This window comes from Bufo gargarizans, chromosome 2 (assembly GCF_014858855.1).
Source record: "Bufo gargarizans isolate SCDJY-AF-19 chromosome 2, ASM1485885v1, whole genome shotgun sequence".
NCBI classification, from domain to species: domain Eukaryota; kingdom Metazoa; phylum Chordata; class Amphibia; order Anura; family Bufonidae; genus Bufo; species Bufo gargarizans.
This window is the reverse complement of record NC_058081.1, coordinates 535269481-535341569: the sequence shown is the minus strand read 5'-3', so window position 1 is coordinate 535341569 and position 72089 is coordinate 535269481. Positions and strand designations below refer to the sequence as shown.

The 72089-nt window shown below is 46.3% G+C and overlaps 1 protein-coding gene across 1 annotated transcript; it reads right to left on the bottom strand.

The window, feature by feature from the left end:
• Positions 1-13077: 13077 nt before the first annotated feature.
• On the bottom strand, positions 13078-70594 carry LOC122928562 (aldo-keto reductase family 1 member B1-like). Its single transcript, XM_044281531.1, has 10 exons — positions 70205-70594; positions 47005-47172; positions 46566-46682; positions 37904-37981; positions 33826-33948; positions 31414-31520; positions 30768-30849; positions 30530-30613; positions 14649-14731; positions 13078-13286 (listed from the first exon to the last, which is right to left on the bottom strand). Exons 1-10 carry the CDS (start codon positions 70217-70219, stop codon positions 13244-13246), a joined length of 900 nt encoding a protein of 299 aa, XP_044137466.1. The 5' UTR covers positions 70220-70594; the 3' UTR covers positions 13078-13243.
• Positions 70595-72089: the final 1495 nt, after the last annotated feature.

Sequence of the window (72089 nt, the reverse complement as noted above, 5' to 3'; positions counted from 1 at the left end):
ATCCATCTTTTAAGTCACAATGTCAGATTCCTAGGCAAATCGGATGGTTAGTTTCGCGCCTGCGTTCGAAACTTAGATGTTTTCGGCTTCAGGAGATAGGCGCGCATGTGCTAGGACTTAGAAAAAATTGGCACCTGCATCCGATAAATTAAAGTGTCTTCAACTTCAGAGGTTAGACGCGCATGCGTTAAGACTTAGGGAAATTTTGTGCCTGCGTCCGGAGCTTAAGTGTTTTTTTCGCAGATTCAGTGCGCATGTGCGAGAACTTTTCACGTCTACATCCGAAACTTAAGTGTTTTCAGCTAAAATGATTGAGCGCGCATGCGCTAGGACTTCAAAAACTTTCGCGCCTGCGTCCGAAACGTAAGTCTTTTTTTCACAGATTCAGTGATTAGGTGCGCATGCGTGGGAACTTAGAGAAATGTTTACGCCTGCGTCCGAACCTTAAAACATAATAAGACACGCATGTGCTCGGACTTAAAGGATCAGCATCCCAGTCCTAATGGTTAGGGCGCATGCGTGCGGACTTGGTTCAGGAAAAGAAGCAATCTCAATATGCGTAAGCAGACATCTATCACTTTTTATCAAATGCCTCCAATTATCCTGATGGCAGTACGCCTTCCCTAACCCACTTTTTTCTGTACTGCAGGTAAACTTTATATCTTGCCTATGCTTTGGCTGTTTTTTCTTTTTAACTTTAAATGTATATTTCCCATTCCTAGATTCCATGTCTTCAATTATATGTCTATTCTTCATCGTACATCTGGATATCAATGCCCTATGTTTTCCTGAGCTTTTTAGCTTTTCCTATTTATTAGTAGTATTTTATTTTATTTACTTTAAGTAGAAAGAGAACAACTATTCAGTTGCACTGTAAAAGCTATAGATGAATCCATGAGGAATCTTCTCCCTCTTGATTATCATATAAACGCTGTCAAGGAAAAACCTTCATTTAGGCCAGTTGGACTCATGGTGTTGAGTCTTTGGATCCATCGTGCTTCACTCTGTAGGAGCCTCCTATCGAGATTACCTCCTCTGGGACCCATGTTTAGTTTCTCAATACCCCAGAAACGCAGGACTGATGTTTTCTTTTCATGTACATATTTTATATGTCTCGCGATCGGTGTATCTTTGCCCGTCTCTATTGAGCCTAGATGGCCCTGATATACGGCGTCTCAGTTCTTGTGTGGTTTTGCCCACATATAATCTGGGGCATGGGCAAGATGCTAGATATATCACTCCTTGTGTTTTGCATGTGATCAGTTGTCTGATCTCATATTCTTTCTTATCATCAGGATTTACACATTTTTTTAATCCGCGGATAGGGATGAGCGAACTCGAACTGTATAGTTCGGGTTCGTACCGAATTTTGGGGTGTCCGTGACACGGACCCGAACCCGGACATTTTCGTAAAAGTCCGGGTTCGGGTTCGGTGTTCGTCGCTTTCTTCGCGCTTTTGTGACGCTTTCTTGGCGCTTTTTGAAAGGCTGCAAAGCAGCCAATCAACAAGCGTCATACTACTTGCCCCAAGAGGCCATCACAGCCATGCCTACTATTGGCATGGCTGTGATTGGCCAGAGCACCATGTGACCCAGCCTCTATTTAAGCTGGAGTCACATAGCGCCGCCCGTCACTCTGCTCTGATTAGCGTAGGGAGAGGTTGCGGCTGCGACAGTAGGGCGAGATTAGGCAGATTAACTCCTCCAAAGGACTTGATTAACTGATCGATCTGCAGCTGTGGATCATTGAGCTGCTGATCCTCAATTGCTCACTGTTTTTAGGCTGCACAGACCGTTTGTCAGTCTCATTTTTCTGGGGTGATCGGCGGCCATTTTGTGTCTTGTGGTGCGCCAGCACAAGCTGCGACCAAGTGCATTTAACCCTCAATGGTGTGGTTGTTTTTTGGCTAAAGCCTACATCAGGGTGAAGCTGTCACACCAAGTGCATTTAACCAGCAATAGTCTGTTCATTTTTTGGCCATATACAAAATCAGGGGCAAGCTGCGCCTGTCACCAAGTGCATTTAACCCTCAATGGTGTGGTTGTTTTTTGGCTAAAGCCTACATCAGGGTGAAGCTGTCACACCAAGTGCATTTAACCAGCAATAGTCTGTTCATTTTTTGGCCATATACAAAATCAGGGGCAAGCTGCGCCTGTCACCAAGTGCATTTAACCCTCAATGGTGTGGTTGTTTTTTGGCTAAAGCCTACATCAGGGTGAAGCTGTCACACCAAGTGCATTTAACCAGCAATAGTCTGTTCATTTTTTGGCCATATACAAAATCAGGGGCAAGCTGCGCCTGTCACCAAGTGCATTTAACCCTCAATGGTGTGGTTGTTTTTTGGCTAAAGCCTACATCAGGGTGAAGCTGTCACACCAAGTGCATTTAACCAGCAATAGTCTGTTCATTTTTTGGCCATATCCCAGTCTAATTCTGTCACTAAATCCATACCGGTCACCCAGCGCCTAAATACTAGGCCTCAAATTTATATCCAGCTAAATCTGTCCCTAGTGCTGTAGCTGGGCGAGTTATTTAGTGTCCGTTCAAGCACATTTCTTGTTCTGGGTTGAAATACAATTCCCAATTTAGCAATTTCATAATTTAGTGGTTCCTGCTATATCAGAGCTCTTTGAAATCTATCCCAAAAAGGGTATATAATATTGAAGGTGCACATAGGGTCATTCAGAGTAACTTCACACACACCCGCTACTGTGTATTTCCAAGTCTAATTCTGTCACTAAATCCATACCGGTGACCCAGCGCCTAAATACTAGGCCTCAAATTTAATTCCCTCTAAATCTCTCGTTACCCACCGCTGTACTGTTGTTGCTGGGCAAGATATTTAGTGTCCGTCAAAGCACATTTTTTGTTCTGGGTTGAAGTACAATTCCCAATTTAGCAATTTCATAATTTAGTGGTTTCTGCTATATCAGAGCTATTTGAAATCTATCCCTAAAAGGGTATATAATATTGAAGGTGCACATAGGGTCATTCAGAATAACTTCACACACACCCGCTACTGTGTATTTCCAAGTCTAATTCTGTCACTAAATCCATACCGGTGACCCAGCGCCTAAATACTAGGCCTCAAATTTAATTCCCTCTAAATCTCTCGTTACCCACCGCTGTACTGTTGTTGCTGGGCAAGATATTTAGTGTCCGTCAAAGCACATTTTTTGTTCTGGGTTGAAGTACAATTCCCAATTTAGCAATTTCATAATTTAGTGGTTTCTGCTATATCAGAGCTATTTGAAATCTATCCCTAAAAGGGTATATAATATTCAAGGTGCACATTGGGTCATTCAGAATAACTTCACACACACACGCTTCTGTGCATTTCCAAGTCTAATTCTGTCACTAAATCCATACCGGTCACCCAGCGCCTAAATACTAGGCCTCAAATTTATATCCCGCTGAATTTGAATACAATACATTGGGCCAAATAATATATTTGTTGTTGTGGTGAACCATAACAATGAGAAAAACATCTAGTAAGGGACGCGGACGTGGACATGGTCGTGGTGGTGTTAGTGGACCCTCTGGTGCTGGGAGAGGACGTGGCCGTTCTGCCACATCCACACGTCCTAGTGTACCAACTACCTCAGGTCCCAGTAGCCGCCAGAATTTACAGCGATATATGGTGGGGCCCAATGCCGTTCTAAGGATGGTAAGGCCTGAGCAGGTACAGGCATTAGTCAATTGGGTGGCCGACAGTGGATCCAGCACGTTCACATTATCTCCCACCCAGTCTTCTGCAGAAAGCGCACAGATGGCGCCTGAAAACCAACCCCATCAGTCTGTCACATCACCCCCATGCATACCAGGGAAACTGTCTCAGCCTCAAGTTATGCAGCAGTCTCTTATGCTGTTTGAAGACTCCGCTGGCAGGGTTTCCCAAGGGCATCCACCTAGCCCTTCCCCAGCGGTGAAAGACATAGAATGCACTGACGCACAACCACTTATGTTTCCTGATGATGAGGACATGGGAATACCACCTCAGCATGTCTCTGATGATGACGAAACACAGGTGCCAACTGCTGCGTCTTTCTGCAGTGTGCAGACTGAACAGGAGGTCAGGGATCAAGACTGGGTGGAAGACGATGCAGGGGACGATGAGGTCCTAGACCCCACATGGAATGAAGGTCGTGCCACTGACTTTCACAGTTCGGAGGAAGAGGCAGTGGTGAGACCGAGCCAACAGCGTAGCAAAAGAGGGAGCAGTGGGCAAAAGCAGAACACCCGCCGCCAAGAGACTCCGCCTGCTACTGACCGCCGCCATCTGGGACCGAGCACCCCAAAGGCAGCTTCAAGGAGTTCCCTGGCATGGCACTTCTTCAAACAATGTGCTGACGACAAGACCCGAGTGGTTTGCACGCTGTGCCATCAGAGCCTGAAGCGAGGCATTAACGTTCTGAACCTGAGCACAACCTGCATGACCAGGCACCTGCATGCAAAGCATGAACTGCAGTGGAGTAAACACCTTAAAACCAAGGAAGTCACTCAGGCTCCCCCTGCTACCTCTTCTGCTGCTGCCGCCTCGGCCTATTCTGCTGCTGCCGCCTCGGCCTCTTCCTCCGCCTCTGGAGGAACGTTGGCACCTGCCGCCCAGCAAACAGGGGATGTACCACCAACACCACCACCACCACCACCTCCGTCACCAAGCGTCTCAACCATGTCACACGCCAGCGTTCAGCTCTCCATCTCACAAACATTTGATAGAAAGCGTAAATTCCCACCTAGCCACCCTCGATCCCTGGCCCTGAATGCCAGCATTTCTAAACTACTGGCCTATGAAATGCTGTCATTTAGGCTGGTGGACACAGACAGCTTCAAACAGCTCATGTCGCTTGCTGTCCCACAGTATGTTGTTCCCAGCCGGCACTACTTCTCCAAGAGAGCCGTGCCTTCCCTGCACAACCAAGTATCCCATAAAATCAAGTGTGCACTGCGCAACGCCATCTGTAGCAAGGTCCACCTAACCACAGATACGTGGACCAGTAAGCACGGCCAGGGACGCTATATCTCCCTAACTGCACACTGGGTAAATGTAGTGGCAGCTGGGCCCCAGGCGGAGAGCTGTTTGGCGCACGTCCTTCCGCCGCCAAGGATCGCAGGGCAACATTCTTTGCCTCCTGTTGCCACCTCCTCCTTCTCGGCTTCCTCCTCCTCTTCTTCCACCTGCTCATCCAGTCAGCCACACACCTTCACCACCAACTTCAGCACAGCCCGGGGTAAACGTCAGCAGGCCATTCTGAAACTCATATGTTTGGGGGACAGGCCCCACACCGCACAGGAGTTGTGGCGGGGTATAGAACAACAGACCGACGAGTGGTTGCTGCCGGTGAGCCTCAAGCCCGGCCTGGTGGTGTGTGATAATGGGCGAAATCTCGTTGCAGCTCTGGGACTAGCCAATTTGACGCACATCCCTTGCTTGGCGCATGTGCTGAATTTGGTGGTGCAGAAGTTCATTCACAACTACCCCGACATGTCAGAGCTGCTGCATAAAGTGCGGGCCGTCTGTTCGCGCTTCCGGCGTTCACATCCTGCTGCTGCTCGCCTGTCTGCGCTACAGCGTAACTTCGGCCTTCCCGCTCACCGCCTCATATGCGACGTGCCCACCAGGTGGAACTCCACCTTGCACATGCTGGACAGACTGTGCGAGCAGCAGCAGGCCATAGTGGAGTTTCAGCTGCAGCACGCACGGGTCAGTCGCACTACAGAACAGCACCACTTCACCACCAATGACTGGGCCTCCATGCGAGACCTGTGTGCCCTGTTGCGCTGTTTCGAGTACTCCACCAACATGGCCAGTGGCGATGACACCGTTATCAGCGTTACAATACCACTTCTATGTCTCCTTGAGAAAACACTTAGGGCGATGATGGAAGAGGAGGTGGCCCAGGAGGAGGAGGAGGAGGAGGAGGAAGAGGGGTCATTTTTAGCACTTTCAGGCCAGTCTCTTCGAAGTGACTCAGAGGGAGGTTTTTGGCAACAGCAGAGGCCAGGTACAAATGTGGCCAGCCAGGGCCCACTACTGGAGGACGAGGAGGACGAGGATGAGGAGGAGGTGGAGGAGGATGAGGATGAAGCATGGTCACAGCGGGGTGGCACCCAACGCAGCTCGGGTCCATCACTGGTGCGTGGCTGGGGGGAAAGGCAGGACGATGACGATACGCCTCCCACAGAGGACAGCTTGTCCTTATCCCTGGGCAGCCTGGCACACATGAGCGACTACATGCTGCAGTGCCTGCGCAACGACAGCAGAGTTGCCCACATTTTAACCTGTGCGGACTACTGGGTTGCCACCCTGCTGGATCCACGCTACAAAGACAATGTGCCCACCTTACTTCCTGCACTGGAGCGTGATAGGAAGATGCGCGAGTACAAGCGCACGTTGGTAGACACGCTACTGAGAGCATTCCCAAATGTCACAGGGGAACAAGTGGAAGCCCAAGGCCAAGGCAGAGGAGGAGCAAGAGGTCGCCAAGGCAGCTGTGTCACGGCCAGCTCCTCTGAGGGCAGGGTTAGCATGGCAGAGATGTGGAAAACTTTTGTCAACACGCCACAGCTAACTGCACCACCACCTGATACGCAACGTGTTAGCAGGAGGCAACATTTCACTAACATGGTGGAACAGTACGTGTGCACACCCCTCCACGTACTGACTGATGGTTCGGCCCCATTCAACTTCTGGGTCTCTAAATTGTCCACGTGGCCAGAGCTAGCCTTTTATGCCTTGGAGGTGCTGGCCTGCCCGGCAGCCAGCGTTTTGTCTGAACGTGTATTCAGCACGGCAGGGGGCGTCATTACAGACAAACGCAGCCGCCTGTCTACAGCCAATGTGGACAAGCTGACGTTCATAAAAATGAACCAGGCATGGATCCCACAGGACCTGTCCGTCCCTTGTCCAGATTAGACATTAACTACCTCCCCATAACCATATATTATTGGACTCCAGGGCACTTCCTCATTCAATCCTATTTTTATTTTCATTTTACCATTATATTGCGAGGCTACCCAAAGTTGAATGAACCTCTCCTCTGCCTGTGTGCTAGGCCTAAATATATGCCAATGGACTGTTGCAGTGGTGGGTGACGTGAAGCCTCATTCTCTGCTATGACATGCAGACTGATTCTCTGCTGACATGAAGCCAGATCCTCTGTTACGGGAGCTCTCTCCTCTGCCTGGGTGCTGGGCCTAAATTTATGACAATTGACTGTTGCAGTGGTGGGTGACGTGAAGCCTGATTCTCTGCTATGATATGAAGACTGATTCTCTGCTGACATGAAGCCAGATTGTCTGTTACGGGACCTTTCTCCTCTGCCTGGGTTCTGGGCCTAAATTTATGAAAATTGACTGTTGCAGTGGTGGGTGACGTGAAGCCTGATTCTCTGCTATGATATGAAGACTGATTCTCTGCTGACATGAAGCCAGATTGTCTGTTACGGGACCTTTCTCCTCTGCCTGGGTTCTGGGCCTAAATTTATGACAATGGACTGTTGCAGTGGTGGCTGACGTGAAGCCTGATTCTCTGCTATGACATGCAGACTGATTCTCTGCTGTCATGAAGCCAGATTGTCTGTTACGGGACCTCTCTGCTCTGCCTGTGTGCTAGGCCTAAATATATGCCAATGGACTGTTGCAGTGGTGGCTGACGTGAAGCCTCATTCTCTGCTATGACATGCAGACTAATTCTCTGCTGACATGAAGCCAGATTGTCTGTTACGGGACCTCTCTCCTCTGCCTGGGTGCTGGGCCTAAATTTATGACAATGGACTGTTGCAGTGGTGGCTGACGTGAAGCCTGATTCTCTGCTATGACATGCAGACTAATTCTCTGCTGACATGAAGCCAGATTGTCTGTTACGGGACCTCTCTCCTCTGCCTGGGTGCTGGGCCTAAATATATGCCAATGGACTGTTGCAGTGGTGGCTGACGTGAAGCCTCATTCTCTGCTATGACATGCAGACTAATTCTCTGCTGTCATGAAGCCAGATTGTCTGTTACGGGACCTCTCTGCTCTGCCTGTGTGCTAGGCCTAAATATATGCCAATGGACTGTTGCAGTGGTGGGTGACGTGAAGCCTCATTCTCTGCTATGACATGCAGACTGATTCTCTGCTGACATGAAGCCAGATTGTCTGTTACGGGACCTCTCTGCTCTGCCTGTGTGCTAGGCCTAAATATATGCCAATGGACTGTTGCAGTGGTGGGTGACGTGAAGCCTCATTCTCTGCTATGACATGCAGACTGATTCTCTGCTGACATGAAGCCAGATTGTCTGTTACGGGACCTCTCTGCTCTGCCTGTGTGCTAGGCCTAAATATATGCCAATGGACTGTTGCAGTGGTGGGTGACGTGAAGCCTCATTCTCTGCTATGACATGCAGACTGATTCTCTGCTGACATGAAGCCAGATTGTCTGTTACGGGACCTCTCTGCTCTGCCTGTGTGCTAGGCCTAAATATATGCCAATGGACTGTTGCAGTGGTGGGTGACGTGAAGCCTCATTCTCTGCTATGACATGCAGACTGATTCTCTGCTGACATGAAGCCAGATCCTCTGTTACGGGAGCTCTCTCCTCTGCCTGGGTGCTGGGCCTAAATTTATGACAATTGACTGTTGCAGTGGTGGGTGACGTGAAGCCTGATTCTCTGCTATGATATGAAGACTGATTCTCTGCTGACATGAAGCCAGATTGTCTGTTACGGGACCTTTCTCCTCTGCCTGGGTTCTGGGCCTAAATTTATGAAAATTGACTCTTACAGTGGTGGGTGACGTGAAGCCTGATTCTCTGCTATGATATGAAGACTGATTCTCTGCTGACATGAAGCCAGATTCTCTGTTACGGGACCTCTCTCCTCTGCCTGGGTGCTGGGTAGTGTTGAGCGCGAATATTCGAAAAGCAAATTTTTTTCGCGAATATCGCAACTTCGCGATTTCGCGAATATTTCGAATATAGTGCTATATATTCGTAAAAACGAATATTCGTTTTTTGTTTCCCCCCCCCCCCCCACAAAATTACAGTACACATATAATTGATTGTTTCCCAAAGGTCCAACAGCTCAGATCTTACTCACATTGCCTAGAAAGTGATTGAGGCGCGAATCTTCGTAAGGCGATTTTATTAGCGCACATGCGAATATCGGCACGTCCCAGAACAGAGGCAAAGGGCTTTGCATTCATACATTAGTGAATTGAGTTGCGAATCTTCGTAAGGCGATTTTATTAGCGCACATGCGAATATCTACACTTGTCCCAGAACAGAGGCAAAGGGCTTTGCATTCATACATTAGTGATTGAATTGAGCTGCGAATCTTCGTAAGGCGATTTTATTAGCGCACATGCGAATATCGGCACGTCCCAGAACAGAGGCAAAGGGCTTTGCATTCATACATTAGTGAATTGAGTTGCGAATCTTCGTAAGGCGATTTTATTAGCGCACATGCGAATATCTACACTTGTCCCAGAACAGAGGCAAAGGGCTTTGCATTCATACATTAGTGATTGAATTGAGCTGCGAATCTTCGTAAGGCGATTTTATTAACGCAAATGCAAATATCTACACTTGTCCCCAGAACAGAGAGGCAAAGGCCTGTGCATTCATATAGTATAGCACCATATTCGCGAATACGTAGAACTTCGTAAAATTCGATTTACGAATATTCGTATTTTTTATTTTACTTTCCACCTTACAGATTACATTGATCTGTACTCTGTCAACTACTGTCATCACCCCCCACTGTATCTCGATTGATTCCCAAAAGTCTCACATTCCCTAGAAAGTGATTGAGGTGCGAATCTTCGTAAGGCGATTTTATTAGCGCACATGCGAATATCTACACTTGTCCCAGAACAGAGGCAAAGGGCATTGCATTCATACATTAGTGATTGAATTGAGTTGCGAATCTTCGTAAGGCGATTTCATTAGCGCACATGTGAATTTTGCATAGCATATGTATTATGCGATAATTCGAATTATCGCATATGCGAAATAATAACGAATTTGAATAATCGCGAATATTTTACGAATATTCTTTCGAATATTCACAAAATTTCGCGAATTCGAATATGGGACATGCCGCTCAACACTAGTGCTGGGCCTAAATTTATGACAATGGACTGTTGCAGTGGTGGGTGACGTGAAGCCTGATTCTCTGCTATGACATGCAGACTGATTCTCTGCTGACATGAAGCCAGATTGTCTGTTACGGGACCTCTCTCCTCTGCCTGGGTGCTGGGCCTAAATATATGCCAATGGACTGTTGCAGTGGTGGCTGACGTGAAGCCTCATTCTCTGCTATGACATGCAGACTAATTCTCTGCTGACATGAAGACAGATTCTCTGTTACGGGACCTCTCTCCTCTGCCTGGGTGCCGGGGCCTAAATATCTGAGAATGGACTGTTCCAGTGGTGGCTGACGTGAAGCCTCATTCTCTGCTATGACATGCAGACTAATTCTCTGCTGACATGAAGACAGATTCTCTGTTACGGGACCTCCCTCCTCTGCCTGGGTGCTGGGCCTAAATATATGCCAATGGACTGTTGCAGTGGTGGCTGACGTGAAGCCTCATTCTCTGCTATGACATGCAGACTAATTCTCTGCTGACATGAAGACAGATTCTCTGTTACGGGACCTCCCTCCTCTGCCTGGGTGCTGGGCCTAAATATATGCCAATGGACTGTTGCAGTGGTGGCTGACGTGAAGCCTCATTCTCTGCTATGACATGCAGACTGATTCTCTGCTGACATGAAGCCAGATTCTCTGTTACGGGACCTCTCTCCTCTGCCTGTGTGTGTGCTGGGCCTAAATATATGCCAATGGACTGTTGCAGTGGTGGCTGACGTGAAGCCTCATTCTCTGCTATGACATGCAGACTGATTCTCTGCTGACATGAAGCCAGATTCTCTGTTACGGGACCTCTCTCCTCTGCCTGTGTGTGTGCTGGGCCTAAATATATGCCAATGGACTGTTGCAGTGGTGGCTGACGTGAAGCCTCATTCTCTGCTATGACATGCAGACTAATTCTCTGCTGACATGAAGACAGATTCTCTGTTACGGGACCTCCCTCCTCTGCCTGGGTGCTGGGCCTAAATATATGCCAATGGACTGTTGCAGTGGTGGCTGACGTGAAGCCTCATTCTCTGCTATGACATGCAGACTGATTCTCTGCTGACATGAAGCCAGATTCTCTGTTACGGGACCTCTCTCCTCTGCCTGTGTGTGTGCTGGGCCTAAATATATGCCAATGGACTGTTGCAGTGGTGGCTGACGTGAAGCCTCATTCTCTGCTATGACATGCAGACTGATTCTCTGCTGACATGAAGCCAGATTCTCTGTTACGGGACCTCTCTCCTCTGCCTGTGTGTGTGCTGGGCCTAAATATATGCCAATGGACTGTTGCAGTGGTGGCTGACGTGAAGCCTCATTCTCTGCTATGACATGCAGACTAATTCTCTGCTGACATGAAGACAGATTCTCTGTTACGGGACCTCCCTCCTCTGCCTGGGTGCTGGGCCTAAATATATGCCAATGGACTGTTGCAGTGGTGGCTGACGTGAAGCCTCATTCTCTGCTATGACATGCAGACTAATTCTCTGCTGACATGAAGACAGATTCTCTGTTACGGGACCTCTCTCCTCTGCCTGGGTGCCGGGGCCTAAATATCTGAGAATGGACTGTTCCAGTGGTGGGTGACGGGAAGCCAGATTCTCTGCTATGGAACCTCTCTCCAATTGATTTTGGTTAATTTTTATTTATTTAATTTTTATTTTAATTCATTTCCCTATCCACATTTGTTTGCAGGGGATTTACCTACATGTTGCTGCCTTTTGCAGCCCTCTAGCTCTTTCCTGGGCTGTTTTACAGCCTTTTTAGTGCCGAAAAGTTCGGGTCCCCATTGACTTCAATGGGGTTCGGGTTCGGGACGAAGTTCGGATCGGGTTCGGATCCCGAACCCGAACATTTCCGGGATGTTCGGCCGAACTTCTCGAACCCGAACATCCAGGTGTTCGCTCAACTCTATCCGCGGAATGTATTTTCAAAAAGAGCAATCTCCATAGGGTGTTGACCCACGATATTTTTTCTCTAATTGGGGTATTTTCTGTTTCTTTCTCTTTCAGATGGCTATGCACTAATTGATCTTTCAAGTTCCAAGTTCGGCCCTCTTCTATATGTTATACTAGGATTCACGGTGAGTACTGTTTTAAGGTCTCTATCTGTCTGCATGATGTGCCAATGTCTTTCCAGTATACGGTATATTACTCTATCAGAGCCATCGAAAGTCCCTATGCATCAAATGATCAAATTTTTTTGGGGAGAAGTTGTTTTGAGTAGATCATCTCTGTAATTTTTGCTAGCGCATGCGCGCCTATCTCCTGAAGCCGAAAACATCTAAGTTTCGAACGCAGGCGCGAAACTAACCATCCGATTTGCCTAGGAATCTGACCTCGTGACTTAAAAGATGGATAGGATTGGCCCGAAAAGATATCATTCAACACAAGGTGGAGTTGATGCAGGTTATCGAAAGGAGAGATCCACCCTAAGGTTAGAAAGGACCTCCCATAGAAAACGCTTGTGTTGATAGTAGCTCCTTTTCCCCTGAAGACGCTGCATATAGCAGTGAAACATGTCGGGTGAGCTGCATCTTTTAATACATTTAAAAAAATGATGGCAGGGCAAATAACCTAATAGGAGCATGGCGAGCTGCAGACGCCGAGCATACATAATTATATGACAGGGGCAGTATAGATAGGAATTGAAGTGCAAATAGTACAGCCACTGAGAGACTCCTAGTAAGCTGTTAGATACTATTGGGAAAGTGCACTTAAGGTAATCAGCTGATAGAGTGTAGTCCAGGTGAGAGAGCGACTGGTGTTGAACAGACATTGCAGACACAATGAATACAATGATATAGACCACACTCGATCTATAGAAGGATATGCATTAATATCCTTTGACCTACAAACGAAGTAGAGACACTTTACCCTCAGCCCCAAATACAATAGCCCTCCATATGTATTTCTACATTTTCACTTTATGTTTTCGTAGTTGTGCATCGTTTAATAAATAAAGAATAAAAGTTATATTTTAATTTAAAATACCAGAAACAGGAAATTATAGTCTTTTGATTATTGAAACATTACAGAAGAAAAGGGAACACCCTGCTACAGTCATTTCCAAATGGTTGCGGACGAACAGTATTATCTAGAAAAACTGGAGCTGTAACAGGAGCAGCGAGCCCTTCAAAACTCTGCGTTGAATGGATAATCCTTGTGTTTTCTGGCTCTGAAAAAATAACAAAAAAAAAGAAAAAACACACTTTCAAACACAAACATAGTGGGGGAAATATAAGTAGGGATGTCATGACTGCCCCCCAGCTGCCCCTCTATTGCCTGCACAATACAGCAGATATAAAGTAGAATGGAGTCCACATTTATCATAGTCGTTCATGCTGTATGCCACGTTTAGTGCAGGTCCATGCACTTCTGCCTTTCGCGGTGCCACCTATTAACAGACTTACTTTGTGGCAGAATTTGTCATCACATTGCATGGCAGCTTCTATAAGGCATTGTGAAGTAGGATGTCCTGAGTCAATCCGAGAGTTCATCCCTCATCTGCAGATCTGGTCCTAACAGGGCACCCCCCCTCCATTGTTCAACTGCCGCCAGCTGCAGCAGAAGGGGAATGCCTCCTGAGAGTACACGTCCTAGGAGCTGCCAGCTTGAAATAAATCTAACAGGACAATGAATTAACGGTAAAAGGAGTAGATGTCTTTCTCCCCAGAGGGTGCTTCCCATCTTCAGTGTACCCCAACCACCCCACCCACTTTGCTATTGGGACACATCATCTTGGGGTCAGGAGGCTTTGTGCCTCGGCTTCTTGTTGCAGAGGGGTAATGGGGCGACCCCCCCCCCCCCCCCCATTTCACCCTGGGATCGCTGCATGCCTCTGCCGTGGCATAGGGTTGCTGGGCAGACAGCCTGCAAACAGTGTCTCGCTCCCAGGCTCCAGTCAGATGTACCACACACCACTGTACGGCGGATCGGTCTCCCCCCTAAGTGGATCCATTCTCAGCTATGATGGAGTGTATGGAGCTCTTGCTTACCCACTTTGCAGCAGCATTGGCCCCCTCCATCAGGAAACACTAATTCTGAATCAGAGCACCAGGCTGTCTTCTGCCATGCAGAATCTCATCTGGGCAGTCTAACACACTTTCACAGAGGGACTCCACCTCTCCAAGTGGTTGGTCTCCCTTTAGTGCAGGCATGTCCAAAGTGCGGCCCTCCAGCTGTTGCAAAACGACAACTCCCAGCATGCCCTAATAGCTGTAAGCTATCCAGGCATGCTGGGAGTTGTAGTTTTGCAACAGCTGGAGGGCCGCACTTTGGACATGCCTGCTTTAGTGGATTCTCAGATGGCACTACTCTGGTTGTAAAGGTAATTACCAGCTGCCGACACTCCATTGTGCAGTGATCACACGGCTATTGCAGGCTCCAATCAGCTGAATTTCCCCCTGCTGTATCTAACATGGCTACACAATTAGGCAAATTGTGGATCCTCAAAACACAGATATTGACCTTGTGCGGTCCGCGGAACGGACCTACGGATGTACGCATCTTTTGCGGCCTATTTTGAAGTCATACTTACGAAGTTAAGCCACAGACTCTCCAGCCCCGATCAAAGCTGGAGATATCTTTCATATCTTCTGGGGTCAATTCAAAGTCAAACACCTGGAAAAAAAAACACAAAATAAATGACAAAACATCTTGGGGGAAGATTTAAACAAAAAAAAATAATAATAAAAAATGCCCATTGTTCACAAGCAGAATGGGGAGTGAAAGCTGTGCTGTAATTGGATCTATGGGCAGTCTCTTTTATGAACAGTCATAAATATGCTTAGGCTCTGAAGTGCAAGGACAACAACTAATTCCTTGCATTCATGAAAAATGTACAGAATGTGAGCATCATGTATAATCAAGCTACAGAAACAGTGGAGTTACTGTGTAACCTGTGCGGACCCCGAGTTAGGGCTGTTCACATCTGTGTTTGAGGCTCAGAGAAAGAGAAGTGTCATCCAATACATTCCAGAACTGTAAGGCCCCTTTCACACGGGCGAGTATTCCGCGCCGGTGCAATGCGTGAGGTGAACGCATTGCACCTGCACTGAATCCCGACCCATTCATTTCTATGGGGCTATTCACATGAGCGGTGATTTTCACGCATCACTTATGCGTTGCGTGAAAATCGCAGCATGCTCTATTTTGTGCGTTTTTCACATAACGCAGGCTCCATAAAAACAAATTGGGTTGCGTGAAAATCGCGGTGCGATTTTCACGCATGGTTGCTAGGAGACGATCGGGATGGAGACCCGATCATTTTTATTTTCCCTTATAACATGGAAAATAATAGCATTCTGAATACAGAATGCATAGTAAAATAGCGCTGGAGGGGTTAAAAATAAATAAATAATAATTTAACTCACCTTAGTCCACTTGATCGCGTAGCCCGGCATCTCCTTGTGTCTGTCTTCTGTACAGTGTGCAGCAACAGGACCTGTGGTAACGTCACTCCGGTCATCACATGATCCATCACATGATCTTTTTCCATGGTGATGGATCATGTGATGACTGGAGTGACGTCACCACAGGTCCTGTTGCTGCACACAGCACAGAAGACAGACAGAAGAGATGCCGGGCTATGCGATCAAGTGGACTAAGGTGAGTTAAATTATTATTATTTTTTAACCCCTCCAGCGCTATTTTAGGCTACTTTCACACTAGCGTTCGATCGGATCCGTTCTGAACGGAAAGTAGCCTGAGCGGATCCGTTCAGACTTTACATTGAAAGTCAATGGGGGACGGATCCGCTTGAAGATTGAGCCATATGGTGTCATCTTCAAGCGGATCCGTCCCCATTGACTTCCATTATATGTCGGAACGGATCCGCTCGCCTCCGCACGGCCAGATGGACACCCGAATGCTGCTTGCAGCGTTCAGGTGTCCGCTCACTGAGCGGAGCGGAGGCTGAGCGCTGGCAGGCGGATGCATTCTCAGTGGATCCGCCTCCACTCAGAATGCATTAAGCCCAGACGGCTGCGTTCAGGGCCGCTTGTGAGCCCCTTCAAACGGAGCTCACAAGCGGACACCTGAACGCAGGTGTGAAAGGAGCCTTACTATGCATTCTGTATTCAGAATGCTATTATTTTCCCTTATAACCATGTTCTAAGGGAAAATAATACAATCTACAGAACACTGATCCCAAGCCCGAACTTCTGTGAAAAAGTTCGGGTTTGGGTACCAAACATGCGCGATTTTTCTCACGAGCGTGCAAAACGCATTGCAATGTTTTGCACTCGCGTGGAAAAATGGCACGTGTTCCCGCAACGCACCCGCACATTTTTCCGCAACGCCCGTGTGAAAGGGGCCTAAGGGTTACATAGCATCATAAATCAATATAATGCTATGCGACCCCGGGCAGTGCTGGAAGTTCAGGACAGGTGCTGCGCTGCCTGCGAGTTCGGAGCATGACACTCGCTCGTCTGAAAGCGGCCTTAAAGAGGAATCCTGAACACTCCCCACTATGGTCAGTGGGTTCTGTTCGTCTCTGCAGGGGTCCAGTTCTGTGCTGAATTCAGCATTTATGTTATTTCAGTTATTCATCTTTAATAAAGCAGAGAAAAGAAAACAATGCTGGTGTGAACTCAGCCTTACAGCTTGCTGGTGGAGTCACTGGGCAGATTTACTAATCACGTCTAAAATGATTATGTGGGTATGTATATAAGTATAATATCCCAGTAGACTTTATATGTGTACATATAGATATTTGCAGTCTGCAATTGTATTACCAGTAGATTATATATGCTGTTTATGCAGGGCTCTCGATATGTACATATACTAATGGTCAGGTACTGGATGTGAGTTGGTTAGAAGAGTAGATCCAATAGACTGTATATTGGAGGACTCTGGATATACTGTATATACATACACATTATTAGCCACATTTGCTTAGCATCCAGGGTGGGCAGGAACAGAGGTGGCTGTGTGTGATGGTGTCCTCTATGTATTGTGTTATCTGTATCTTTATGTATAATGTCCATTGCTTTGTCATCTCTATGTTATCAGTAAACTATTTTTATATATAAGTATCTGCGAGGGTTGTGTGTTGCTCCTGGGGTGTATGAAGGACTGAAAGAGGTGTATTTATACCCAGAATAATCGGGTTGTATGGGAAATAAGGGCAACATGCTAGGAATAGAATAGAAGGGATGGAAAACGGAGATATACATAGATATACAATGCCCAAGAAGCAAAATTCCCCTCTTCACTTCTCTTACCCAAATTTTTTTTATAAAATGTGATCAAAAAGTCACGCACACTCCAAAATGGTATCAATAAAAACTACAGATTGTTCCGCAAAAAATGAGCCCATAAACAACTCAGTAGACATAAGTATAAAAAAGTTATGGGGGTCAGAATATGGTGATATAATTTTTTTTTTTATCAAAGTTTACATTTATTTTTATACTATTTAGACGTAAAGAACCTATACATATGGGGTATCGTTGTAATCGTACTGACCCGTTTTGCCGTAAACAAAATGCTGTGGGAACAAAACCCGTAAAACTGTGGAGGATTTTTTTTTTTTCAATTCCACCCCATTTGGAATTTTTTTACTGCTTCCCACTACATTTTTCGCCACAACCTGTCGTGCAAAAAAATAAGCCCTCATACAGCTATGTGACCAGAAATATAAAAAAAGTTATGGCTTAAGGAAAATAGGGAATAAAAATTAAAACGAAAAAACAAACCAAAAAAACCCTCCGGTATCCTAAGGGTTAAGTCACGTCCACCAGCGCCGTACATGTACGGTGAGGGTCCTTAAGGGGTTAAACCAGAATTCATATGCAGCCACAGTTGTAAATGTGGGGATGTGTGTACACACATTACTTATCTTGGTCTGATCCTGAGTTACATCCTGTATTATACTTCAGAGCTGTTCTCACTATTCTGCTGGTGGAGTCACTGTGTATATAGATTACTTATCCTGTACTGATCCCGAGTTACATCCTGTATTATCCTTCAGAGCTGTATTCATTATTCTGCTGGTGGAGTCACTGTGTACAAAGATTATATTACTTATTCTGTAATGATCCTGCTTGTATTTGACTCCACCAGCTGAATAGTGAGGGCAGTTTTGGAGTATCTGTGCACATACTTAAGCCTCATTCACACATACGTGGTCCGTGAAAACCCGTCCTGCTGAGTGCATGGCGTCATCGGTTGCTATGACGCCGTTCGCTTCGTGCCGCCGATGTACAATAATACACTCGTATGATCTATATGAGTGTATTACCGTACAGCAGCGGCAGCACAAAACGCACGGCCTCATAGCAACCAATGACACCGTGCGTTCGTGCAGTCAGCAGGATGGGTTTTCACGGACCGTGGTCCATGTATGTGTGAATGAGGCCTTATCCTGTATCATGTTCCAAGCTAAAATCTCCCAGCATTCCCTACTTGTTCATTGTCTGCAAAGAGATTATTCAGGTGATCTGCATCCTGGGAAGTGTCATAACATCAGACACCATACAGTCATCTGATGTAGGAAAAACTAACCACCCCTGCATTTCAGGATCTCTTCCAAGTATTTCACAGGGGTGTCTGATGGCAAGTCTTACGACTTTTTCCAAGAATAGCCAAGAGAATAGTGAGTACAGCTCTGGAGTATACTACACAATGTAACCCAGGATCAGTAAACGATAAGTTATGGCCGGACTGGGGGAAGAGCTTTAGGGGAGGCCAGCATGACGGGGGGGTTTGTCTCAGGGAGACCCGAGAGGTAGGGATAGGATAGTTGGTCAAGGGGGCGGGTTTAAGGGGATCATGGGGGGATAGGGATTGGGTAATTTGAGTTTAGGGCGGGGGTCGAGGGGTTAAAAGATTGAGACATGGAGAAGAAGGGTGCCATTTTAGGTAGAGCAGGATGGAGCAACTGGAGGACACGATCAGGAGACTCAGGAAGGCTTCGGAGGTTTGGGGCCCCAGCTGGGTTCAGGACCAGCTGCAGCATCTCTTAATGGGGGCAGATGAGGCTTAAGTACTGCCTCATCCCTCGGCAACCCTGCCGTTGCGGACCTGATGCAATGAGCAGGATACGGGTATACACTGACGCCAAATTTGCAATGACTGGGTCAGGTGTAGATGATAGTCTATGTTTTGTTTGTGACGCCAATTGCAGCGTTCGCAGGGTACTATCACAGGGCCCTTTCAAGGTGTTATAACGCATATTCCAGGTTAGGAATGCCAGAGTTGTGTAATGGCCTATAATGTCTCTATAGGTGGTGATAATTGTGTCAACGGTGTCTCCTACCTGGGTACGGCTGGACTCCTGGCTCCTGGCTCACTTGCAATAAATTTGAGTGCAGTGATAGTAGGAGTAATAGAGGAATTTTGCAGCAGAAATTATGTTGAGACCTTTAGATGAAGTTCAAACTTTTCTTTACTGAAGATAACTGGTTTCCAAGCGGAATACAGCTTTGGTCTTTGGTCCCAGGAGGTTTTGGCAATCATTGGCAGAAATAAATGCTTCTGCTTTAATGTGAGCTTGCAGGATAATTTGTCTGTTTGTAAGCTCTGTACCTGTGGCAGGAACTAATCTTCTGCTTTGAACTGTACCTTCTGCTTTGTGGGGACAGACTAGCTGAGGAGGAATGGCTTCTCCTAGGTCTCTGGACTTGACTCAGATACGTGTATATTCTCAGGGGATGCTTTCTTCCTGGAACTGGAGACTGTCTGCAACTTTCTGCTTTCTTTTTATCCAGTTGAGCTGCAGGGCTCTGACTGGGGATTTTATCAAGTCTCAGACCGAGACTTGGTCCTGGCTTTCTTCCCTATTCAGGGGATCTCCTACATACACACCCTAGTGATGTCCGGATCATGAACGAATCGTTCTTTTGAACCGATTCAGTTCACTGATCCGGAAGAGTCGGTTCCTCTGACTGAGCTGATCCGAATGAAACGGCTCAGTCAGATCAGCATAGAGGCAGCAGCAGGCAGTGTAATAGGAGCCGACAGTGGACGCTAGCCCCGCCCCTCCCCGCCCTCCAACCAATCAGAGGCCGCAGCACTGACTCCCAGCACAGGGGGAGTCGCAGGGACTCAGAGAATCGTCTGAGTCTATTAGTTAAAAGAATCGAATGAGTCAGAGACTAATTTGATTCTTTTGAGTTAAAAGAACCGTGAGTCACTGAGTCCCTGCCAGGCTCCCTGTAAGTCCGTCCGGGGGGAAGGGGGGGGCATTGATCTAGCATGTAGCAGAGCAGGAAGTCTGGTAGGGACTCGGTGACACGATTCTTTTAACTAAAACTCTCAGACAATTATCTGAGTCCCTGCAATAACTATAGCCACTACATCACAGTCTGCTTCACTGCAGCAGAGCTGTGTTTGCCAGGAGCCAGTCCCTCCTGACCTTCGGTTCACTTGAGAGCCGACTCAGCAAGTGAACCGAAGATTCGATGAGCTGAGCATGCGCATTGATCTTCAGTTCACTTGCTTCTGCCGTCTCAGGAAATGAACCGAAGATCCGATTCATGAATCGGTTCATTTGAATGAGCTGATTCAAATGAACCGATTCATCTGAAAGATCCGAACTTCCCATCACTAACACACCCTACCCCTAGCAGGGGTGGGCTACACACTGACTCTAACTTCCTCCTTCACCCATGCTGCAGGATGTGGGAACAGTCCATACCTCCACAGAGGGGGATCTAAGCTGGAATGAACCATTCCAGGCTAGATACACTAAACTGGGACTAGTTCCTTACCAACATGTTGCTGCCACCTGCTGGTCAACCTGGAAAATTACAATAACAATTGTATTTAATACAGTGTTTAGATGCACAGTTGTGAAGACATGAGCAAAATCATATCAGATGACAATATAAAAGCTCTTAGAAGATAATAGTGGGGTGGAGGCGTGTAGTAACACAACTCTGGGATGTTACACAGACCGCCAGCGCTCTTCAGCCCACAGTCCTCCCCACCCCTGGCTCAGCGCCGAAGATGGAGCCCTCCAGAGGACCCTCCACGCCGGAGGACGGCAGGGAAAGCTTCCTCCCGCACCCCCGGCGTGGGAGGAATCCGACATGTAGGCGGAGGACACGAGGTGGCTGGGGGAGGAAGGTGCCCCCCAGCGGGAGCAAGATGTCGGAAGGCACAGGGCTGCTGTGGGTCTGGTGGTGTCGTGCAGCAGGCCCCCGTCACCATCACCCAGTCTGCAGCAGGGAAGAAGCTCCACCCCCTCTGACCTTTCCATGGAGGAGAGCAGCTCTAACATCCCTGGCAGGAGCGCAGCTAGGGGACAGCATGTGGAAGCATTTGGGTCTGAAGCTGGAGGATCAGCGCAGAGGACCGGACACCTGGACTCAGGATCTTCGGCTGATGGGGTCACAGCACCCAGGCAGCCAGGTGAGATTTCGTGGGGACACTTAGCACAGGTAGCGGCGGTTAATGGGGGGGGGGGGGGGGGGCGGTGGTCCCCCGCAGAATTTGGGTAGGGGCTTAGGGCAACTGTTGGGGGGATTAGCGGGCTTATTAGCAGGTTGGGGTATGGGGGGGGATGTCCCCGTTGCCAGCATGGGGGGTGGTGGGGGGCCCTGGAGGGTCCAATATGGTGCGGGGAGGTAGTTTATGGTTAGGGAATAATGTGGCGTTGGTGCAAAAGCAGGCGGGGGGTGGCGGACAAAGAAACGGTGCGGTTGGATGACAAAGCAAGAGGGGAGGTATATGTCTTCTTTGAGGGTCCGTTGGGGGCTCATTTAAAGCAGGAGGTAAGGGAACATATTTGGAAGAGTGAATATGTGGAGATTTTTTCTTTGCTCCCATTGGTTAAGTTTAACCTGGATAGGTTACGGAAGGAAGAGGGCAAAAAAGAGGAGGAGGAGAATCGTAGATATTGTTTAATACCGCAAACCTTTCAGAACTGGTTGCAGGCGTTTGCGATATTAGCGAGTGTGATAGGGGAGACGGCGCCGGCTGTTTGGCGTTGTTTTGTTATTTGGACACAATCGGGGAGGCGTATGGGGTATATGGGGGGATAGTGTGGCTGCGATATGATGAGCAGTTCAGGCAGCGGTAAACAGTACATCCAGAGATGAGGTGGGACCACAAAGATATAGCTTTGTGCCTGAAGGTGACTGCGTCCAATAGGTCAGTCCTTTCGGGGGGGTATTGGCAAGTGGCGGTCAATCCAGTGTTGCTGTATCATCTGCAAAGGGCCTCTTCTTCTCATTTAATAATGGGAACTGTAAATTTGGAGCTAAGTGCAAATTCAAGCACGAATGCTCCGTATGTGGGGGATCTCATGGAGCGGCATGGTGCTTTAGGGGAAACAGACAAAAAGGGGGGGATAGCAATAGCAAAGGGGGAGACGCCAGTCAGTCTGGAAAGGATGGAGCTGTTCCTAGATAGATACCCAGATAAGGGGGTGGCTGCATTGTTGCGGGAGGGGGGGGGGGGGAGGTTCGCTGGGTTTTAAAATTTTGTTTGTTCCCGGAGAAAAGGAATTTGAGGTCGGCCAGAGAACATCCGAAGGTAGTGGCAGAGAAACTTAAAAAAGAAGTTGCGTTAGGTAGGATGGCGGGCCCGTTTATGGATCCGCTATTTGTAAATTTGCGAGTGTCTCCACTAGGTGTGGTTCCGGAGAAGGAGGTGAATAGGTTTCGGCTTATTTACCACCTGTCTTTCCCAAAGGCAACGTCGGTCAATGACGGTATTGATCCAGCTTTGTGTTCCGTTGTCTATACCTCATTTGACGTGGCAGTTGCGTGGGTTAAGACATTTGGGAGGGGGGCGCTGCTAGTGAAGGCAGACATTGAGGGAGCATTTAGGTTATTGCCAGTACATCTGGATTGTTTGCATTTATTGGGGTGTTTTTGGGATGGGGGATTTTTTTGTCGATAGGTGTTTGCCTATGGGCTGTTCCTTGTCATGTGCATACTTCAAAGCGTTTAGTTAGTTTTTTTAATGGGTGGTGGTAGTTTAATCTGGTAGTGAATCTATCATTCACTACTTGTACGATTTCCTTTGTATCGGCCCTCCGGATTCGAAAGTGTGTGCATTATTATAAAACAATGTAACACTGCGCGCTTACTCTATACTAGGGCTGCACGATATGGGAATTTTGTGCAATTGCGATTAGGGCCCTAAAAATTGCGATAACGATATGCGATGCGATATTTTAAAGGCATTGTGCTAGAGGTCTATTTGCTTGGATTTTCCCATATGAGCCGCTGACGCGGCTGGGTATGACATAGTTATGGGGGATCTGTGGATGACGCTGTGTTGTGGGGGATCTGTGGAGGACGCTGTGTTGTGGGGGATCTGTGGAGGACGCTGTGTTGTGGGGGATCTGTGGAGGACGCTGTGTTGTGGGGGATCTGTGGAGGGCGCTGTGTTGTGGGGGATCTGTGGAGGGCGCTGTGTTGTGGGGGATCTGTGGAGGGCGCTGTGTTGTGGGGGATCTGTGGAGGGCGCTGTGTTGTGGGGGATCTGTGGAGGGCGCTGTGTTGTGGGGGATCTGTGGAGGGCGCTGTGTTGTGGGGGATCTGTGGAGGGCGCTGTGTTGTGGGGGATCTGTGGAGGGCGCTGTGTTGTGGGGGATCTGTGGAGGGCGCTGTGTTGTGGGGGATCTGTGGAGGGCGCTGTGTTGTGGGGGATCTGTGGAGGGCGCTGTGTTGTGGGGGATCTGTGGAGGGCGCTGTGTTGTGGGGGATCTGTGGAGGGCGCTGTGTTGTGGGGGATCTGTGGAGGGCGCTGTGTTGTGGGGGATCTGTGGAGGGCGCTGTGTTGTGGGGGCATCTGTGGAGGGCGCTGTGTTGTGGGGCATCTGTGGAGGGCGCTGTGTTGTGGGGCATCTGTGGAGGGCGCTGTGTTGTGGGGCATCTGTGGAGGGCGCTGTGTTGTGGGGGATCTGTGGAGGGCGCTGTGTTGTGGGGGCATCTGTGGAGGGCGCTGTGTTGTGGGGCATCTGTGGAGGGCGCTGTGTTGTGGGGGATCTGTGGAGGGCGCTGTGTTGTGGGGGATCTGTGGAGGGCGCTGTGTTGTGGGGGATCTGTGGAGGGCGCTGTGTTGTGGGGGATCTGTGGAGGGCGCTGTGTTGTGGGGGATCTGTGGAGGGCGCTGTGTTGTGGGGGATCTGTGGAGGGCGCTGTTATATGGGGGATCTGTGGAGGGCGCTGTTATATGGGGGATCTGTGGAGGGCGCTGTTATATGGGGGATCTGTGGAGGGCGCTGTTATATGGGGGATCTGTGGAGGACGCCGTTATATGGGGGATCTGTGGAGGACGCTGTTATATGGGGGATCTGTGGAGGACGCTGTTATATGGGGGATCTGTGGAGGACGCTGTTATATGGGGGATCTGTGGAGGACGCTGTTATATGGGGATCTGTGGAGGACGCTGTTATATGGGGGATCTGTGGAGGACGCTGTTATATGGGGGATCTGTGGAGGACGCTGTTATATGGGGGATCTGTGGAGGACGCTGTTATATGGGGGATCTGTGGAGGACGCTGTTATATGGGGGATCTGTGGAGGACGCTGTTATATGGGGGATCTGTGGAGGACGCTGTTATATGGGGGATCTGTGGAGGACGCTGTTATATGGGGGATCTGTGGAGGACGCTGTTATATGGGGGATCTGTGGAGGACGCTGTTATATGGGGGATCTGTGGAGGACGCTGTTATATGGGGGATCTGTGGAGGACGCTGTTATATGGGGGATCTGTGGAGGACGCTGTTATATGGGGGATCTGTGGAGGACGCTGTTATATGGGGGATCTGTGGAGGACGCTGTTATATGGGGATCTGTGGAGGACGCTGTTATATGGGGGATCTGTGGAGGACGCTGTTATATGGGGGATCTGTGGAGGACGCTGTTATATGGGGGATCTGTGGAGGACGCTGTTATATGGGGGATCTGTGGAGGACGCTGTTATATGGGGGATCTGTGGAGGGACGCTGTTATATGGGGATCTGTGGAGGACGCTGTTATATGGGGGATCTGTGGAGGACGCTGTTATATGGGGGATCTGTGGAGGACGCTGTTATATGGGGGATCTGTGGAGGACGCTGTATATGGGGGATCTGTGGAGGACGCTGTTATATGGGGGATCTGTGGAGGACGCTGTTATATGGGGGATCTGTGGAGGACGCTGTTATATGGGGGATCTGTGGAGGACGCTGTTATATGGGGGATCTGTGGAGGACGCTGTTATATGGGGGATCTGTGGAGGGCCGCTGTTATATGGGGGATCTGTGGAAGGGCGCTGTTTATGGGGGATCTGTGGAGGGCGCTGTTATGGGGGACCTGTGGAGGACACTTATGGGGGACCTGTGGAGGACACTTATGGGGGACCTGTGGATGGCACTGTTATAGGGGATGTGTGGAGGACACATAGGGCCATGAGGGGGGCCAGCATAAGACATATAGCATCTTATGCTGGTCCCCCTCATGTGTCCTAAACTGTGCACATAACTGCCTTTTGCGTGTAAAGTGTTTTACTAGTGTGTGTGTGTGGGTGAAACAATCTCTCTCCTAACAGGTCCGGCCTCTGTACTCACTATGAATGCAATGCACTGCAGCGAGCGGCAGCGAGCTGGCCGGCTGGCGCGTGACTGACGTCACTTAGTAACGCTCCTCCCACTACAGGAAGTAGGAGCGTTACTAAGTGACGTCAGTCACGCGCCGGCCGGCCAGCTCGCTGCCGCTCGCTGCAGTGCATTGCATTCATAGTGAGTACAGAGGCCGGACCTGTTAGGAGAGAGATTGTTTCACCCACACACACACTAGTAAAACACTTTACACGCAAAGGCAGTTATGTGCGCAGGGCCCCTTTATATATAATCGCGGCATTTTCGGGTCGGCCAAATCGCCATATCGCATTTGCCGATTATCGCGATTCTATTATTATTTTGATTTATCGTGCAGCCCTACTCTATACTATATCAATAGCCAGCTTATCACCACCTTCCTATCTCTCACACAGATATACAAGTCGGCACTGATATCTATATATGTCTCAGTCCTACCTTGACATAGGTGTCCATGCTGTGGTTATGTATCGTGCGGTGGTTCTCGCTTCTCTGCTATGTGTGCAATGCACAGGGAAGTGTGCATTATTGCTGCATACATTGAGTACAAAGTTTGCGGCGTTTCGGGTCCCATTGGCGACAGAGAAGACGGTAGGGCCGGTCACGGAATTGAGTTTTCTGGGGAATGTCATTGATACTATTGAAATGGAGTGTAGATTGCCGAGGGACAAGTTGGAAGACCTAAAAGGGGAGGTTGCGTGAGCGGCTCGGTTAAAAAAGTTAAAATTGCGCGATCTTCAGTCACTCTTGGGGAAACTCAATTTTACGTGCCGAATTATGCTCATGGGGTGGGTTTTATGTAGGAGGCTAGCGGGGGCGTGTAAAATAACATACTAACACTTTTTAGTAGGATAGGGTATTTTAAGGACCATGAAAGGTCAGCACTTGTGTGAAGTGTCTATTTTGACAGTTCTTGAGATGACAATAGTATTTAGAAAGGTTAGGAATCCTCCTAACTCAGCATATTATTATTAGCTTTACAAATAAGGAATACTTACAAAATCATGATGTAAGGGGTTTTACTTGTTAACCATATATGTTTGTTATAATGGTAAATTTAGGATACAATGTAACTCTATGGAGAGTCAACCTATAAAAAGGCTTTGTCTCATGACATTGGCAGAGCATTCTTTGACAAGACACCTGTTGCTCTCTACACACACACATTCACACATACACGTTACTTTAAGGGAATTACTTTTTCTTCACTCATTTTAAATTGGTTTATTGCTTGCTTGTTACCCTTTGAGATTCATCTGCTGTACTTTATATTTTTCTCTTCCTAAACTTTGTAACCATTTGTTTTTATGCAAATTAAATACTTTCAACTTTTATCTTTCATCAAGAACTCTCCATATTTTGTTGGCTCCTTCTGAAGCATCTCTTACAAAATTAAGAAATGCTGGACGATATTTAACAGGGTGACAGCGGGTGTTTCACCACATCACTACATTCGTTTGGGAAAAGAATTGAGAGCGGACTTGCAAGTTTGGAGTTTTGGGAGAATTATAACGGTTGCTCGCTATCCATTGGTGAGGTGGTGAACTCGTTTGATTGTGAGTTGTTTTCAGACGCGGTGGGATGTTGTGGTTTTGGCGTTTACTAGGGGGGGGCAATGGTGTGCTGGCAAATGGCTGGAGAGTTGGGCGGAGAATGGCTGGTTAAAAATGTTTGTGTTATTGGAGCTTTTTCCCATTGTGGTGGCAGTTTTGTTGTGGGGGGAGTTTTTTCGGGATAAAAAGGTTTGTGTCCACTGCGATAACTTGGGAGTGGTTCAGGCAATAAATGGGTTGTCAGCCTCGTCGCCTTTAGTGGTACGACTGCTAAAGTGGCTGGTTTTGGAGTGTTTGTCGATCAACGCTTGAGTGGTGGCACGCATGTGCCGGGGGTTGACAACTGTGTCGCTGATGCTCTCTTTCACAGTGGGATCGATTCTGGCAACTGGCCCCAGAGGCAGAAGAGTTTAGAAGGGAGTGCCAGAGCTGTCTGTGGGCTCTTCTGAAGGGACCGTAGCAGGGCTTGTTCAGGCATCATTGGCGCCCGGTACGCGGGCGACATATTTAAAGGCGTGGGGGTACTGGGAGGAATGGTGTAGTAGGCTGGTTGTTGGAAATGGGGAGTTGGAAGTTCCGCTATTGTTGTTCGTAGGGCATTGTAGGGAGGAAGGGTGGTCGGTGGCAAAAATGAATAGTTGCATAGCTGGGTTGACTTTTGGGTTCAAATTGAGAAAGATGATGGACTGTACTAAGTCCTTTTTGGTCACAAGGGCCCTAAAAGGTTGGCGTTGGATAGGGGCAAGGGTGGATAGCAGGAGGCCAGTGTCTTTTGAATTGCTTTTGGGTTTAGGTGAACAGGTAAGGATGGTTTGCAGTTCGGCTTGGGAAGAGCGGTTATTTAGACTGTCATTTTCTTTTGCATTTTTTGGGGAGTTGCGATTGGGGGAGTTGGTTTGTCGGTCAAAGACGGATGTGGAAGGAAGGGGGCAGAGGGTGATTTTATTCGGTATTCCGGGCTGTGAAATGTGTCCGGTGCAATATATGCGTGAGTATGGGGTCTTTTTTGTCCCGTTTTCAGTTTACGGCAGTTTTTTCAAAATGTTTAGAGCGGTTAGGGCTGGGTCAGGCGGGGTACTCAAGCCATTCGTTTAGGATTGGAGCGGCGACGGAGGCGGCTCGATGGGGCTTGTACGATGAGATTATTAAACGGATTGGGCGTTGGAATCTGTTCAGTTCAGGTCTTATTATTGAATCGCCTGTAGTTTAAGTTTTTTTTGGGGGGGGGGGGCAGGGGTATTACAATGGGGGTGGTTGTTAATGGCTGTTGTATTGTTCTGTGTTTTGGTTTTTCTCGTTTCAGGTGCGGTACCAGCCCTGGTGTGGATCCTGTGACATTCTTATGTTTTTTGAGGGGCTGTCTGGGCAGCGGTTCGGCCGGACGGTCAACAATTGGGATTTTCACAGTCCGAGGTGGTGGTAAGGTGGATGGGGCGTAGGGGCATGGTTTGGAGTGGGGTCCTGCCTGAAGTGCATCGTTTTGTGAGGCTGGATAGGGCACCTGATGTTTTAGTGCTGCATGTTGGCGGCAACGATTTGGCGGTGCGGCCATTGCGGGAGCTACTGCGTGACATGAAATTTGTTATGGTTGTGGGCTTTGTTTCCGAAGTTAGTAACGGTATGGTCGGACATTGTTCAGGATGGTATGGAGAGGGGCTAGATCAGTGGAAAGGGTGAGTAGGGCGAGAGTGAAGTTGAACCGGGCAATGGGTCGTTTTATGGCGGTGAGGCATGTGGAGCTTGAGAAGGGAGTTGGGGGTTTTTGGAGGTCGGATGGAGTACATTTAAATGCAGTCGAGTTAGACATGTGGATTTTGGTTTTACAGGAAGGTATCGAGAAGGCTTAAGGAGTATGGAGGGCCGCACAGACTTGGGGGTCAAGTCTGTGCGTTGGTGGCGGGGGGAGGTCCTTGAAGTTGGTTTTAGTTACTGGTGAGGATGATGGGAGGGCTCCGTGGTTGGGGCTGGACTCCCAGTTGTGGCGGAATTAAAGAGGGGGCCATTCAGTGGTGCTTCCAAGCTGGTGGGCAACGGCTGGAAGCAAGATGGCACCCCGGTGGGGTAATTCAGTTATTTGGGGCTTCAAGGACCTGCCCTTGCAAGGAATTAAATATATATATATATATATATATATATATATATATATATATATATATATATATATATATATATATATATATATATATATATATATATATATATATATATATATATATATATATTGTTTGTTAATAAAAATGGCTGCTGTGGCCGATTCATTCCAGCCTGGTGTCCGAGTTTTTATTAAGGTTAAAGAGGACCTTTCATCGGTCCAAACATTGTGAACTAAGTATCATGATCTGTACAGTGGTGCCCAGGGATCTCACTGCACTTACTATTATCCCTGGGCGCAGCTCCATTCTCCTGCTATGGCCTCCGGTATGTTCGGTCACTTGGTTATAGTAGGAGGAGACTGCCCTTGTTCTCCTGGGCGTCTCCTTCTCCTAGGCTCTAGCACTGGCCAATCGCAGCGCAGAGCTCACAGTCTGGGAGAAAAACACCTCCCAGGCTGTGAGCTCTGCGCTGCGATTGGCCAGCGCTACAGCCTGGGAGAAGAAGACGCCCAGGAGAACAAGGGCAGTGTCCTCCTACTACAACCAAGTCCCCTAAGTCTCCGCTTACTATAACCAAGTGACCGAACATACCGGAGGGCATAGCAGGAGAACGGAGCGGCGCCCAGGGATAATAGTAAGTGCAGTGAGATCCCTGGACGCCGCTCTATATATCATGACACTTAGTTCACAATGTTTGGACCGATGAAAGGTCCTCTTTAAGGGGGATGAGGCACTGGGTGGGGATGGATTGGTGGAAAAGGGAATTGTTTCGGGGGCAGGTGAGTATTAGATGGGGGTCGGACGTCAGGTAGCCAATACCCCTGTCATGTAATGTATGTACACATCAACTCCACCAACAGAATAGTGAGTGCAGCTCTGCATTAAAATACAGGATGTAACTCAGGATCAGTACAGGATAAGTAAAGTGTGTATGCCAGGGATGGCCCACCTGCTGCTCTCCAGCTGTTGCAAAATTTACAATTCCCAGCATGCCCAGACTGCCTACAGCTATCAGTCTGCAGCAGGGCATGGTGAGAATTGTAGTTTTAGAACAGCTGAAGAGCCGCAGGTTGGCCATCCCTGGTGTATACAGTGACTCCACCAGCAGAATAGTGAGTGCAGCTCTGGAGTATAATACAGTATGTAACTCAGGATCAGTAAAGGATATGTAATGTATATACACATTGACTGTTTATGCAGAAGATCAATTTTCATCTTTCCACAAATTTATACCTGAAAGTTCTCTTCAATACGTTCATCAGTCACTGACTTCGGGATGACTACCACATTCCTCTGAATAGGGTAGCGGATCAGGACCTATTGGAACAAGTTAAAATGAATGTCTGTACTTGCGCAACATTTACTAGTATTATACATGTGTCCTATGTGACTGGCACATTGGAGGATATTGTCAGTCCTAAACTAAAAGCCCTGGCAATGTATAGTGTCACAAAAACATGCTCTCATTTACCTGGGCAGCTGTCTTTTTATGCCTGGCAGCAATGTCTTTGATTTTGGGTTCTTCTAGAAGAGATGGGTCCTCTGGTTTGGCCCTAAAAAAAAAAAAAAAGAAAAAGAAAAATGAAAAAGGGTTTGAGCCCCACAGGTCTGAATCTCTTACATAGATGTGGTGTTAAAAGACAAAACAATTCTGTCTGCCTGCAGTTAACACTAGGAGTTAAAGCGGGACGGGCATATAGTTTACAGTTTAGTTTTGGATTCGGCACATTCATTCCAGCCTAACAGAGCCAAACAGATCCCATTGACTATAATGGGATCCGTTCTGGCTCAAAGTCCTCTTTTTTTTATTAAAAAAAAAAAGTCCTTCTTGCAAGATTTTTCTCTCCGCTGTTATTGACGGAATCTGTGACTTAGGTCCCAAATGGAGCCTCTAACGCAGATGTGAACAAGCCTTTATGCAGCAAGATTCACCTAGTGGCGGCTGCACCTCCAGATCATAAATCCAAGTTCTGACCAGCACATAGATTAGAACATTTTGCTTCAGGAAAACAGTACCTTTCCATATGACCTAATAGACCATATGGGTGTCCCCTGTTCGGAACCTCAGCCCCCTTTCTATAAGGCAGACTGTAAAGACTGAATCTTAATTTACTAACGAAGGCCGGGCTGGTGATCCCAGAGGACTGTGCGCTGTCACAGCAATGCCTTTAGATTGACAATACTCAATGAGCTTGTTTTGCGTTAAGTATGGATGACATTCAATCTGGAATACAAAGCACATAATTAATAAGACAGTAAACTATCAAATGGGGTTATCTCTGTTTCTTTGTAACTGATGACCTACCTTAATAGGTCACCCAACACCCAGGACCCCAGCCAATCAGCTGTTGAAGACCCTGGTGCTACTGTGAGTACCGCTGCCTTCTTGCAGTTTACCCTAGGCCAGTGACATCACAACTATCAGTCATGTGGCCTTGGCACAGCTCCACCCCATCCCCTCGTTACAGGAGACAGATGCATCAGCTCACCCTCCTAACCACGTCAGCCAAAAATTAACGGCATCAAGAGGAAAGTATCCAATGATCTCTGTAAGGCTACATTCACACATCAGTATTTTCCTATATCCCGATTTTCGGTCCGTTTTTTGCGGATCCGTTGTTCCTGAAAATGTTTCCGTATGTCATCCGTTTTTTGCGGATCCGCAAAAAACGGAAACATGTATAAATTTCAATAATCAAATAAAGTTGTTTGGATTTCTTTGAAAAAAAATAAAAATAAATTTGTTATGTGTTTTCAGGAACGGATTCCGCATAAAACGGATGACATACGGAATGACATCCGAATGTCTTCCGTTTTTTGCGGATCCATTGACTTTGTATTGTACCAGGATCTGAATTTTGCGGAAAGGAATAGGACATGTTTTATATTTAAACGGACATGCGGAACGGAACAACGGAAACGGACAGCACACATTGTGCTGTCCGATTTTTTCCAGGACCCATTGAAAATGAATGGGTCCAGATCTGGTCCTGATCTGTTCCGCAAAAAATGGAACAGATCAGGAAAGAAAAAACGGACGTGTGAATGGACCCTAAGGCCCCTTTCACAAATAAAAAAAATCAAAAATAATTTAACTCACCTTAATCCACTTGTTCGCGCAGCCGTCATATCTTCTGTCTTTATCTGAGCAATAGGACCTTTGATGACATCACTACGCTCATTACATGATCCATCACCACATGTGATGGACCATGTGATGAACGCAGTGACGTCATCAAAGGTCGTATTGCTCACAGATGAAGACAAAAGAAATGCCGGATGCACGAACAAGTGGATTAAGGCGAGTTAAATTATTATTATTATTTTTATAACCCCTCCAGCCCTATTGTACTATGCATTCTGTATTCAGAATGCTATTATTTTCCCTTATAACCATGTTATAAGGGGAAATAATACAATCTACACTACAACTAACCCAAACCTGAACTTCTGTGAAGAAGTTCGGGTCTGGGTACCACAGTCGGTTTTTTATCCCGTGCGTGCAAAACACTAAAAACTGAACAATTGCAATTGCGTTCCTACTCGCGTGGGTTTGCCGCAATGCATCGGGACGCATCCGGACACGCTCGTGTGCAAGGGGCTTAAGAGTCAGAAACTCTAAATAATCCTGCACTTTTTTCTGTTTACTTTTCTTATTCATTTTTAGGTTTACCATTCCAAGGACCAAGCAATTTAATATTTTTTCCCCAGAGCCATAACTTTCATTTTTCCATTCACAAGGAAATATGAAATCCTGATCTTTGTGGGACCAGTTATACTTTATAATGGCACCATTTTATATTGTGTAACATGTAGTAGGAAGCTAGAGAATTCTAAACTGGGAAAAAAAAACAAAACACAATTCTACCATAGTTTTATGGGTTTCGTTTTTACGGTGATATGTTAACTTCATTCTCTGGGTCAGTACGATTACAGCGATACCACATTTTTATAGTTTTTCTTGTGCTTTAGTACTTAAAAAAATAAAAAAAATTTAAAAACCTTTTTCTTTTTTGCATTGCCATATTCTGTCCCCAATAACTTTTTTATATTTACATCTATGGAGTGATCAGTGATCTGTAGTTTGTGGGGTGTGTGACTTTTTGATCACTTATTCAATTTAAGGGAGGTGAAGTGATGAAAAGACAGCAAGTCAGCCAGTGTTCACCGTACAGGATAAATACATTTATAGTATGGGCAACCAAACAACTCCCTCGATCTCAGCAAGTGAGAGCTATTTGGGCCCTGGAAGCACAGAGCTCCTACGATTTCACGGCTCAGATGTTGTGGTCACAAATGACCACAGCATCTGAGGGGGTTAAATACCTGTGATCGTTGTTATTGACGATCACGGACATTGCCTCCAGGTGTCTGCTGTTTAACTCTCTACAGGCACCCAGTGGCTACAGTGCTCACTCAGATTTTGAGCGGGCTCCATGATTGAAGAGAGGACTTCCATTGTACATATACAGTGGTTGTACTTAAGGGGGTTAAGAACCTACAAGATATCACATTATTGCCTTATGTACCTGGTTGACTGACGGTTTGTACTTTAACCCTGGCTTGTTCAGCAGCTCTTCTATTTGGCTGTGGTTAAAGTTAGAGATTCCAATGGCTTTCACCAGCCCCGCGTCCACAAGTTCTTCCATACCCTGACGGCAGAAAAACAATATATAATAGTCAATAGGCACATAGATGTACCAGATAGTAATGTTTCCTATCCCGAGAGGTCACAGAAGGTGATCTTGGAACCATGCTGGAACTACATGGAAAACCATTCATGTGAGTAGCTGCCCTGCAGTAACCAGGGCTGGCCTTAGGTGTTCAGGCGCCCAGTGCGAGCTAATCTTGGGACAACCCAGGTTCACCTAAACATACACAAAGAGGAAAACAATCTTTGTAACAAACATTTTTTTTTTTATTACAGAGAATTTAAGTGCAAGTGCAAACAAGTACTATCATACCCAGTGTCACCCATAGCCAGTCCCCTGCCCCCCTTAATCATACCCTGTCACCTTTACCTAGGGTTGGACGATATCAAAAATATTCAGACGATAACGATATTAAAAAATATATTGCGATAACGATATATATTGCGATAAATACCAGTTTTAAAGAAAAAAAAAACACAAGGAGACGTTATACTGTATGGGAGGCCACAAGGAGACGTTATACTGTATGGGGGCAGCCACAAGGAGACATTACACTGTATGGGGGGCCACAAGGAGACATTACACTGTATGGGGGGCCACAAGGAGACGTTACACTGTATGGGGGGCCACAAGGGGACGTTACACTGTATGGGGGGCCACAAGGAGACGTTATACTGTATGGGGGGCCACAAGGGGACGTTATACTGTATGGGGGGCCACAAGGGGACGTTATACTGTATGGGGGGGGACACAAGGGGACGTTATACTGTATGGGGGGGGGACACAAGGGGACGTTATACTGTATGGGGGGGGACACAAGGGGACGTTATACTGTATGGGGGGGGGGGACACAAGGGGACGTTATAATGGACTATGGGGCAGCAGCCAGCAGGAGACATGATGATGAGAGCAGCAGCCACAAGGAGACATGATGATGAGAGCAGCAGCCAAAAGGAGACATTACAGTATAGGGGAAGCAGCGCAGCCACAAGGAGACATTACAGTATGGGGGCAGCAGCGCAGCCACAAGGAGACACTACAGTATGGGGGCAGCAGAGCAGCCACAAGGAGACATTACAGTATGGGGGCAGCTGGCAGCAGCCACAAAAGGAGACATTACATACAGTATGGAGCTTGTGGGGGGCAGCATGTCTTATGGACACCTGTGTGACTGTTACTTGCCACCTGCCTGCCAGGCTGCCACCACCACCATAATTCCTCCTTGCTCATCATGTCATGGGGGAGGTACTGGAGGGACTCATGATGGCTCACTGCGATTAGCATAGAGGCAGCAGCAGGCAGTGTAATAGGAGCCTACAGTGGAAGCTAGCCCCGCCCCTCCCCACCCTCCAACCAATCAGAGGCAACCAGCAGTCCAGCACTGACTCACAGCACAGGGGGAGTCCTGCAGGGACTCAGAGAATCGTCTAAGAGTTTATTAGTTAAAAGAATAGAATGAGTCAGAGACGTGTCACCGAGTCCCTGCCAGGCTTCCTGCTCTGCGGCTCCCTGTCCCCCGACAAGTCCGTCCGGGGGGGTGGGGAGTGTGTACAGGGTGCATGCAGCAGTGTAGCATGTAGCAGAGCAGGAAGCCTGGCAGGGACTCGGTGACACGTGTCTGACTCATTCAATTCTTTTAACTAATAAACTCTCAGACGATTATCTGAGTCCCTGCAATAACTATACATTGTAAGTCCCTCCTGACCTTCGGTTCACTGGAGACTGAGCCGACTCAGCAGTCGCTGCTGTACTGCGCTGCTCAACTCAGCCTGGGGGCGTCACCTGATTCCAACGTGAGATGTCGGTCGGTGGGCAGAGACAGCACATTCGGAGCAGGCAGGAGGAGCCGCTGCTGGAAGAAATTGGTAGATAATGATGGGGGAGGGCAGCCGCGGACGCAGTTTTTAAAGCGATCACGTCACGAAATATACCGCAGTATTTAGGAAACAGCGATATCGCCATATCGCCGTTTTTTAAATACCGCGGTATATCGTGATACCGGTATATCGCCCAACCCTACCTTTACCCAGTCCCCTGCCCTTCTTAATCATACCCAGTGTCACCCTTACCCAGTCCCCTGCCCCCTCAATTAGACCCTGCCTGTCACGGATGGTGTAACAGAAAACAAGAAGTTACAAATAAGGATCCGACTGGCTTGATCCGAAACTAAGGAACAAAAGGGTGACCCCTATTTAAGCCCTGAAACTCTCCCTGTCTTCTCAGCCCATGCAAAGATCTCTATGATAGAAAATTGCATGCCCTCGTGCCTCGACTGTATGACACCTGAACACCCTATAATAGTGAGGGGACACGACCACCGGCTCCCTACACTTAATACGGAGGGAGTCAGGGTCACCTAGGATCAAGCAAACAGGAAAACACAAATAAATTAACAAACTTATCTGTAGAAGCATCAGTTGTAGCATCCAGCATGTACACACTCCAGGAAGTTGTATAAACCGCATAGTGATGCAGTATGGGAGGGGATTTAAAAGGGATGCAATCAGTGCAACTAGATGACAGCTGAGAGAGGGAAACGAGATGACAAAACGAAAGCAAAACAAAAGAACCTCAAGCAGGAGGTTCTGAAGAACATCTGTCAGAGCTTCTCAGATGTCTGGCGGTGACACTGCTCACCTTAAATTAAGGGTGACAGACACTGGGTATGTTTAAGGGGGCAGGGGACTGGATAAGGGTGACACTGGGTATGATTAAGGGGCAGAGGACTGGCTTTGTTTGACACTGGATATTATTAAGGGGGGCAGGGGACTGGGTAAAGGTGACAGGGTATGATTAAGGGAGGCAGGGGACTTGCTCTGGGTGACACTGGGTATGATTAAGGGGGCAGGGTCTAATTGAGGGGGCAGGGGACTGGGTAAGGGTGACACTGGGTATGATTAAGAAGGGCAGGGGACTGGGTAAAGGTGACTGGGTATGATTAAGGGGGGCAGGGGACTGGCTCTGGGTGACACTGGGTATGATTAAGGGGGGCAGGAGACTGGCAATGGGTGACACTGGGTATGATTAAGGGCCTTAATCATACCCAGTCTCCTGCCCCCCTTAATCATATCCTGTCACCTTTACCCAGTCCCCTGCCCCCCTTAATCATACCCAGTGTCAACCTTATCCAGTCCCCTGCCCCCTTAATCAATTCATATCCAGTGTCTGTCACCCTTATCCAGTCCCCTGCCCCCCTTAATTAGACCCTGCCCCCATTTAATGAAAGATATTTGGTAAAAAAAACAATAAGAACAGGTACTCACTATTTGAAGTCTTCTGCTCCCTCCCTGTCTGCAGAGCACCGGTCGCCACCCTCACACATTGAGCGGATCCTTCCGCAGCTCTCTGTTCCTGCACCCCTAAGCTCCTTTTCCACGCTCCGGAACCTGACCTGGCAGCTGCAGCGGCTCAGCTCGCCAGGCTCGCCTCACACAATCTCGGGCTGGCCTGCTGTAAGAAACCGACTGCGAGCTGTGTCGGCCGCCGGGCGCCCTGTTGCCCTGGCGCCCTGTGCGGCCGCACAGCTCGCACACCCCAAAGGCCGGCCCTGGCAGTAACAAATCTTTCCTGTAGAGGCCAGTGCAGGGGATGAGTCTGGTTGTTTGCAGCTTCCCTCTGCAAAATCAGCTATTTCAGCTGGGTGACTTCAGTATGAAAGGGGCTGTCTCATGATACAACCTCTGTAACCCCTTACGGATACGGCAATTTTTGGGGGTTCTTATCTACAAAGGCCACTGTATGAAGCACCTAATACACTTGTTCACAAACCCACATGCAGAGATAGCAAATAAAAAATAAAAAAAGAAGAGTTCTACAAATAGACATACTAGCATTGTTATTTCACATGGGAACACAGTATTTACTAAAATAGACCAGCCAGGAGAGCCAACAAGTGCCCTGCACCTTTTAAGAAAACATGGATACGCATTGTACAACATTTAACTGTATAACCTACCTCCCATGTATTTAAGAAATGCGTGTCACTCGGTATCACTTGTCCCTGCTCATCAGTGGGGAAAAAAGCCTCTCCAGCCTGCCAAAGAAATAACTGCAAATCAATAAATGTAATAGAACATATCTGTTAGCAATCAAATCATAAAAATACCAACTATGAACCTCATTTAATTTTTTTTCGTCCAAAGTTCTGTGCAGAGAGATTGCATACATTTTTCTGAGCAAGAGCTCCAAATCGCCTATACAGTACTGCCCATAATTATTCATAACCCTGGCAAATTTTGACTTAAAGTTACTTTTATTCAACCAGCAAGTAATTTTTTGACGGGAAATGACAGGCATCTCCCAAAAGATAATAAGACGATGTACAAGAGGCATTATTGTGGGAAAAATAAAATTTCTCAGCTTTTATTTACATTTGAGCAAAAAGTTTCCAGTCCAAAATTATTCATACCCTTCACAAACTGTCACAGTCTGTGGGAAAATCAAAAGTTCTATACCATTCCAAATAGTCCAAGCTGTTTTAAAGCATCCTAATTACCCTGTTTTAATCAACTCAACAGGCGAAAAACAGCAGCTCTCTGCAGTTGGTTTGTGGACAGTCATGGCTAAGACAAAGGAGCTCAGTAGGGACCTGCGGCTGCGCATTGTGGCTACTCACAAGTCAGGATAGGGCTACAAGGCCATTTCTAAATGTTTTCAAGTTCCAGTGGCTACAGTGCAAAGTATTATTAAAAAATACAAGATGTTCCGCACTGTGTAAAATCTCAGAGGACGTGGTCAGAAGCCAAAAGTGACACATGTGCTGGCCAGGAGGATAGTTAGAGAGGTGAAAAAGAATCCAAGGATCACCACCAAGGCCATCCTGCTGAATCTGGGCTCTGCTGGTGGCAATGTCTCAAGGCAGACAAACTGCACACTGCTGGGTTTCATGGATGCAAACCAAGGAGGACGCCACTTCTCCAGATAAGGCACACAAAAGCTTGCTTGGCCTTTGCAAAAGCTCATCTGGACATAGAAGAAGACTTCTCATCTTCTGTGTTATGGTCAGATGAAACAAAAATGGAATTGTTTGGTCACAATGATGTTTCCTTCATTTCGCGTAAAAAAGGAGAAGCCTTCAACCCAAAGAACACCATCCCCACTGTCAAACATGGTGGTGGGAACCTAATGCTTTGGGGGTGTTTTGCAGCCAATGGACCAGGGAACCTAATCACAGTAAACGGCACCATGAAAAAAAAAGCAATACATGAGGATTCTCAACGACAACATCAGGCAGTCTGGAGAGAAACTTGGCCTTGGGCACCAGTGGACATTTTATTATGACAATGACCCAAAACACACAGCAAAAGTGGTGAAGAAATGGTTAGCAGACAACAACATTAACGTTTTGGAGTCCAGACTTGAATCCAATTGAGAATCTGTGGAGGGAGCTAAAGATCAGGGTGATGGCAAGAAGACCCTCCAACCTGAAAGATTTGGAGCTCATTGCTAAAGATGAATTGGCAAAAATAGCTGTGGAGACATGGAAAAAGCTGGTCTGCAATTATAGGAAGCGTTTGATTGCTGTAATAGCCAATAAAGGCTTTTCTATTGATTACTGAGAAAGGTATGAATAATTTTGGACTGGACACTTTTTGCTCAAATGTAAATAAAAGCTGAGAAATGTTTTTTTTTCCCACAATAATGCCTCTTGTACATCGTCTTATTATCTTTTGGGGGACACCTATGTCATTTCCCGTCAAAAAATTACTTGCTAGTTGAATAAAAGTAACTTAAAGTCAAAATTTGCCAGGGGTATGAATAATTATGGGCAGCACTGTATACACAGTGTGAACTGTTACGCCTTCCTGCGGGCTTGTTTTGGGCCGAAACAGGTACACTGACACCTTTGTAGCTTGTGCGTCACACTGTTGCTAGTTTATTTTGCAAGTTGCTCAAATTAACAAACAAAACCAAAAACAATAGCCGTCTGGCTCCTGCCTATCTCACTCGGCAGCCCTAGCTAAACTCATAACACAAACACAAAAAGCGTTTTCAAGGGGAAAACAGAGCAACTTACAGTTCAGTAGTTAGACAGAAAAGCGACCGCTCTCAGAGCTCCTGGGCTTGCAGCTTCTCAAACAGACTGCCAGAAAGAGAGCTCCTGGGTCAGGGCTGCTGACTTAATTAGTACATCTGTGTGAGCAGTCCCCCAGGGAGGTAAAACCCGGACTGGCTCCGGGTGGTCAGGGAACCCACCCAACTCTTCCCTGACCGGCTCCAGGACCCTAAAGTGGTTTTCCTTCTCCCAGAAAGCTTCTGGATACAAGGAAAACCAAACCTTCCTGGAGCCTTTTAACACATGAAGTGCTGGAAACTTGGTGCAATGTACACACCATCCAGCACTTTCTCTGCAAAACATTGTGACACCCTGTCACATACCCCCTCCCTCTGTTCGAACCCGTGGGTACGGACACTTTCCGAGAACATACAATGAGTTCGGGAGAGAGCGTCAGCATTGGCCTGCAGCTTTCCTGCTCTGTGCTCCACTGAGAAATTATAGTCCTGTAGTGACAGGAACCAGCGGGTCACCCTTGCATTATGGTCTTTGGCCCGTGACATCCAGGTAAGAGGGGAGTGATCTGTCACTAACTGAAATTGACGGCCGAGCAGATAATATCGCAGAGTCTCTAAAGCCCACTTGATGGCCAAACACTCGCGCTCCACAATACTATAGTTTTTCTCAGCTGGGGTTAGCTTCCTACTCAAATATATCACTGGGTGTTCTTCTCCATGCACCAACTGTGACAACACGGCCCCTAGGCCCACATTGGAAGCATCTGTTTGAACAACAAACTTTTTTTTGAAATCAGGAGCGATCAAAACTGGCCTACTGCATAACACCTCCTTGAGTTTACAGAACGCAACCTCAGCATCTTTGTTCCAAGAAATTCCCCCTGAGCTTTTGCCCTTGATTAGGTCCGTAAGCGGAGCAGCTATGGTGGCAAAATCTGGAATAAACCTTTGGTAATACCCTACCATGCCCAGAAACGTCCTCACCTGTTTTTTTGTGCAAGGTTGAGGCCACTCCTTAATTGCCTGTACCTTTTGAGCCTGAGGCTTGATGAGGCCTTTACCAATAATGTACCCTAGGTATCGTGCCTCTTCAAGGCCCAGGGCACATTTCTTGGGATTGGCCGTCAGACCAGCCTGACGAATTGAGTTTACCACCGCTTGGACCTTGGGAAGATGACTTTCCCAATCCGAGCTGAATATCACCACGTCGTCAAGGTAGGCCGACGCGAAGTGCCGGTGTGGCCTAAGGACTTCATCCATCAACCTCTGAAAGGTGGCAGGGGCCCCATGAAGCCCAAACGGCATTCTCACATACTGGAATAGGCCCTGAGGAGTAGAAAATGCTGTCTTTTCCCTAGCCGTTGAAGTAAGTGGAATCTGCCAATAACCTCTGGTTAGATCTAGGGTGGTAATGCACCTGGCTGGACCTAACCTTTCTATCAACTCATCCACGCGTGGCATGGGATAAGCGTCAAACTTTGAGATATCGTTTAATTTGCGAAAGTCGTTGCAAAACCGCCAGGACCCATCCGGTTTTGGTACCAACACCACAGGGCTAGACCAATCACTATGGGACGGCTCAATAACACCTAGCTCCAACATTCTCTGGATCTCACCGGCTACTGTCTGTCTGCGAGCTTCAGGAATGCGATATGGCTTCAAGCGAACCCGAGCTTGTGGATCTGTAACAATATCATGCTTAATTACATGAGTGCAACCTGGCCACTCTGAAAACACATCAGCATTCCTAAGGAGGAATTCCTTTACCTCTTGGGCTTGTGCCCTTGACAAAGTCTCCGAGACCTTCACCTCAGTAACTTCCCTCTGAAGTGTAGGGCTGAGAGGCTCAGCCGCCATAGAAACTAACGGTTCCTTCCAGGCCTTTATTAAATTGACATGATAAATTTGCATTTTTTTCCGTTTGTCAGGTTGGTGGACTTTATAGTTCACCTCCCCTATCTTCTCTACAACCTCATAGGGCCCTTGCCATTTTGCTAGGAATTTGCTTTCAACGGTGGGAACCAGAACCAGGACCCGGTCACCCGGCTGAAAAACCCTGAGTCTGGCTCCCCGATTGTATATGCGACTTTGGGCCTCTTGAGCCTGCCTCATATGGTCTTGTACTATGGGCATTACAGCTGTGATGCGATCCTGCATCTGTAGAACATGTTCCACCACGGAGCGGTGGGGAGAGGGCTCCTCTTCCCACGACTCCTTTGCAATATCCAAAAGCCCCCGGGGTTGTCGCCCATACAAAAGCTCAAACGGGGAAAACCCAGTAGACGACTGAGGCACCTCACGAACAGCAAACATCAAGTAGGGGAGCAGGCAATCCCAATCTCTCCCGTCTGCCTCAACGACCCTTTTTAACATTCTCTTGAGGGTTTTGTTGAAGCGCTCAACCAACCCATCAGTTTGAGGGTGATAGACAGATGTCCTTAACTGTTTTATACCCAGCAGCTTACACAAACCTTTCATTACGTTTGACATAAAAGGCGTTCCTTGATCCGTCAGGATCTCTTTTGGAATGCCTGTTCTAGCAAACATATGAAACAGCTCCCGGGCAATTGTTTTAGCTGACGTGTTCCGCAGAGGAACCGCCTCGGGATACCTAGTGGCATAGTCTAACACCACAAGAATGTATTGATGTCCCTTTGCAGATTTCACCAGGGGCCCCACCAAATCCATTGCAATCCGGTGAAAAGGTACCTCAATGATGGGTAACGGTACCAAGGGTCCCCGGTAATGAGGCGCAGGGGACGTCAACTGACATTCTGGGCAAGACGAACAGAATCGTTTGATTTCTGCAAATATGCCAGGCCAAAAAAACCTCTGGAGTACCCGTTGCTGCGTTTTCTCGGCTGCCAGGTGTCCTCCCATGGGGTTTTTATGAGCCAGGTCAAGTACCACTTTCCTATGCGATTTGGGAACAACTAGTTGCTCTACGACTTCACTCCTTATATTATCAACACGATAGAGAAGATCATGGTTGACAGCAAAGTGAGGGTACACCTTCTCCAAGCCTGTACTGTGGGCAACCTCATTAACCACAGCCACATTTTCCCAAGCATGAGTTAACGTTGGGTCCCTCAGTTGGGATGTGCCAAAGTTATCTTGAGAGCAGTTTATTTCTGGCATAGGTAACTCTTCCACAGACTCTTGTGGTCTCTCGGATTCCCCCACTAGCACAGAGAAGGGAAACTGGTCAGGCTCAACTGGGGTCAGTCCACCGGCCGGTGCTTCAGAACCGGAATCCCCAAAGTTAGGCAGGCTAGCCAGAGTTTCATCTCTCACACTTAGGGAAACTTGAGGTGGAAAGTCGACCGCCAACAGGTCCCAGAACAAAGGAAAGTCCCGCCCTAGTATGACACTATGCATCAGGGATTTAGACACTCCAACCTCATGGGATGTCACACCAAACTGAGTCTCAATGGGGACCACCGCTGTACCATAACTTTTTGCATCACCATGTATGCACACAACACCCATGCACTGGTTTTTCAGCTGGTCTGGAGCTACCAGGTCTGAGTGTACAAGCGTAACGAGGCTCCCAGAATCCAGCAAGGCCTGGACACTCCTTCCATCCACTTTGACTTGTGCCATGTGAGCAAGCGCAGATGTCAGACACGCTGGATGAGCAAAGAAGGAAAGGCGCCGAGCGGCTCCACACTCCATAGGTACTGGGACGTCAGGACATTTAGCAGCCACATGCCCTCGGGCTTTGCACCTCCAGCACTGGACACCGGAGCCTGGTAGGGTCTCTTTCAGCAGCCTAGTATCCATGTTGGTTTTCACCCACGTTTTCAAAACAGGATCAGCATTTAAGGTTGAGGCGCCTCTCCCCGCCACTGCGGGCAGACGCCGCTTTACAGGCAAGTTCTCGGGGTCAGACCCCACTGCCAAAAACCCCTCTGCTGCGAGGTAGCGTTCAACCATCTCAACTAACTCATTGGCAGACTTTGGATCAGCGTGACTGACCCATTTTCTTAATTCATACGGCAGCGCTGTCAGGAAGCGATCCATTGTGACCCTTTCGACAATCTGGGGTGCCGTGAGTATCTCAGGTTGCAACCACTTTCGTACCAGATAAATTAGGTCATGCATCTGTGACCTGGGAGACTTATTAGGTTGGTAATTCCAGCGGTGCACGCGTTGGGCCCGCACAGCAGGAGTGACACCCAAACGGCGGAGAATTTCAAGCTTTAGCTTCTCGTAGTCCTGGGCATCCTCGGCAGACAAATCAAAATACGCTTTCTGAGAGTCACCAGTTAGAAATGGAGCAACCAACCCCGCCCACTGAGGCTTAGGCCACGCCTCCCGATCTGCGGTACGTTCAAAAGTATTCAGAAACGCTTCCACGTCATCGTGTGGGGTCATTTTCTGAAGAAAATGGCTTGCTTTGATCAACCCACTATTGCTAGGTCGATCCGGATGCGTATTCGCCAGCTGCTGCAGAACCTCTGTAAGAGTTTCTCTGTCTTTCCGAGCCTCAGCTAGTGCAGACACCTGAGAACTCAACAGACGTACAATTTCCTGCTGCGCCTCCTGCTGGGCAGCCAAAGCCTTTTCATGTCTGGCATTAGTCTCTCGCTGGACTGCATTTGCCTCTTGCTGGGTTGCACAGGCTTGTGCCAACCTCAACACCAGGTCTTCCATCGTACTGGATGATAAGATGAAATGCAATTCAAGTTGCTAGATGGGTGGTATCTGGTAGGGATCCGTGTGCCCGCATCCGACACCAATTTGTGAACTGTTACGCCTTCCTGCGGGGTTGTTTTGGGCCGAAACAGGTACACTGACACCTTTGTAGCTTGTGCGTCACACTGTTGCTAGTTTATTTTGCAAGTTGCTCAAATTAACAAACAAAACCAAAAACAACAATAGCCGTCTGGCTCCTGCCTATCTCACTCGGCAGCCCTAGCTAAACTCATAACACAAACACAAAAAGCGTTTTCAAGGGGAAAACAGAGCAACTTACAGTTCAGTAGTTAGACAGAAAAGCGACCGCTCTCAGAGCTCCTGGGCTTGCAGCTTCTCAAACAGACTGCCAGAGAGAGAGCTCCTGGGTCAGGGCTGCTGACTTAATTAGTACATCTGTGTGAGCAGTCCCCCAGGGAGGTAAAACCCGGACTGGCTCCGGGTGGTCAGGGAACCCACCCAACTCTTCCCTGACCGGCTCCAGGACCCTAAAGTGGTTTTCCTTCTCCCAGAAAGCTTCTGGATACAAGGAAAACCAAACCTTCCTGGAGCCTTTTAACACATGAAGTGCTAGAAACTTGGTGCAATGTACACACCATCCAGCACTTTCTCTGCAAAACATTGTGACACCCTGTCACAACAGTTATATTATACAATTCTATTTGGGTGCAGCCACCATTAGAGGGAGCTTATAGCATACATACTTAGGCTACTTTCACACTAGCGTTCGATCGGATCCGTTCTGAACGGATCCGATCATAATAATGCAGACGGAGGCTCAGTTCAGAACGGATCCGTCTGCATTATTTTAGCATATAACAGCTAAGTGTGAAAATAGCCTCGTACGGATCCGTCCAGACTTTCAATGTAAAGTCAATGGGGGACGGATCCACCTGAAGATTGAGCCATATTGTGGCATCTTCAAACGGATCCGTCCCCATTGACTTACATTGTAAGTCTGGACGGATCCGCACGCCTCCGCACGGCCAGGCGGTCACCCGAACGCTGCAAGCAGCGTTCAGCTGTCCGCCTGTCCGTGCGGAGCGGAGGCTGAACGCCGCCAGACGGATGCAGTCTGAGCGGATCCGCTCCATTCAGACTGCATCAGGGCTGGACGGCTGCGTTCGGGTCCGCTCGTGAGCCCCTTCAAACGGAGCTCACGAGCGGGCCGACGAACGCTAGTGTGAAAGTAGCCTTATAAAGCGCCCCACAGCAGTCAAGAATATGTACAGTACAAAGTTAACTCTGAAGCTCACCCTAGTGGTGACTAAAGGCACATAGAAATAATTTAATTATATGCAGGAGACATGGATCTCTGGCCTCTAAGAAAATTTTTAGAGCATCTGTAAGCAGATTTGTACCTATGAAACTGGCTAACCTGTTGCATGTGCACTTGGCAGCTGAAGGCATCTGTGTTGGTTCCATGTTCATATGTGGGTCATTGTTGAGAAAAATGAAGTTTTAATATATGCAAATGAGCCTCTAGGGGCAACGGGGGCGTTACCATTACACCTAGAGGCTCTGCTCTCTCTGCACTTTGATAGGACAAGGTAGTGAAACACCATCACACCTGGCTCTGTCAATCACGGCACAGCAGTTACAGAGAGAGCAGAGCCTCTAGGTGTAATGGTAACGCCCCTGTTGCTTTTAGAGGCTCATGCCTTCAGCTGCCAACCACACATGTAAACGGTCAGCCAGTTTCATGGGTACAAATCTGCTGACAGATGCTGTTTAAGAATGAAGTTGTGTTTAAAAATGGAGATGCGCATCCGTTCTGAAGGTTCTTACCTTACAAATGAATGTCATACGGTTTTCAAGGACAATCTGATAATCCTAAATATTCTATGACCAGTAATGTCACAGCCAGGTCCCATATTCAAATACAGTGGTCACCCTTGTGATTATACCTTAAACCCTGTTGGCCAATGTATGAGGTAGAGGTCCAAGTAATCGAGCTTCAGAGAGGCAAGAGTTTTCTCGCAGGCTCCTCTCACCATAGATTTTTCATGGAAGGTTGACCATAGCTAAATCACAAAGAAAATATAAATAAATGAAATAATGCTTGTTGCTGCCCATCACATAAAAATGCAGGCACTAATTTTTTTTTTATATAATATTTTATAGACAAGGTTTTAGCAAGTAGCTACCATTTCCTGCTCCTCTAGAAACATCACCACTCTTGTCCATTGGGCTTGTCTGGTATTGCAGCTCAGTCCCATTTACATTGAGGATAATGAGGACACAACCACCTGGACAAAAGTGGCACTGTTCCAGCAGAACCTTCTTCAGATCGTCTAAACAGTCATAAAACTCTTTCTGAAGGCGTCTGCAGGACTTTTTTTTTACCTTGCTAGTAACAAACAGCTCCTCTCTCTTTAGCACTCCTTCCTTGATCCTCTCTTGAATGCCTTCCCCGACTTCATTCTCATTCTGATAGAGAAAGGCGCAGTCAAGGTGCTTGTACCCAACATCCAAGGCTTTCTTTACAGCTGCGGTCACTTTCCCAGGCTCGGACTGCAAAAAAAAAAGTTTATCCATTACCCATCGTGCACATAGTTGGTCACCAGGTCTAAGGGGTGCACAATCTAGACCTCTGTATGGAGTGGTCCTTCCATGCACTTTAATCATTCCGTGGTTCTTGCCATCTTTAAACATCAGACCCATCTCACCCCCTATGGACTAGGGTGGCACCGGGTACTGAAGTCTTGATACTTTTTAGATATATTTATACCCAGTTCGGTTTAATAGCGGGATTGTCACTTGGTCTACACCAAGCTGCACTACTGTGCAGCGCACGCCATGTTCAGCGGCCGCACGTGGAGAAGGAAGGAAAGCGTGTCTCCCTTCCCACTGTGACGGGGCTGGCCATGCCACCTATGAAAATGTGGAGCCTGCTATGTTAAACGGCTGTGGGAGGAGAATTATTGCCACAGAGCGGAGGATTTTGCACCTGTGTGAAGTTGGCACCCCATGTTCTTAAATTTCAAAAATAAATACACCATTCGTTTGTGCTGCGTTTGTGCTGGTTTGTGCCGCAAAAATGAACGTTTGTGCCGGTTCGGTTCCTGAGATATTGCGCGTTAGATTTTTATGAAGCCCCGCCCATTTTCCACCCCATGTTCTTAAATTTCTAAAATAAATACACCATTCGTTTGTGCTGCGTTTGTGCTGGTTTGTGCTGCAAAAATGAATGTTTGCGCCGCTTTGGTTTCCGAGATATTGCGCACTTGATATTCTGAAGCCCCGCCCATTTTCCACCCCATGTTCTTAAATTTCTAAAATAAATACACCATTCGTTTGTGCTGCATTTGTGCTGGTTTGTGCTGCAAAAATGAACGTTTGCGCCGCTTTGGTTTCCGAGATATTGCGCACTTGATTTGCTGAAACCCCGCCCACTTTCCACCCCATGTTTTTAAATTTCAAAAAGAAATACACCATTAGTTTGTGCTGCGTTTGTGCTGGTTTGTGCCGCAAAAATGAACGTTTGTGCCGGTTCGGTTCCTGAGATATTGCGCGTTAGATTTTTATGAAGCCCCGCCCATTTTCCACCCCATGTTCTTAAATTTCAAAAAGAAATACACCATTCGTTTGTGCTGCGTTTGTGCTGGTTTGTGCCGCAAAAATTAACGTTTGCGCCGCTTTGGTTTCCGAGATATTGCGCTTGATTTGCTAAAACCCCGCCCACTTTCCACCCCATGTTTTTAAATTTCAAAAAGAAATACACCATTCGTTTGTGCTGCGTTTGTGCTGGTTTGTGCAGCAAAAATTAACGTTTGCGCCGCTTTGGTTTCCGAGATATTGCGCTCGATTTGCTGAAACCCCGCCCACTTTCCACCCCATGTTCTTAAATTTCAGAAATAAATACACCATTCGTTTGTGCTGCGTTTGTGCTGCAAAAATAAACGTTTGCGCCGCTTTGGTTTCCAAGATATTGCGCTCGATTTTCTGAAGCCACGCCCACTTTCCACCCCATGTTCTTAAATTTCAAAAGGAAATACACCATTCGTTTGTGCTGCGTTTGTGCTGGTTTGTGCCGCAAAAATTAACGTTTGCGCCGCTTTGGTTTCCGAGATATTGCGCTTGATTTGCTAAAACCCCGCCCACTTTCCACCCCATGTTTTTAAATTTCAAAAGGAAATACACCATTCGTTTGTGCTGCGTTTGTGCTGGTTTGTGCTGCAAAAATGAACGTTTGCGCCGCTTTGGTTTCCGAGATATTGCGTGCTTGATTTGATGAAACCCCTCCCACTTGCCACCCCATGTTTTTAACCCTGACTCTAGACCCCCCAGGTGCGCTGCAGCTTGCCCCCTCCCGCCTCCCCCCACAACTTTTTTGGGGGCACAAGCATATTATATATTTTTTTTCTGCATACGCTGACTGTTAGCGCATCGCACGCCCGACCGCTGATCAACTTCGGACGGTTGATCAGCGAGTTTGAATAAAAATAAAAAAAATCACATTTTTGGGCCTTTTTTTATTTTTTTGTCTGTTAGGTTTAGGGTAAGTTCCCGAACACCCGTCCCCCCACACACACGCACACCAAATAAAGTTTATCACACACACACACTCCCCTATGGCCCGCCGGATGTTCTAGGCGGCATATGCCCAGCTTGCCTCCGAGTCCAAGAGCCCCAGTGAGGACGAGGATGACCCCACTTTCCTTTTGTCATCCGCGTCCTCCTCATCAGCTAGCGATGATGATGAGACCCCAAGGCGGCGGAGACGCCGCCTGGTGAAGCAAGGAGACCGCCATGCTAGGGACCCTGTGGCCCACACTAGTACGAGAAGCTCTGGGGCTTGTACTAGTTTTCCGGCCCACCAGTTAAGTCCACCGGAGCCCCCTACCGGTGAACTTGTCTGGTATACCCCCAGAGCGTTTTGAGCCCGTGATTCCTGATTTTGTAGGCCAACCAGGAATCCAGATTTCCACAGTGGGCTTCACTGAATGCGACTACTTTAGTCTTTTTTTCAGTGACCCCTTTGTGAATCTGATGTTGGAGCAGACGAACCTGTACGCCCCACAGTTCATTGCTCAATATCCGGGCTCCTTTTTGGCTATGCCCGGTGGCTGGACTCCGGTCTGTGCAGCCAAGATGAGGACGTTTTGGGGCCTCGTGCTGCATATGGGCCTAGTCAAGAAACCTAGTGTCAGGCATTACTGGAGTGGGGACATCCTCTACCAGACCCCACTTTACAATTATGCAGATAATGCAGCATGTCCCCCCCAAGGTGATTCTGCCTATGACCGCCTGTACAAAATCAGGCCGGTCATCGATCACTTTGGGGCCAAATTTGTGCAGGTCTATGTACCTGGAAGGGAAGTCGCGGTTGATGAGTCTCTCATTTCTTTCAAGGGGAGACTCATTATCCGCCAGTATGCTCCCTCTAAGCGGGGGAGGTATGGCGTGAAGCTGTACAAACTTTGTGAGAGTACCTCAGGGTGCCCTTACAAGTTTTGTGTGTACGAGGGGCGAGATTCCCGTATTCAACCCCCAGAATGTTCCCCCACTCTGGGTGTTAGCGGGAAACTTGTGTGGGACCTTATGCACCCACTGCTAGATAAGGCTTACCACCTGTTCGTGGTAAGTGCACCCTGAGGTACTCTCATAAAGTTTGTACAGCTTCACGCCATACCTCCCCCGCTTAGAGGGAACATACTGGCGGATAATGAGTCTCCCCTTGAAAGCAATGAGAGACTCATCAACCGCAACTTCCCTTCCAGGTACATAGACCTGCACAAATTTGGCCCCAAAGTGATCGATGACCGGCCTGATTTTGTACAGGCGGTCATAGGCAGGATCACCTTGGGGGGGACATGCTGCATTATCTGCATAATTGTAAAGTGGGGTCTGGTAGAGGACGTCCCCACTCCAGTAATGCCTGACACTAGGTTTCTTGACTAGGCCCATATGCAGCACGAGGCCCCAAAACGTCCTCATCTTGGCTGCACAGACCGGAGTCCAGCCACCGGGCCTAGCCAAAAAGGAGCCCGGATGTTGAGCAATGAACTGTGGGGCGTACAGGTTCATCTGCTCCAACATCAGATTCACAAAGGAGTCACTGAAAAAAAGACTAAAGTAGTCGCATTCAGTGAAGCCCACTGTGGAAATCTGGATTCCTGGTTGGCCTACAAAATCAGGAATCACAGGCTCAAAACGCTCTGGAGTATACCAGACAAGTTCACCGGTAGGGGGCTCCGGTGGACTTAACTGGTGGGCCGGAAAACTAGTACGAGCCCCAGAGCTTCTCGTACTAGTGTGGGCCACAGGGTCCCTAGCATGGCGGTCTCCTTGCTCCACCTGGCAGCGTCTCCGCCACCTTGGGGTCTCATCATCATCGCTAGATGATGAGGAGGACGCGGATGACAAAAGGAAAGTGGGGTCATCCTCGTCCTCACTGGGGCTCTTGGACTCGGAGGCAAGCTGGGCATATGCCGCCTAGAACATCCGGCGGGCCATAGGGGAGTGTGTGTGTGTGATAAACTTTATTTGGTGTGTGTGGGGGGACGGGTGTTCGGGAACTTAGGGCTCTTTCACACCTGCATTATAGTCTTCCGGCATAGAGTTCCGTCGTCGGGGCTCTATGCCGGAAGAATACTGATCAGGATTTTCCTAATGCATTCTGAATGGACAGTCCGTCCTTCAGGATGCATCAGGATGTCTTCAGTTCCGGAACGGAACGTTTTTTGGCCGCAGCAAATAGCGCAGCATGCTGCGCTTTTTGCTCCGGCCAAAAATCCGGAACACTTGCCGCAAGGCCGGATCCGGAATGAATGCCCATTGAAAGGCATTGATCCGGATCCGGCCTTAAGCTAAACGTCGTTTCGGCGCATTGCCGGATGCGACGTTTAGCTTTTTCTGGCAGCCATGGTAAAGTGCAGTGGGGAGCGGGGAGCAGCATACTTACCATCCGTGCGGCTCCCGGGGCGCTCCAGAGTGACGTCAGGGCGCCCCAAGCGCATAGATCACGTGATCACATGGACACGTCATCCATGCGCATGGGGCGCTCTGACGTCACTCTGGAGCGCCCCGGGAGCCGCACGGATGGTAAGTATGCTGCTCCCCCGCTCCCCACTACTACTATGGCAACCAGGACTTTAATAGCGTCCTGGGTGCCATAGTAACACTGAAAGCATTTTGAAGACGGATCCGTCTTCAAATGCTTTCAGCACACTTGCGTTTTTCCGGATCCGGCGTGTAATTCCGGCAAGTGGAGTACACGCCGGATCCGGACAACGCAAGTGTGAAAGAGGCCTTACCCTAAACCTAACAGACAAAAAAATAAAAAAAAGGCCCAAAAATGTGATTTTTTTTTTTTATTCAAACTCGCTGATCAACCGTCTGAAGTTGATCAGCGGTGGGGTGTGCGATGCGCTAACAGTGGCCGGACGCTAAGAGTCCCGGCCACTGAAGGATCTTACAGCCACAGTCAGCGTACGCAGAAAAAAAAAATATAATATGCTTGTGCCCCAAAAAAGTTGTGGGGGGGGGGGGAAAGCAAGCTGAAGCACACCTGGGGGGTCTAGAGTCAGGGTTAAAAACATGGGGTAGAAAGTGGGAGGGGTTTCATCAAATCAAGCACGCAATATCTCGGAAACCAAAGCGGCGCAAACGTTCATTTTTGCAGCACAAACCAGCACAAACGCAGCACAAATGAATGGTGTATTTATTTTTGAAATTTAAGAACATGGGGTGGAAAGTGGGCGTGGCTTCAGCAAATCGAGCACAATATCTCGGAAACCAAAGCGGCGCAAACGTTAATTTTTGCTGCACAAACCAGCACAAACGCAGCACAAACGAATGGTGTATTTCCTTTTGAAATTTAAAAACATGGGGTGGAAAGTGGACGGGGTTTTAACAAATCAAGCGCAATATCTCGGAAACCAAAGCGGCGCAAACGTTAATTTTTGCTTCACAAACCAGCACAAACGCAGCACAAACGAATGGTGTATTTCTTTTTGAAATTTAAGAACATGGGGTGGAAAATGGGCGGGGCTTCATAAAAATCTAACGCGCAATATCTCAGGAACCGAACCGGCACAAACGTTCATTTTTGCGGCACAAACCAGCACAAACGCAGCACAAACGAATGGTGTATTTATTTCTGAAATTTAAGAACATGGGGTGGAAAGTGGGCGGGGTTTCAGCAAATCGAGCGCAATATCTCGGAAACCAAAGCGGCGCAAACGTTAATTTTTGCTGCACAAACCAGCACAAACGCAGCACAAACGAATGGTGTATTTCTTTTTGAAATTTAAAAACATGGGGTGGAAAGGGGCGGGGTTTTAGCAAATCAAGCGCAATATCTCGGAAACCAAAGCGGCGCAAACGTTAATTTTTGCGGCACAAACCAGCACAAACGCAGCACAAACGAATGGTGTATTTCTTTTTGAAATTTAAAGGGATTCTGTCACCTCCCCTCAGCCAAAAAACGATTTAAAAGCAGCCATGCAGCACAGCTTACCTGGATTAGGCTGTGCTGTTTTATCTTGAAATCCGTCCAACAGTTACTTCAAAAAACGACTTTGATCAATAAGGAAATGCGTCCTGAAGGTGCCCAGAGGGGCGTTTTTTTCTTCCAAGTGAGCCCAGTACCGCCCCTCTTTCAGTGCCCAGCCCGCCTTCCTTGTATTTTCTAACCGCCGCCCCCAGCCTGCCACAGCCTCCCCTCCCTCTCCTCCCCCTCCCTCACGCCGAACGAAGTCTCGCACAGGCGCAGTACCCACTGAGGGCTGCGCCTGTGCGATCATCAGGAGACTGAGGGCGGCAGCTTCATCTTCGTCACTGGGCATGCGCCGAGCCCAGTGACGTCCGATGCTCGCTCTTCCCTCAGTCAGCAGGGAAGAGCGAGCATCGGACGTCACTGGGCTCGGCGCATGCCCAGTGACGAAGATGAAGCTGCACAAACCAGCACAAACGCAGCACAAACGAATGGTGTATTTCTTTTTGAAATTTAAAAACATGGGGTGGAAAGTGGGCGGGGTTTCAGCAAATCAAGTGCGCAATATCTCGGAAACCAAAGCGGCGCAAACGTTCATTTTTGCAGCACAAACGCAGCACAAACGAATGGTGTATTTATTTTAGAAATTTAAGAACATGGGGTGGAAAATGGGCGGGGCTTCATAAAAATCTAACGCGCAATATCTCAGGAACCGAACCGGCACAAACGTTCATTTTTGCGGCACAAACTGGCACCATCATCCAGCATTTCCAGGCTCCTAAGAGGCAGTGCTGCTGGTCATGGTACTGAAGTAAGAGCACAGTTCAGCCTGTGGAGAGTCTGTAAGAGCCGACCTAGTGTATCCTGTGCTAGGATGTGATATACATACTTATACAAGCTTATTGTCACCTCACAGCCATTTAAATATATCAGCATCTGCTTATGTCCCAGCTATAAATTACTGAATCCGAGCACTGAGATTTCCCATCACCCATTCAATAGTTTGAGTATTGGGGTAACTTTGAGAAGTTGTCCTATGCCCCAACTACACCTTCTCCCTATAGTCACATACTATACACCAGAAGGTTAGGATGATCCTGCAGATGACCCCCCAAAGCCCACTAAGCCCGGCTACAGCTTCACTACTTCTAGGTCCACTTCCATGTTACCTGATATACAAGGAATGTGGGGGAGCAATATCCCAAAATGCCCCCAGAGCCTGCCGCAGTGCCATTTTGTGAGATAAATGATGGGGGGAAGGTACTTACAGGCAGTGCAGAATTATTAGGCAAGTTGTATTTTTGAGGATTAATTTTATTATTGAACAACAACCATGTTCTCAATGAACCCAAAAAACTCATTAATATCAAAGCTGAATATTTTTGGAAGTAGTTTTTAGTTTTAGCTATTTTAAGGGGATATCTGTGTGTGCAGGTGACTATTACTGTACATAATTATTAGGCAACTTAACAAAAAACAAATATATACCCATTTAAATTATTTATTTTTACCAGTGAAACCAATATAACATCTCAACATTCACAAATATACATTTCTGACATTCAAAAACAAAACAAAAACAAATCAGTGACGAATATAGCCACCTTTCTTTGCAAGGGCACTCAAAAGCCTGCCATCCATGGATTCTGTCAGTCTTTTGATCTGTTCACCATCAACATTGCGTGCAGCAGCAACCACAGCCTCCCAGACACTGTTCAGAGAGGTGTACTGTTTTCCCTCCTTGTAAATCTCACATTTGATGATGGACCACAGGTTCTCAATGGGGTTCAGATCAGGTGAACAAGGAGCCCATGTCATTAGATTTTCTTCTTTTATACCCTTTCTTGCCAGCCACGTTGTGGAGTACTTGGACGCGTGTGATGGAGCATTGTCCTGCATGAAAATCATGTTTTTCTTACCTTGCAGACTTCTTCCTGTACCACTGCTTGAAGAAGGTGTCTTCCAGAAACTGGCAGTAGGACTGGGAGTTGAGCTTGACTCCATCCTCAACCCAAAAAGGCCCCACAAGCTCATCTTTGATGATACCAGCCCAAACCAGTACTCCACCTCCACCTTGCTGGCGTCTGAGTCGGACTGGAGCTCTCTGCCCTTTACCAATCCAGCCATCTGGCCCATCAAGACTCACTCTCATTTCATCAGTCCATAAAACCTTAGAAAAATCAGTCTTGAGATATTTCTTGGCCCAGTCTTGACGTTTCAGCTTGTGTGTCTTGTTCAGTGGTGGTCGTCTTTCAGCCTTTCTTACCTTGGCCATGTCTCTGAGTATTGCACACCTTGTGCTTTTGGGTACTCCAGTGATGTTGCAGCTCTGAAATATGGCCAAACTGGTGGCAAGTGGCATCTTGGCAGCTGCACGCTTGACTTTTCTCAGTTCATGGGCAGTTATTTTACGCCTTGGTTTTTCCACACGCTTCTTGCGACCCTGTTGACTATTTTGAATGAAACGCTTGATTGTTCGATGATCACGCTTCAGAAGCTTTGCAATTTTAAGAGTGCTGCATCCCTCTGCAAGATATCTCACTATTTTTGACTTTTCTGAGCCTGTCAAGTCCTTCTTTTGACCCATTTTGCCAAAGGAAAGGAAGTTGCCTAATAATTATGCACACCTGATTCAGGGTGTTGATGTCATTAGACCACACCCCTTCTCATTACAGAGATGCACATCACCTAATATGCTTAATTGGTAGTAGGCTTTCGAGCCTATACAGCTTGGAGTAAGACAGCATGCATAAAGAGGATGATGTGGTCAAAATACTCATTTGCCTAATAATTCTGCACGTAGTGTATTATGTAATTCAAGGGAGAGAAAAGAGTACTGCGATAAGAGCCGCACATCTAAAAAAAATCAAATTTATTTAGAAGAACAGACACAACAAAGAATAGGTTAAAAACCTCAGGGGCACCCCTGAGGAAGCCAGCAGAGCCTGGCGATACGCGTTGGGCTTGTTTCCTGACCACCACGCATACCCCCACTATGTCATTCTAAAGTATTATAGCTCTCCATTATTTTTATTGTTGATGGATTACATGCACTTTAATCTTCTGTTCACTTGTACTTGTGGGGGAATGTTTATGCTTTTGTGGTGAGTCAGGGGGGCATGTACATATGATTAGTTCACATGGCCCGGATCCATTGTATACAATGTTTTTAACCTATTCTTTGTTGTGTCTGTTCTTCTAAATAAATTTGATACTTTTTAGATGTGCGGCTCTTATCTCGGTACTCTTTTCTCTCCCTTGAATTACATAGTGTATTTTATACCGTGTGCCGGCACTCTTGCTTTAATTCTGATGTGCCCCCGTTCTCTGAATTACAGGGAAGGTACTTATTAGAGAGGACCTTTCACGTGATTTGACTTTTTAAAATCAGTACCTGGCACTGTAGCCAATTTTTACTAGATAAAATGGTGCAAATTTTTTTCAGATCCACTGCTCCATTTCACGGCTGTGCCCGGCATTCTGTTTGACGCCCTGCTGGTACAAGGAGGAGGAGACGGCTGTGTTTCTCAGGGGGCGTCTCATTTTCCTTGACTGTGAGCTGTCCAATCACAACGGAAAGCGTCACAACCAGGGAGAAGGTGAGCTGTTTTTTCTCAATGGCTGTGATACTCTCTGCTGTAATTGGACCGCGCCGCCAGGAAGCCAGCAGAGCCTGGCGATACGCGTTGGGCTTGTTTCCTGACGACCACGCATACCCCCACTATGTCATTCTAAATGATAAGTATTATAGCTCTCCATTATTTTTATTGTTGATGGAAAGCTACATACAGCAGTTCTCAATAAAGAATGCAACCAAGGAGCAGAGTACATGGGGAGGCTCTACTACTGTGGAGGAAGGGGTTTGCAGCTCTGATGATTAGGGAAGTGGAGGCCATAACTTACTTAGGCCATGAACGTATACAGTCCAGGAAACCCTGATCGCTGTATTTCCAGGACTGAGCAATGCTCATCTACCACATGCTGTGTGTTCTTACAGAAGACCTGCAGCCTTGCAGGAACACTCAGATGATGGTAGGAATTCAGGGCAGAGGAACAATGTCCAGTCTGGGAAATACAGCCATCACACAGCATGTTTCCTGGAGGGAATACACTAGTGTGAAATTGGCCTCAAGTGGAAGAGAAGGGTAGGTCACAGCTAAATTAACTGGGGAGCTGTATTCCGACTACCCAGATAAGAGAGTACGAGATCCACAGGGATGGGTTGTACATGTAGATGTAAATTACACCTACAGTGCCTTGAAAAAGTATTCATACCCCTTGAACTTTTCCACGTTACACCCACAAACTTAAAATGTTTTTTATTGGGATTTAATGTGATAGACCAACACAAATCAACAAGTACAGGTATGTGTGAAGTGAAAAGAAAATGTTATGTGAAAAGAAATGACACATGGTTTTCAAAATGTTTAATAAATAAAAACCAGGAAAGTGCGGTGTACATTTGTATTTCCCCCTTTTTCCCCAAGTCAATACGTACGACCATCTTTTTCAGCAATTACAGCTATTTATTACAGGAGATTTATCAAAGAGGTGTAAAATAGAACTGGCTTGGTTGTCCATAGCAACCAATCAGATTCCACCATTCATTTTCCAAAGGAGCTCTGAAAAATGAGAGTTGGAATCTGATTGGTTGCTATGGGCAACAAAGACACTTTTCCTTTATACCACTTTGATAAATCTCCTCCCATAGTGTTTTGCATTCAGGCCAAAAAGCTCAACTTTGGTCTCATCTGACCAGAGCACCTTCTTCCACATGTTTGCTGTACCCCCTATATGGTGTGGTGATGTGTACAGTAAAAATCCTGGAAGGGGTGTATATCTCACCCAGGTTCCTCAACTGGGTGAGATAAGTAAAGTCCAGTAAGATGGTGCTGGCTTCAGCAAACACAGTTGCTGGAACTATTTGTTTATTAAAGTACAAGGGCTGGATTTTATTTGGACTGGGAAGGTATGTTTAGTAGTGGGAGCTCCCCAGTCCACCCCAATTCCAGGGCATGTTTTCCCCTATCCTGAGGTCATCGCAGGTGAGGACTGCTGTAATCAAGGAGGGATAAAACCAACCCTCTGTGTATCAGTTGGTAAAGAGAGAGAGGACTTGGAATCAGAGGCCTACAGAGGCTCTGGGTGGTCTCAGCCAGGAGTGCTGAGGGGCCATACGTCTGTGTAAAGCCGGATCTCTTCCCTGTCTGGACTTGTGTTCGACGAGCGGGTTGAAACTTGAGACCCTGTGTATAAGCTGTGCTTATAGGTGATTCAGGGAATCGGACTGTGTATTAGTTAGAGCCCAGACAAGCAGGAGTTTATTTCATTCTGTTTATGTTTGTGCTGGTGCGAAAATAAAGCATCATATGGACTTTAACTCCATTGTCTGACGATACGTCTGTGATTGCGACCGTTTGAGAGAGAGCTACCCCTTACAATGGCTTGTGGCAAACTGCAAGCGGGACTTCTTATGGCTTACTTTCATAAATTACTTTCTTCTTGTCACTTTTCCATAAATACCAGATTTATGGAGTGCACAACTAATAGTTATCCTGTGGACAGATTCTCCCACCTAAGCTGTGGATCTCCTGAGATGTCCAGAGCTTGGGATTTTTTTTTTAAACCCTGCTTTACACTTCTCCACACAACTTTATCCCTGACCTGTCTGGTGTGTTTCTTGGTTTTCATGATGCAGTTTGATCACTAACGTTCACTAACAAAAATCCATAGGTTACAAGATAGTCATGAAGAGATTATACATTTACTGGGCTCAGCACTGGGATGAATGACACGGCGATATGCACACAAACATCTCTCATGAATCACATCCACCAAGAAAAATAAAAGAGATAAAGGCTCCCATATTTGGCCAGGGGCGCAAGTATAGGGGCCCAAAATGTCTCTCTGCCACATACTATAAATGACTCAGTTTGCATACCTTTACACATTTTGAATTGGGGTTCAAGAACTTAAATTTAACCCTCTGTGTGTAACCTGTACAGGACCAGGTCCCTGAGGAACTTTGTATCCCCCTGCATAAGCTGAAGATGCAACAACTATCCCCTTTTACAAGCCCAGGCGTCTAGAGACCATCAAGCATTAGACATCAATGGCCATGACGATATAAAAGGCTCAGTGTCCCCCTGCGCAATCTGGACCATGGCACATTTAAGTGAGAGGTGCCTATTGATTAGTTTCGACACATGACACCCCCCCATTAAAAAATAAATATATTATATATATATATATATATATATATATATATATACATACAGTATATATATAGTGAGTTTCTGGGAGCAAGAAAGGCTAGGGCTATACGGCGATATGTGTAGCCAAAAAGTCGTGCAATGATAGTCAATGACATGGTGGTCACAAAAATCCATACAAATTGGATCTTTGAGCAACTGTCGCGTCACAGCGCGACACCACTGACTGTCATTACAAAAAATGTTGGGAGACATTGGTGCATTATGAATGTCAAACGACATGTCGTAGTGTAGTTTTTGTTGCACAACATGTCACCGTGTAGCCCTAGCCTATCACCTATGATTACAAAACCTAATTTCCTAATTATATACTGTGCTGCATGAAAAAAAAAAAAAAGTTTTGAAAATAAATTGGAGAATGTGGGCTCTGCCAAGTATTGTGGAAGATCAATAAATTTAATTTATCTGCCAAGAAATTAGCCAATTTGTTCCCAGTAAGCCTTTCACTAGTGATGAGCGCAGGGGCTATATTCAAATTCGCGATATTTCACGAATATTTAGTAGAATATTCAACATATACATGTATTCACGAATTTCGAGAATTCAAGATTATTTTATTGAATGCGATGTGAATTCGTAATGCGAAATACAGATGTGGGTCACTTTGGCTACATTTTTCAAGCTGGTATAAGTTTCCTGAGACTGGAGAAAATGGTTGACACGGCAGAACATTAGAATAGCTTTATATGCAGATAGAGTCAAGTGCTCCAATATATTCGGCAGTGATTAGAATATTTTATCGCACTACTTGCAACTTCACATTTTAGCAAGGTCTGACTACAGATTACTGATTTGTGCACTAAGTATTGTTGTGAACTTGACATTGCTTCCTTCTCATTGGCCCACAAGCAAGAAGCAAAGAGGAAGCAAAGGAATATTCGATATAACGAATATATACATAGCACTATATTCTAAATATTCGCAAATTCTCGAAGTGGCGATATTCACGATAAAAATTCGCTACATCTCAATAGGAGGCAGTACTGAAGATTGTGGGGTGGCGGCTTAAAGCTGCAGCTACGCCGAGAAAGGACGCTTCGTGGTCGTCCCCGAGGCCCCATAGGCTGATTTTCATTAAAGTAAGTATAAAGCTGTAGCCTGCTCTCATTGTATTTATTGGAAGCCATTTGGCACCAGGAGAGGTATAGAGTGGGCTCAGCATGGATGTTGGTACCTGCATCCCTGGATTTAACGGAGGCCGTTATGGCACCAAAAATGGTAAAAAGCAGAGTGGACCCAGCATGCATATGGAACCTGCACTCCCTGAATTTTATGGTGGCCATTATAGCAAATAACAGGTAGGATTTAGTGTTAGGTTCCCGTCTTATAGAGATCGCCTTGACGTGTGGCAGACGGGCCCAAATCATTTTGTAAATGTAAATGTATTTGCCAAGAATCTCAAATTTATAAAATAAGCGTAGCATTAGCACCAGAATATTTTCTATTACTATGGCATTATAGTACTTTATTTGTGTTTGCAGAGGGCTGCTGCATTGCTTTTTCCCCTGTATGTTTCTAGCCATGGCAGCGTGCACATGCACATTGGGATGTGCAGACTGACCCCCCTTTTTTTGCAGTCATCCCTGAAGGGGGCCATTTGATTTAAATTTTTTCAAACTTTTTTTTTTTCCCCCCTTTACTTTATTACCTTTAAGTCTTGAACAGGTGATCATTAGATCGCTTATATCACAGGCTGCATTGGTTTACCATTGGAGTCTATGGGAGAGGCAAAGCTTTCCTATCAAGCTGGACAGGAACTTTACTTTAGCAAGCCCCTGGCTTTTTTACATTTTAAAATTTGCGCCGCAGATCAATTTCTGCACATAAAAAAATACCTTAACAGTACATGAAATTTAGAAAATTCCATTCACGGTACTGTATTACACCTATTAAAGTCCATGGGTCTGAAAACCACCGACAGAACACGGATGACGCATGAAGGGCAAGGAGCAGACATACGGACCAGGTCACAGACATGTGAATGAGGCCCGTCATCACACGCAGCAGATTTTGTTGCAGAAAATTTCTGAGAATAAAAATCTGTTCCATTCTTGTGAATGAGGGCAAATCCACGCGTCTCCTGCCGAGAGACAACCCCCTTCAGATGACTGGAACTAGAATTTTCAGGATGGACACACGGATCCACAAAAAATACAGATGCTCCATAACAACGTGGCTAACACGCGGATAAAAAAAATATGGGAATGCACAAGAAGCCTCAGGCCTCATGTACACGACCATATTTTCGGTCCGATATGCACTTTTTTGTGTAACGCACACAGACCCATTGAATTCTATGGAACTACGAAAAGTGCGCCGGAGGCCTTCCTCCGGAGACTTTTGCTTGCCGTGACAGAATAAAAATAGTAGGTATTTAATGTTCTCAGTGGCTCAACCAACACAGAATGACAAAGAATAGGTGCACTCTCCTGTGGTAACACCCCCTACCAACTCAATAGCAAAAATAGATATATTGAGGGAGGGCACTCAATTACCTGTCTGTTGCAGGAAAACATATAGCACAATGGGATTTCTGTATAAGACAAATTTTAATCACTACTGATAGATATATAAGTTGGGTACATCAAATGAAATCCCCCTAAAAACAAATTAAAACCCCTAAAAAATGCCCAAAGAAACCAATTGCAAATAAGATCAGAACACGATTTATGAACGGAATGATGTGCATAGTGGTGGTTCAATTCTCATAGGTGGCCAAAAACATTGAGGTATTCAACAAATGGATGTCACTGCTTCCATATGTACTGTCACTTCTTTAAAGGCACTGTACATACAGTACATATCAAAGCAGCGACATTCATTTGTTGAATACCTCGATGTAATGTTATTTACCTGCCTATGATAAGGAGGAGCGCTCCTCGATCTTTAAAAATGCACAGCTTACCTAATCTTTTCCGACGCAAGACAGGTCGGCATCTCCGCAACACGTGGGACGCCAAGTATAGCGGAGGTAGCGGCAGGCGCATCTACTGTGGTAACAAAGCATCCTGGATGTACGCTCGCAGACTGCATGGAGAAACTGGTAATGTAACCATCCATTCTAACATTAATATCGCCTGCAGCAGTGATTGAAACAGTGTCAAAGTAATACAGTATATTGTGATAACAAGTAAGGTTGTTTCCATGCACGGTCACTCCCATTCTTGAAAACCAAGTGGACATATATCATTCAGTGACTACAAATATATAATATAGGTGTGTAGTGTCCCACTATGTAAATGTGGATACTACTCAAGGGTCAATTGGGTCACGTTGTTCTCCACCTCCTGTGGAACATGGTCACGGTATTTTGTATTGCATTTTAATGTATGTTGTCATATTATCTCCTGTGTATCAGGCCTGTTAGGGGTGTAGTTCCTCCTCCTAGGCAGTAGAGGGAGCTAGGGAACCCCCTAGTATATATAGTTAGGCCCAGACAGGAAAGAGCAGTCCAGTCTAGTCCAGAAGGCTAGGTAGTGCAGCCTAGCCCGCCTGTAGTGCTGAGCAAGGGAAGCTCAGAAGTTAGTCCAGGAGAAGAAGTTGCCTCCTGAAGATATCTAGCACCTTGAAAAGTACAGAGCAGAGCCCCCTTTTATCCAGCCAAATAGAAAGCTAAAGGGCAGAAGGGTATTTACAGCAAGAGGATTTATACCAGAGCAAGGTTTCCCTACCCAAGGATAAAGCCAGCAATAGGGCATACGGGCCTTGGAGAAAGCCAGACAGGATCTGAAGAAAGTACAGCCTGATCTGTGAGTGTTTATTCCCTCTGAGTATCTTGCAAGAACTTTGCCTGCCATTTATGTGAAGCCTGCCTGTTACCAAGTCCTTGCATATGGAACTAACTGAAGCCTGTATATAGTGGAACTGTTTAGTAAAAAGGAGTTCTAGTTCACTACAACTGTGTGTACCTCAATTATTCCTATAATAAATCGGTGTGCCACCATTACCGGCACTGGCGCCACAAACTATAAGGGATCTTGCCACCGGCACACTAAACCTACAACACCCAGGGCACCTCACCTACCACCAGGCTTGGTCCCTATACCCAGAGAGTGCCCCAGAGGATCCATGTGCTAGCCTCTCCATCACTGCTGTACGCCTTCCCAGGGCATATAAAAACTGTGAGTACCAATAGCAACCCTCAGTCTGTTAACTGCCCCTGTAACCTCACAATCGCTCACCCTGCAGGACTGGCGTACTGCAGGTGTAATCCCAGAATCTAAAAGACATCGATTGAAACTGGATTTTTGTACACCTTTGTTTTCAGGACTGTATAACACTAGCCATATTGTTGACCTTTTTTGTGCTGTTCATCGTAACCACATTCACCATCTATATTGTGGACTCATTTATATAATGAAGCAGCCATGTATGTGGCACAATGTATATATGAATGAGAGTATCTGGCCACCTATGAGAATTTAACCACCACTTACACAGTGGATATACACATCATTCCATTCATACATCAAGTTTTTATCTTATTTGCAATTGGTTTCTTTGGACATTTTTTAGCGGTTTTAATTTGTTGTTAGGGGGATTTCATTTGATGTACCCAGCTTATATATCTATCAATAGTGAATAAAATTTGTCTTACACAGAAATCCCATTGTGGTATATATTTTCCTGCAACAGACAGGTAATTGAGTGCCCTCCCTTAATATATCTATTCTTTGAATAAAAACAGTAATTGTTCTCATCCCTCCTACTCTTTAATTGGTTGGGGGGGGGGGGGGACACAGGGGCTGGTGGTTCTGGGGGAATGCCCTCTCTAGGAAAGCAAAAAGAGCATAAGGTAACAGAGAACCCAAGTAGTGGGCCAGCTGTACAGGGGGCAGACCTACTCAGCCCTAGAGACCTCTGTCACCAATACCCACTTCAGTGGCACTTCTGAGAGGCCGTAGAGCCCTTTAGCTGGACTTCCCCTTTACGTGGTGAAACGCAATGCTTTACAAGTCACCAACATGGCAGCGGCTGCACCATGACTGTAAAATGGAAGTGAACAGGAGCTGTGGACCACGTTAAAAGAGCGACAAATTCTACGTGCAGATGTGCAAAAGTCGCATTCCCATGATTGGCGCTGCGTATTACAAAGTATAATGCGACTAAACTCACATAACCACAGCTAAGAATGCGCCTATGCGCTACCTAGATAGCCCAGAGCCACGTGACCAGGGAGGTCACGCCTCCTCATAACCATTCCATTCTAGCGTCTACTTAGGAGCATGAGGATAAGCAGAGACGAGGCAAATACAATACAAGGAGAAGTAGAATAATTAAGCATCACCTTCAATGTCCCCAGGCCGAGGATAGGCATCTTAGCCCCGGTATTGAGCGCCACAAACTCGGGTCCCTTCATCTTTGCTGCCACTCTGTGACTGAGAGACTGACGGCCAGAGCAAGCAGCTAAGTTATATGACACCAGTCAGAAGAGGAGCAGTGATTGGACATCCTATAGGTGTGAGAACAAGCTGATTGGTGGAAGTGATGACTGGGCGGAGACTCCGGGATCGCGTGGGCGGGCTGTCACTTCAAATCTAGTTAACCTCTTCGGGGTCGTGGACTTTTGTGTCCATTTGAAGCTTATAAGAGCTATAGTGTAATATTTTACAAAATGTCTGTACCCCTGTGGGGACCAGGAGGCAATATAAGGTGAGGGGTACAGAGGGTGGAACTGTGTGCAATGTTATAGCAGACTCAGACTTCTCACACACATGTATAGTCATATAATATGCAGAGATATTGAGGCACAGACCCTATATGGGGTGTACATTACGTTACACTATATACAGATAATAGCATAGCCTCATTTTTAGTACATTTACCACACAATATATACAATACACCCATATAGGGAGTACCATGATTATCCCTTCATTGTGTCCCCTTTCACAGTAGTAATGTCCTGTTTGTCCCCTTCATAGTAGTTATGCCCTCTGTGCCCACTTCACAATAGTAATGCCCTTTGTGCCCACTTCACAGTAGTAATGTCCTTTGTGTACCCTTTACAGTAGTTATGCCCTCTGTGCCCCCTTCACAGTAGTAATGTCCTCTTTGTCACCTTCATAGTAGTTATGCCCTCTGTGCCCACTTCACAGTAGTAATGCCCTCTGTGTCCCCTTCACAGTAGTAATGTTCTCTGTGCCCCCTTCACAGTAGTAATGTCCTCTTTGTCCCCTTCATAGTAGTTATGCCCTCTGTGCCCACTTCACAGTAGTAATGTCCTCTTTGTCCCCTTCATAGTAGTAATGCCCATTATGTCAGTTTTACCCAATATGCCAGTTTTACCACATAGAGAACGCCGTAAAAACAAAACACATAAAACTGTGGAAGAATTGAGTTTTTTTTTAATTCCCCATTTGGAATTCTCTCACAGCTTCCCACTACATAGTATACAATATTAAACAGTGTCTTTAGAAAGTGCAACTTGTCCCTTAAACAATAAGCCCTCATACGTCTGTTTAAATAGAAAAATAAACAAGTTATGGCTCAGTGAAGGCAGGAATGAAAAAACTGAAAATCAGTCAGGAACGGGTTAAGAGGTATGTCTCTACACTCCTGTTCATATAGTTTCTAGAAAAATCACAGCTGCTAAGATAGTACACACTTTATCTACGCTATTGTCAAACACTGAGGTTGCTTTCCTCCATGATTTATACACTGCAGCTCTCACTGTAACATAATTTGGCTTTCGGATAGAAAAATTATAGTACAGTATCTGAATTACCTATAACTCCAAATACCTTACATATAGAATGTATATAGCAATATAAGCTTTAGGCCTTTTGCACACGACCGTATGTATTTTGCGGTCCGCAAAAAAACGGATCCGCAAAAAAAATGCATGGCATCTGTGTGCATTCCATATTTTTTGGAACGGAACAGCTGGCCCCTAATACAACAGTACTATCCTTGTCTGTAATGTAGACAATAATAGTACATGTTCTATTTTTATACGGAAATGGAATGCACACGGAGTACCTTAATTTTTTTTTGCGGACCCATTGAAATTAATGGTTCTGTATACGGTCCACAAAAAAAAACAGACATGGAAAGAAAATACGTTCGTATGCAAGAGGCCTTAGGATTTTTTAGACTATCATCAATGTTACAGTACTGAAAATTAAACTCACAAATGTATTATTTAGCTCTAAGGGCCCGTTCATACGGATTTTTTATCCTTCGGAAATTCCACAACCTTTCTGCCTCCCTTCTTTTCAGTGGGAGGCAGGGCTGAAGATCTCAGGACATGTACCTTCTCAGCACAGTCACGGCTTTAACCGCCTCCCGACCGCCTAACGCAGGGATGCGTCCTGCGGGCGGCCGGTTATTCCTCCTTGACACGTCGGCGCGTCATCTCGCGAGAGGCGAGGTTTCACGTGAACGCGCGCGCGTTCACAGCGACACGCAGCTTAGAAGTTGATCTACAGCCTGCCAGCAGCGATCATTCGCTGGCAGGCTGTAGATGCGATTTTTTTTTAACCCCAAAAAGGTATATTAGACGCTGTTTTGTTAACAGCGTCTAATATACATGCTACCTGCTCCTCTGGTGGTCCCTTTTGCTTGGATCGACCACCAGAGAACACAGGCAGCTCTGTAAGTAGCACCAATCACCACACTACACCCCCCCTGTCACTTATTAACCCCTTATTACCCCATATAGACTCCCTGATCACCCCCCTGTCATTGATCACCCCCCTGTAAGGCTCCATTCAGATGTCCGTATGTGTTTTGCGGATCCGCGGATCCACGGACACCAGCAATGTGCTTTCCGCATTTTGCGGATCTGCACATTGCCAGAACTATATAGAAAATGCCTTTTCTTGTCCGCAATTGCGGACAAGAATAGAACATATTTTATAGGCTCTACAAAAAACGCAGTGTTCGCCCGATCAGGTCTGATCTTGTGCGCACACTTGCGTTTAGTCCGCCCCACCGCAGTGACAGAATTTTTTTTTCTGATCACTGCAAAAAAACAATCGCTGTGGCACTATAAAGATCACTTTTGAGGGGCATGGCGAGTTCATTGAAGATTTATTTTTTTTTGCAACAAGTTAGTGGAATTTTTTTTTTTGTTGTTTTTGTTTTTTCTTACAAAATCTCATATTCCACTAACTTGTGACAAAAAATAAAATCTCACATGAACTCACCATACCCCTCACGGAATCCAAATGCGTAAAAATGCCCTGTGAAATCCTAAAGGTACTCATTGGAATTTGGGCCCCTTTGCGCACCTAGGCTGCAAAAAAGTGTCACACATATGGTATCATCGTACTCAGGAGAAGTAGGGCAATGTGGTTTGGGGTATATTTTTACATATACCCATGCTGGGTGAGAGAAATATCTCAGTAAATTGACAACTTTGTATAAACAAATTTAAAAAGTCATTTACAGAGATATTTCTCACACACAGTATGGGTATATGTAAAAATACACCCCAAAACACATTGCCCTACTTCTTCTGAGTATGATGATACCACATGTGTGACACTTTTTTGCAGCCTAGGTGCGCAAAAAGGGGCCCAAATTACCTTTTAGGAGGGAATTTTTAGACATTTGGACTCCAGACTTCTTCTCACACTTTAGGGCCCCTAAAATGCCACCCCACATGTGACCCCATTTTGTAAAGAAGACACCCCAAGGTATTCCATGAGGGGCATGGTGAGTTCATGTAAAATTGTATTTTTTGTCACAAGTTAGTGGAATATGAGACTTTGTAAGAAAAAAAATAATAATAATTTTCCGCTAACTTTTGCCAAAAAAAAAAACTTCTATGAACTCGCCATGCCCCTCACAGAATACCTTGGGGTGTCTTCTTTCCAAAATGGGGTCACTTGTGGGGTATTTATACTGCCCTGGCATTTTAGGGGCCCTAAAACGTGAGAAATAGTTTGGAATCCAAATGCCTAAAAATGCACTCCTAAAAGGTACTCATTGGAATTTGGGCCCCTTTGCGCACCTAGGCTGCAAAAAAGTGTCACACATGTGGTATCGACATACTCAGGAGAAGTAGGGCAATGTGGTTTGGGGTGCATTTTTACATATACCCATGCTGGGTGAGAGAAATATCTCTGTAAAATGACAACTTTGCATAAAAAATTGGAAAAGTTGTCTTTTACAGAGATATTTCTCACACACAGTATGGGTATATGTAAAAATACACCCCAAAACACATTTCCCTACTTCTTTTGAGTACGGCGATACCACATGTGTGACACTTTTTTGCAGCCTAGGTGCGCAAAGGGGCCCAAATTCTAAAGAGCACCTTTAGGATTTCACAGGGCATTTTTTATGCATTTGGATTCCAAACTACTTCTCGCGCTTTAGGGCCCCCTAAATGTAAGGGCAGTATAAATACCCCACATGTGACCCCATTTTGGAAAGAAGACACCCCAAGGTATTCTGTGAGGGGTATGGTTCATGTAAAATTTTATTTTTTGTCATAAGTTAGTGGAATATGAGACTTTGTAAGAAAAAATAAAAATAATTTTCCACTAACTTGTGACAAAAAATAAAAACTTCCATGAACTCACTATGCCCATCAGCGAATACCGTAGGGTGTCTACTTTCCGAAATGGGGTCATTTGTGGGGTGTTTCTACTGTCTGGGCATTGTAGAACTTCAAGAAACATGACAGGTGCTCAGAAAGTCAAAGTGCGTAAATTAATTTTTTTGCACCATAGTTTGTAAACGCTATAACTTTTACCCAAACCAATAAATATATACTTTTTTTTTTATCAAAGACATGTAGAACAATAAATTTAGAGAAAAATGTGTATAGAAATGTAGTTTTATTTGAAAAATTTTACAACAGAAAGTGAAAAATGTAATTTCTTTGCGAAAATTTCGGTCAATATTGATTAATATCAAAAAAAGTTAAAATGTCAGCAGCAATGAAATACCACCAAATGAAAGCTCTATTAGTGAGAAGAAAAGGAGGTAAAATTAATTTGGGTGGTAAGTTGCATGACCGAGCAATAAACCGTGAATGTAGTGTAGTGCAGAATTGTAAAAAGTGGTCTGGTCATTAAGGGGGTTTAAGCTAGGGGGGCTGAAGTGGTTAAAGAGGACCTCTCACTGCTCCTGACATGCCTGTTTTATTAGCTTCATGCATTCCCCATGTAATAACAATTCTGGAGCAACTATTCTTAGGTCTGTATGTTGTGCTTTTCCTTTATTATTCCTACTAGAATAGCTTCATGCATTCCCCATGTAATAACAAATCTGGAGCATCTATTCTTATGTCTGTATGTTGTGCCATTCCTCCATTATTTCTACTAGAAGTTATGAATGTATTGCTACTTCAGTAAGGGTACAGAGGGGAGGTAACAAGTTGGGGATGTGTACCTGCATAGTCTGACTCTATCCAATCAGTGCTGCCATTTTCAGACTGTGCAGGTACACACACCCCAACTTGTTACCACCCCTCTGTACCCTTACTGAAGTAGCAATTCATTCATAACTTCTAGTAGAAATAATGGAGGAATGGCACATCATACAGACATAAGAATAGATGCTCCAGATTTGTTATTACATGGGGAATGCATGAAGCTATTAAAACAGACATGTCAGGAGAGGTGAAAGGTCCTCTTTAAATCACTGCTCCACAATCTTCAGCAGCGCTGCCTACCATTGAAAAAGAGGTAGAAATTAAGTGTCTACTGGTAAAATTTTGGGTGTCCTTTCCAAAATTCCGCAGGAAGAAACCCTGTGTGAACAGGCATTTAAGGTGCTGAAAAGCTTATTTTTATGACAAGAAAACAATGCTCTTTAACGCAATCTTTCAACTTTCATTCCAGTAAATGGTAACTAATATATATAAGACAGCTCTCACCTTTGTTGCTTTCATGGAAGCACGGGCCCAGTCCGGATATGACTGGGCACAAACGTAATCCAAAGAAAAAACTTGTGGTGCAGCTTCCCATAAAAACTTGCAACTTTATTAATAACAGTAAAAAAACTGTTATCCAAACACATACAAGATCCACGATGTCTACGTGTTTCGGACTCCACAATCTCGTCCTTTCTCATGACTTACAGAAAAGTGAATGTTCACCATGTGGCGCACCAGGTAATCAAGACTTTGGCACCACATGCTCAAAAGGGGAGGAGAACTAATCAGACACCAAAAACCAACACCCAATGCATCAAAAAGAAAAGTACTGAAAAACTATAAAACTGCGGTAGTTCTTTTAACGATATTGTAGAATCAGATTGTGTTTTCTGTTCAGGCCTGTGGGAAAGCAACTTCCCAATTCAAGCATCCAATATGCCTCACGGCTGTGGCGTTGTCGTTTGTGATCTCCTCCTCTAATGGGAAGAGTAACCCTTTCCACTCCCTGAACAGAAAACACTCTGGTATCTCCTTTGTGCACAGTGGCAAAGGGAAAACTGGCTGCAGATACTGTACATTGCGAGTTTCTTAATATGGTATATCTGATAAATGTTTGCGTAGTCTGCTTTTTATTTGTTTTGTAGTGCAACCTACATAACATAGAAGACAATCTCTGCAGGTGATTAAATAAATGGCATAATCTGTGTTACAGTTCAAATATTGTTTTATGGTGTAATTCCTGCCATTCGCAGTAGATGTCACATTTTGACCACTGACATGTATTTACAACAGCTACATCTGTTACTACCATGTTTGTAGCTCCCTTTATAAGTGAGCCACATAGGTGGAGTTGCTGATCGTTCCTGGAAAAGACTGGGGCTATGTTATCTTAACAACATTGTCCTATGGTTGTGGCTCTGCGGACCACACGTTTAACCCCCTCATTGACTGTCCCTTTCCACTCCTGGTCAAAGTTTAATACAGGGAGATGTCGCTGTATGATATTACAAATCTCTGTGTATTCCTTACTGTAACCTGTCACAAAAGTTGCCGGCTTCCCTTTTTTATCTTTTTTTTGTTATTTACCTATAAGAAACTGCCTTTTGGGGAAATATTAATTTCTTTCTGTCTAAAGAGAGAGCCCATGTTTTGGCCTCCTCTATAGACCGTTTAGCATAATTTCTCACAAGCAATCTGCTACCGATATTATCTGCTTCCCTCATAAATGCAGTACTATCCAAACAGTTGAGCCTTGCTCGCAACATTTAGCCCCTTGGTATGTTCCTTGTCCCACATGAGGTGGGTGACATGAAGTCGCTGAAAAAGTAGTATTGCTAGCCGTCTCTTTTCTATGGGTTGATGTTGAAATTACTGAATTAGCGGCATCACCATATAAATGCAGGTCCAGAAATACTATAGATTTCGTATCATGATGGATGCTAAATTTGATTGTATCTATCCCCTCATTGAAGTATTCACCTATAGCTGGAATGTCCGCCACATCGCTGACCCGTATAATCAACAGATCATCTATGTAGCGTCCATACCACTTGATATTATCTAAAAATGGGTTAGCTTCCGCAAATAAAAACTGTCTTTCCAACCAAGCCATGAAAATATTAGTATGGAAGATGAAAATTTCGCCCCATAGAGATTCCTGCCAGCTGCAAATAATACTCCCCATTAAACATGAAAAAATGATTCTTGCGTAAACATTGCGTAACCTTGCAAATATGATCTTGGAGCTGTGTGGTAAAATTACTAGTGTTGAGCGAGCATGCTTGGCTGAATACCAGTTAGGCTCGAGGATCGCTATGCTCGGCACATGTCGGTACTCGGCCGAGTACCGCATGTACTTGAGCGCAATGCTCGAGTCCCCTCCCCG

What these genes read in the sequence shown, in the direction of transcription:
- LOC122928562 (XM_044281531.1), bottom strand. An exon ending in ATTTCTTAAATACATGGGAG is followed by an intron (nt 33,949 to 37,903) that starts GTAGGTTATACA and finishes TTCTGCCGTCAG; the next exon opens with GGTATGGAAGAACTTGTGGA. An exon ending in ATAAAAAGACAGCTGCCCAG is followed by an intron (nt 30,614 to 30,767) that starts GTAAATGAGAGC and finishes TTGTTCCAATAG; the next exon opens with GTCCTGATCCGCTACCCTAT.